The 72,089-nt window shown below is 43.5% G+C and overlaps 5 protein-coding genes across 10 annotated transcripts; 3 read left to right on the forward strand and 2 right to left on the reverse strand.

The window, feature by feature from the left end:
* Positions 1 to 236: 236 nt before the first annotated feature.
* Positions 237 to 17,950, forward strand: LOC124002709 (zinc finger protein 883-like). Of its 3 annotated transcripts, none has more exons than XM_046310394.1 (3): positions 237 to 879; positions 16,003 to 16,047; positions 16,078 to 17,950. In XM_046310394.1, exons 1-3 carry the CDS (start codon positions 462 to 464, stop codon positions 17,403 to 17,405), a joined length of 1,791 nt encoding a protein of 596 aa, XP_046166350.1. In that variant the 5' UTR covers positions 237 to 461; the 3' UTR covers positions 17,406 to 17,950. The 3 variants fall into 3 exon arrangements, with proteins under 3 accessions (XP_046166350.1, XP_046166351.1, XP_046166349.1); XM_046310395.1 differs by having other exon boundaries at positions 16,138 to 17,950; XM_046310393.1 differs by having other exon boundaries at positions 16,003 to 17,950.
* Positions 17,951 to 23,989: 6,039 nt separating this feature from the next.
* Positions 23,990 to 34,751, forward strand: LOC124002719 (oocyte zinc finger protein XlCOF22-like). Of its 4 annotated transcripts, none has more exons than XM_046310423.1 (5): positions 23,990 to 24,603; positions 27,235 to 27,479; positions 27,662 to 27,691; positions 27,835 to 27,994; positions 33,317 to 34,751. In XM_046310423.1, the coding sequence occupies exons 1-5, from the start codon at positions 24,243 to 24,245 to the stop codon at positions 34,129 to 34,131; spliced, it is 1,611 nt and encodes a 536-aa protein (XP_046166379.1). In that variant the 5' UTR covers positions 23,990 to 24,242; the 3' UTR covers positions 34,132 to 34,751. The 4 variants fall into 4 exon arrangements, with proteins under 4 accessions (XP_046166379.1, XP_046166378.1, XP_046166381.1 ...); XM_046310422.1 differs by having other exon boundaries at positions 33,314 to 34,750; XM_046310425.1 differs by lacking the exon at positions 27,662 to 27,691 and having other exon boundaries at positions 27,235 to 27,332; positions 33,314 to 34,750.
* Positions 34,752 to 47,266: 12,515 nt separating this feature from the next.
* On the reverse strand, positions 47,267 to 50,737 carry LOC124002806 (zinc finger and SCAN domain-containing protein 21-like). The gene is made up of 2 exons (XM_046310559.1): positions 50,178 to 50,737; positions 47,267 to 48,507 (listed from the first exon to the last, which is right to left on the reverse strand). Exons 1-2 carry the CDS (start codon positions 50,461 to 50,463, stop codon positions 48,299 to 48,301), a joined length of 495 nt encoding a protein of 164 aa, XP_046166515.1. The 5' UTR covers positions 50,464 to 50,737; the 3' UTR covers positions 47,267 to 48,298.
* A 2,854-nt stretch (positions 50,738 to 53,591) lies between these two features.
* Positions 53,592 to 54,452, forward strand: LOC124003129 (histidine-rich glycoprotein-like). The gene has a single exon (XM_046311192.1). It carries the CDS (start codon positions 53,592 to 53,594, stop codon positions 54,450 to 54,452), a length of 861 nt encoding a protein of 286 aa, XP_046167148.1.
* A 2,026-nt stretch (positions 54,453 to 56,478) lies between these two features.
* LOC124002769 (zinc finger protein 239-like) lies at positions 56,479 to 60,566 on the reverse strand. The gene is made up of 2 exons (XM_046310493.1): positions 60,016 to 60,566; positions 56,479 to 57,347 (listed from the first exon to the last, which is right to left on the reverse strand). The coding sequence occupies exons 1-2, from the start codon at positions 60,365 to 60,367 to the stop codon at positions 56,623 to 56,625; spliced, it is 1,077 nt and encodes a 358-aa protein (XP_046166449.1). The 5' UTR covers positions 60,368 to 60,566; the 3' UTR covers positions 56,479 to 56,622.
* Positions 60,567 to 72,089: the final 11,523 nt, after the last annotated feature.

Below are 72,089 nucleotides of genomic sequence, written 5' to 3' on the forward strand. Positions count from 1 at the left end.
TTTGGACCTACTCAGTACTGGTACACCGTGTAGGAGCAGTTTGAACCTACTCAGTACTGTTACACCGTGTAGGACCAGTTTGGACTGCTTATATATATATACGTAATGAAATAAATGAAACCCTACTTTATGTCTCAAAATAAAATAAACATTTCCCTTGACTGTTACCCTCCCACCCAGCAGATGGCGATTGTGCCTTTTTTCAGGCAATGCTGCCAGTGTGACGTATAATCTAATGGACGGGACGCTTCTACAACAACGTCGAGTTATTCACCTCCGTAGCTTTTAGCCATCATAAGCGAAAACATTCAAGCTCTTTAAACGCTTTCGGTGTATATTAGCCACGGTGTTTTAAACACACTTGTCGTATCTACTAGTTAGTTACCCAATTTAATATAATATTTACGTTGTTGTTAGCTAACTGGCTGAGTAAATGAGTAGTAGTGCTCGTCTAGTCACTAATGCTAACTAGCTATCTAGCTAACATCCCAACCATGAGTTCACTAAACGACTCCCCCACTTCTAAAGAGGAGGTCTGCTGGACGGAGAAAGAAACTCTGGGGCTGAACATTGTCGTGAAAGAGGAGAAGGAAGAAGAGGATGTCACAGTAAAACAAGAAACCGAGGTTGAGGCTGTTACAGTGAAGGAAGAAGAGAAAGAGGTTAAATTGACAGGTGAAGACGCGTTCAGAGTGAAAGAGGAAGAGGATGTTACATTAAAAGAAGAGGAGGATGTTACAGTAAAAGAAGAGGAAGAGAAAGAGGAGATGACTGTCACAGTGAAAGAAGAGGAAGACGTTTTTGAAATGAAGGAAGTGGAGGAGATTACTGTCACATTAGAAGAAGAAGAAGAGGAGACAGGAGATCTGATTAACAACAGTGAGTAATATCTTAAACACAGGGGTACAAACCCTGCAGTTGTTGAACCGATATGTGGTTTTAAAGGGGCATTTACTGAAGGTCTACACTTTAATAGTTCTGTACTGTAGGAATCGTTAAAGCTACAAGGAGACTGGGACGGCCAACAAAACGTTAACATTTGTAAACATGTGAATATCTCTCTGTAGTGCTTTGCTCAGAAAGAGATGAGCGAAAATCATCTCATGTCTGATTTCAAATGATGAAGAGGACAGAATCAAAACAATGAAGGATCATTTTGATATGGATGAAATGTATTTAAAAGAAATTACCACAGAGGTTATTTAAAATCCTTAATAGTATTTTGACCCATCAATCTAAGTAACATAATAATAAAGAATCCCCGTCAGAATCCGTCACGCAACATGGGCCGAGTCTCAATCCACCTCATCTAATCCACCTCATCTGCCGATGTTGGGCTGAGTCTCAATCCACCTCATCTAATCCACCTCATCTGCCGATGTTGGGCTGAGTCTCAATCCACCTCATCTAATCCACCTCATCTGCCGATGTTGGGCTGAGTCTCAATTCACCTCATCTGCCGATGTTGGGCTGAGTCTCAATCTACCTCATCTAATCTACCTCATCTTATTTTAGTCCCCTACTGACCCCTGAGGAGCCTCCACTGGAAGTCCCATCTGTTGGGTTGGTAACATGTGAAAAGAGGCTGTCCATGACTCATCTGTTGGGTTGGTAACATGTGGAAAGAGGCTGTCCATGACTCATCTGTTGGGTTGGTAACATGTGGAAAGAGGCTGTCCATGACTCATCTGTTGGGTTGGTAACATGTGGAAAGAGGCTGTCCATGACTCATCTGTTGGGTTGGTAACATGTGAAAAGAGGCTGTCCATGACTCATCTGTTGGGTTGGTAACAGGCTGTTGAGAGCAGTCCATTTTATGTACTTAGACCTGCCAGGTGGGGTTATTGCTATATGAGATGACAATATATATCATTATGGACTTAGACCTGCCAGGTGGGGTTATTGCTATATGAGATGACAATATATATCATTATGGCCTTAGACCTGCCAGGTGGGGTTATTGCTATATGACAATATAAATAATTTTGGCCTTAGACCTGCCAGGTGGGGTTATTGCTATATGACAATATAAATCATTATGGACTTAGACCTGCCAGGTGGGGGTTATTGCTATATGACAATATAAATCATTATGGACTTAGACCTGCCAGGTGGGGTTATTGCTATATGACAATATAAATCATTATGGACTTAGACCTGCCAGGTGGGTTATTGCTATATGACATGACAATATAAATCATTATGGCCTTAGACCTGCCAGGTGGGGTTATTGCTATATGACAATATAAATCATTATGGCCTTAGACCTGCCAGGTGGGGGTTACTGCTATATGACATGACAATATAAATCATTATGGACTTAGACCTGCCAGGTGGGGGGTTATTGCTATATGACAATATAAATCATTATGGACTTAGACCTGCCAGGTGGGGGTTATTGCTATATGACAATATAAATCATTATGGACTTAGACCTGCCAGGTGGGGTTATTGCTATATGACAATATAAATCATTATGGACTTAGACCTGCCAGGTGGGGTTATTGCTATATGACAATATAAATCATTATGACCTTAGACCTGCCAGGTGGGGTTACTGCTATATGACAATATAAATCATTATGGCCTTAGACCTGCCAGGTGGGGTTATTGCTATATGACAATATAAATCATTATGGCCTTAGACCTGCCAGGTGGGGGTTACTGCTATATGACATGACAATATAAATCATTATGGACTTAGACCTGCCAGGTGAGGTTATTGCTATATGACAATATAAATCATAATAGCCTTAGACCTGCCAGGTAGGGTTATTGCTATATGACAATATAAATCATTATGGCCTTAGACCTGCCAGGTGGAGTTATTGCTATATGCCAATATAAATCATTATGGCCTTAGACCTGCCAGGTGGGGGTTATTGCTATATGACATGACAATATAAATCATTATGGCCTTAGACCTGCCAGGTGGGGGTTATTGCTATATGACATGACAATATAAATCATTATGGCCTTAGACCTGCCAGGTGATAGTTATTGCTATATGACAATATAAATCATTATGGCCTTAGACCTGCCAGGTGGGGGTTATTGCTATATGACAATATAAATCATTATGGCCTTAGACCTGCCAGGTGGGGGTTATTGCTATATGACAATATAAATCATTATGGCCTTAGACCTGCCAGGTGGGGTTATTGCTATATGACAATATAAATCATTATGGCCTTAGACCTGCCAGGTGATAGTTATTGCTATATGACAATATAAATCATTATGGCCTTAGACCTGCCAGGTGGGGTTATTGCTATATGACAATATAAATCATTATGGCCTTAGACCTGCCAGGTGGGTTATTGCTATATGACAATATAAATCATTATGGCCTTAGACCTGCCAGGTGGGGTTATTGCTATATGACAATATATATCATTATGGCCTTAGACCTGCCAGGTGGGTTATTGCTATATGACAATATAAATCATTATGGCCTTAGACCTGCCAGGTGGGGTTATTGCTATATGACAATATAAATCATTATGGCCTTAGACCTGCCAGGTGGGTTATTGCTATATGACAATATATATCATTATGGCCTTAGACCTGCCAGGTGGGTTATTGCTATATGACAATATAAATCATTATGGCCTTAGACCTGCCAGGTGGGGTTATTGCTATATGACAATATAAATCATTATGGCCTTAGACCTGCCAGGTGGGTTATTGCTATATGACAATATAAATCATTATGGCCTTAGACCTGCCAGGTGGGTTATTGCTATATGACAATATATATCATTATGGCCTTAGACCTGCCAGGTGGGTTATTGCTATATGACAATATATATCATTATGGCCTTAGACCTGCCAGGTGGGTTATTGCTATATGACAATATAAATCATTATGGCCTTAGACCTGCCAGGTGGGGTTATTGCTATATGACAATATAAATCATTATGACCTTAGACCTGCCAGGTGGGTTATTGCTATATGACAATATAAATCATTATGGCCTTAGACCTGCCAGGTGGGTTATTGCTATATGACAATATAAATCATTATGGCCTTAGACCTGCCAGGTGGGGGTTATTGCTATATGACAATATAAATCATTATGGCCTTAGACCTGCCAGGTGGGGTTATTGCTATATGACAATATAAATCATTATGGCCTTAGACCTGCCAGGTGGGTTATTGCTATATGACAATATAAATCATTATGGCCTTAGACCTGCCAGGTGGGGTTATTGCTATATGACAATATAAATCATTATGGCCTTAGACCTGCCAGGTGGGTTATTGCTATATGACAATATAAATCATTATGGCCTTAGACCTGCCAGGTGGGTTATTGCTATATGACAATATATATCATTATGGCCTTAGACCTGCCAGGTGGGTTATTGCTATATGACAATATAAATCATTATGGCCTTAGACCTGCCAGGTGGGTTATTGCTATATGACAATATATATCATTATGGCCTTAGACCTGCCAGGTGGGTTATTGCTATATGACAATATAAATCATTATGGCCTTAGACCTGCCAGGTGGGTTATTGCTATTGCTATATGACAATATAAATCATTATGGCCTTAGACCTGCCAGGTGGGTTATTGCTATATGACAATATAAATCATTATGGCCTTAGACCTGCCAGGTGGGTTATTGCTATATGACAATATAAATCATTATGGCCTTAGACCTGCCAGGTGGGTTATTGCTATATGACAATATAAATCATTATGGCCTTAGACCTGCCAGGTGGGTTATTGCTATATGACAATATAAATCATTATGGCCTTAGACCTGCCAGGTGGGTTATTGCTATATGACAATATAAATCATTATGGCCTTAGACCTGCCAGGTGGGTTATTGCTATATGACAATATAAATCATTATGGCCTTAGACCTGCCAGGTGGGTTATTGCTATATGACAATATAAATCATTATGGCCTTAGACCTGCCAGGTGGGTTATTGCTATATGACAATATAAATCATTATGGCCTTAGACCTGCCAGGTGGGTTATTGCTATATGACAATATAAATCATTATGGCCTTAGACCTGCCAGGTGGGTTATTGCTATATGACAATATATATCATTATGGCCTTAGACCTGCCAGGTGGGTTATTGCTATATGACAATATAAATCATTATGGCCTTAGACCTGCCAGGTGGGTTATTGCTATATGACAATATAAATCATTATGGCCTTAGACCTGCCAGGTGGGTTATTGCTATATGACAATATAAATCATTATGGCCTTAGACCTGCCAGGTGGGTTATTGCTATATGACAATATAAATCATTATGGCCTTAGACCTGCCAGGTGGGTTATTGCTATATGACAATATAAATCATTATGGCCTTAGACCTGCCAGGTGGGTTATTGCTATATGACAATATAAATCATTATGGCCTTAGACCTGCCAGGTGGGTTATTGCTATATGACAATATAAATCATTATGGCCTTAGACCTGCCAGGTGGGTTATTGCTATATGACAATATAAATCATTATGGCCTTAGACCTGCCAGGTGGGGTTATTGCTATATGACAATATAAATCATTATGGCCTTAGACCTGCCAGGTGGGGTTATTGCTATATGACAATATATATCATTATGGCCTTAGACCTGCCAGGTGGGGTTATTGCTATATGACAATATAAATCATTATGGCCTTAGACCTGCCAGGTGGGTTATTGCTATATGACAATATAAATCATTATGGCCTTAGACCTGCCAGGTGGGTTATTGCTATATGACAATATAAATCATTATGGCCTTAGACCTGCCAGGTGGGTTATTGCTATATGACAATATAAATCATTATGGCCTTAGACCTGCCAGGTGGGGGTTATTGCTATATGACAATATAAATCATTATGGCCTTAGACCTGCCAGGTGGGTTATTGCTATATGACAATATAAATCATTATGGCCTTAGACCTGCCAGGTGGGGTTATTGCTATATGACAATATAAATCATTATGGCCTTAGACCTGCCAGGTGGGGTTATTGCTATATGACAATATAAATCATTATGGCCTTAGACCTGCCAGGTGGGTTATTGCTATATGACAATATAAATCATTATGGACTTAGACCTGCCAGGTGGGTTATTGCTATATGACAATATAAATCATTATGGCCTTAGACCTGCCAGGTGGGGTTATTGCTATATGACAATATAAATCATTATGGCCTTAGACCTGCCAGGTGGGTTATTGCTATATGACAATATAAATCATTATGGCCTTAGACCTGCCAGGTGGGTTATTGCTATATGACAATATAAATCATTATGGCCTTAGACCTGCCAGGTGGGGTTATTGCTATATGACAATATAAATCATTATGGCCTTAGACCTGCCAGGTGGGGTTATTGCTATATGACAATATAAATCATTATGGCCTTAGACCTGCCAGGTGGGTTATTGCTATATGACAATATAAATCATAAAAAGCTTGAAGTCACTCATGACAAATAAAGGGATATTCTGTTTCCATTCAAATACATTCTATTCAATATTCTATTCAATAACAACAACCGAAATATCTACTAAAATGTTCTTTCTGATAACAAAATGTCTCTAATCCGGTCGTTAGTTCTATTTTTGAGGTTAAGAGACAAAAACACTGGTTGTTCATTCTATAGTTGTTTCTATAGCCAATCACACTGGTTGTTCATTCTATAGTTTCTGGCCAATCACACTGGTTGTTCATTCTATAGTTTATAGCCAATCACACTGGTTGTTCATTCTATAGTTTATAGCCAATCACACTGTTTGTTCATTCTATAGTTTCTAGCCAATCACACCGTTTGTTCATTCTATATTGTTTCTAGCCAATCACACCGTTTGTTCATTCTATAGTTTCTAGCCAATCACACTGGTTGTTCATTCTATAGTTTCTAGCCAATCACACTGGTTGTTCATTCTATAGTTTATAGCCAATCATACTGGTTGTTCATTCTATAGTTTATAGCCAATCACACTGGTTGTTCATTCTATATTGTTCATTCCAACCAATCACACTGTTTGTTCATTCTATATTGTTTCTGGCCAATCACACTGTTTGTTCATTCTATATTGTTTCTGGCCAATCACACTGGTTGTTCATTCTATAGTTTATAGCCAATCATACTGGTTGTTCATTCTATAGTGTCTAGCCAATCACACTGGTTGTTCATTCTAAACAGAAATGGTTGCTCTGCAGGCTGTCGAACATTCTTCTCCTTTGCTAGCGAGCCAACTAAAGCTAATAGTCACATCAACCTCTGCAGCTGGAATGAAACTAAACAAACTAGATGTATTGTTTTAGACTGTTTTTCTATTGATATTCTTCGTATAATATAATAAAATATTCACAATCCTGCAAGATGCTTGATTTCACCAGGCTGGTTAAGAAAAGTTTGTCTCATCCGGTCACATCCATTCCCTAAGGCAGAGATCACGTTTCATAATGTCAACGTTGTAGCTGTAGTGGTCAGGTCCATTCCCTAAGGCAGAGATCACGTTTCATAATGTCAACGTTGTTGCTGTAGTGGTCAGGTCCATTCCCTAAGGCAGAGATCACGTTTCATAATGTCAACGTTGTTGCTGTAGTGGTCAGGTCCATTCCCTAAGGCAGAGATCACGTTTCATAATGTCAACGTTGTTGCTGTAGTGGTCAGGTCCATTCCCTAAGGCAGAGATCACGTTTCATAATGTCAACGTTGTTGCTGTAGTGGTCAGGTCCATTCCCTAAGGCAGAGATCACATTTCATAATGTCAACGTTGTTGTAGTGGTCTGGCAGAGATCAGTTAATGTCAACGTCATAATCCGACCCCTAAGGCAGGGCAGAGAATCACGTTTCATAATGTCAACGTCTAGGTCAGGTCCATTCCCTAAGGCAGAGATCACGTTTCATAATGTCAACGTTGTTGCTGTAGTGGTCAGGTCCATTCCCTAAGGCAGAGATCACGTTTCATAATGTCAACGTTGTTGCTGTAGTGGTCAGGTCCATTCCCTAAGGCAGAGATCACGTTTCATAATGTCAACGTTGTTGCTGTAGTGGTCAGGTCCATTCCCTAAGGCAGAGATCACGTTTCATAATGTCAACGTTGTTGCTGTAGTGGTCAGGTCCATTCCCTAAGGCAGAGATCACGTTTCATAATGTCAACGTTGTTGCTGTAGTGGTCAGGTCCATTCCCTAAGGCAGAGATCACGTTTCATAATGTCAACGTTGTTGCTGTAGTGGATTCAAACAACGTCCCAATATTCTAATTAGCCCCCTTCCTTTAGACCAGGACGTTTAGACCTTCACCAGGACTCCCCCTTCCTTTAGACCAGGACGTTTAGACCTTCACCAGGACTCCCCTTCCTTTAGACCAGGACGTTTAGACCTTCACCAGGACTCCCCCTTCCTTTAGACCTTCACCAGGACTCCCCCTTCCTTTAGACCAGGACGTTCACCAGGACTCCCCCTTCCTTTAGACCAGGACGTTTAGACCTCACCAGGACTCCCCCTTCCTTTAGACCAGGACGTTTAGACCTTCACCAGGACTCCCCCTTCCTTTAGACCAGGACGTTTAGACCTTCACCAGGACTCCCCCTTCCTTTAGACCTTCACCAGGACTCCCCCTTCCTTTAGACCTTCACCAGGACTCCCCCTTCCTTTAGACCTTCACCAGGACTCCCCCTTCCTTTAGACCAGGACGTTTAGACCTTCACCAGGACTCCCCCTTCCTTTAGACCAGGACGTTTAGACCTTCACCAGGACTCCCCCTTCCTTTAGACCAGGACGTTTAGACCTTCACCAGGACTCCCCCTTCCTTTAGACCAGGTTTAGACCAGGACTCCCCCTTCCTTTAGACCAGGACGTTTAGACCTTCACCAGGACTCCCCCTTCCTTTAGACCAGGACGTTTAGACCTTCACCAGGACTCCCCCTTCCTTTAGACCAGGACGTTTAGACCTTCACCAGGACTCCCCCTTCCTTTAGACCAGGACGTTTAGACCTTCACCAGGACTCCCCTTCCTTTAGACCTTCACAGGACTCCCCCTTTTTAGACCAGGACGTTCACCAGGACTCCCCCTTCCTTTAGACCAGGACGTTTAGACCTTCACCAGGACTCCCCCTTCCTTTAGACCAGGACGTTTAGACCTTCACCAGGACTCCCCCTTCCTTTAGACCAGGACGTTTAGACCTTCACCAGGACTCCCCCTTCCTTTAGACCAGGACGTTTAAACCAGGACTCCCCCTTCCTTTAGACCAGGACGTTTAGACCTTCACCAGGACTCCCCCTTCCTTTAGACCAGGACGTTTAGACCTTCACCAGGACTCCCCTCCTTTAGACCTTCACCAGGACTCCCCCTTCCTTTAGACCAGGACGTTTAGACCTTCACCAGGACTCCCCCTTCCTTTAGACCAGGACGTTTAGACCTTCACCAGGACTCCCCCTTCCTTTAGACCAGGACGTTTAGACCTTCACCAGGACTCCCCCTTCCTTTAGACCTTCACCAGGACTCCCCCCTTCCTTTAGACCAGTTGGTAATGATGGTAAACACAGACCGGTCCCAGTTGGTAATGATGGTAAACCGTCCCAGTTGGTAATGATGGTAAACACAGACCGGTCCCAGTTGGTAATGATGGTAAACACAGACCGGTCCCAGTTGGTAATGATGGTAAACACAGACCGGTCCCAGTTGATAATGATGGTAAACACAGACCGGTCCCAGTTGGTAATGATAATGATGGTAAACACAGACCGGTCCCAGTTGGTAATGATGGTAAACACAGACCGGTCCCAGTTGGTAATGATGGTAAACACAGACCGGTCCCAGTTGGTAATGATGGTCACAGACCGTTGTCCCAGTGGTAATGATGGTAAACACAGACCGGTCCCAGTTGGTAATGATGGTAAACACAGACCGGTCCCAGTTGGTAATGATGATGTAAACACAGACCGGTCCCAGTTGGATAAACATAATGATGATGTAAACACAGACCGGTCCCAGTTGGTAATGATGGTAAACACAGACCCCAGTTGTCCCAGTTGGTAATGATGGTAAACACAGACCGGTGATGGTAAATGGTAAACACAGACCGGTCCCAGTTGGTAATGATGGTAAACACAGACCGGTCCCAGTTGGTAATGATGGTAAACACAGACCGGTCCCAGTTGGTAAACACAGACCGAGTTGGTAATGATGGTAAACACAGACCGGTCCCAGTTGGTAATGATGGTAAACACAGACCGGTCCCAGTTGGTAATGATGGTAAACACAGACCGGTCCCAGTTGGTAATGATAATGATGGTAAACACAGACCGTCCCAGTTGGTAATGATGGTAAACACAGACCGGTCCCAGTTGGTAATGATGGTAAACACAGACCGGTCCCAGTTGGTAATGATGGTAAACACAGACCGGTCCCAGTTGGTAATGATGGTAAACACAGACCGGTCCCAGTTGGTAATGATGGTAAACACAGACCGGTCCCAGTTGGTAATGATGGTAAACACAGACCAGTCCCAGTTGGTAATGATGGTAAACACAGACCGGTCCCAGTTGGTAATGATGGTAAACACAGACCGGTCCCAGTTGGTAATGATAAACACAGACCGGTCCCAGTAAAACAGACCGGTCCCAGTTGGTAATGATAATGATGGTAAACACAGACCGGTCCCAGTTGGTAATGATAATGATGGTAAACACAGACCGGTCCCAGTTGGTAATGATGGTAAACACAGACCGGTCCCAGTTGGTAATGATGGTAAACACAGACCGGTCCCAGTTGGTAATGATGGTAAACACAGACCGGTCCCAGTTGATGTAATGATGGTAAACACAGACCGGTCCCAGTTGGTAATGATGGTAAACACAGACCGGTCCCAGTTGATAATGACGGTAAACACAGACCGGTCCCAGTTGGTAATGATGGTAAACACAGACCGGTCCCAGTTGATAATGATGGTAAACACAGACCGGTCCCAGTTGGTAATGATGGTAAACACAGACCGGTCCCAGTTGGTAATGATGGTAAACACAGACCGGTCCCAGTTGGTAATGATGGTAAACACAGACCGGTCCCAGTTGGTAATGATGGTAAACACAGACCGGTCCCAGTTGGTAATGATGGTAAACACAGACCGGTAATGATGGTAAACACAGACCGGTCCCAGTTGATAATGATGGTAAACACAGACCGGTCCCAGTTGGTAATGATGGTAAACACAGACCGGTCCCAGTTGGTAATGATGGTAAACACAGACCGGTCCCAGTTGGTAATGATAATGATGGTAAACACAGACCGGTCCCAGTTGGTAATGATGGTAAACACAGACCGGTCCCAGTTGGTAATGATGGTAAACACAGACCAGTCCCAGTTGGTAATGATAATGATGGTAAACACAGACCGGTCCCAGTTGGTAATGATGGTAAACACAGACCGGTCCCAGTTGGTAATGATGGTAAACACAGACCGGTCCCAGTTGGTAATGATGGTAAACACAGACCGGTCCCAGTTGGTAATGATGGTAAACACAGACCGGTCCCAGTTGGTAATGATGGTAAACACAGACCGGTCCCAGTTGGTAATGATGGTAAACACAGACCGGTCCCAGTTGGTAATGATGGTAAACACAGACCGGTCCCAGTTGATAATGATGGTAAACACAGACCCAGTTGGTAATGATAATGATGGTAAACACAGACCGGTCCCAGTTGGTAATGATGGTAAACACAGACCGGTCCCAGTTGGTAATGATAATGATGGTAAACACAGACCGGTCCCAGTTGGTAATGATAATGATGGTAAACACAGACCGGTCCCAGTTGGTAATGATGGTAAACACAGACCGGTCCCAGTTGATAATGATGGTAAACACAGACCGGTCCCAGTTGGTAATGATGGTAAACACAGACCAGTAATGATGGTAAACACAGACCGGTCCCAGTTGGTAATGATGGTAAACACAGACCGGTCCCAGTTGGTAATGATGGTAAACACAGACCGGTCCCAGTTGGTAATGATGGTAAACACAGACCGGTCCCAGTTGGTATGATAATGATAAACACAGACCGGTCCCAGTTGGTAATGATGGTAAACACAGACCGGTCCCAGTTGGTAATGATGGTAAACACAGACCGGTCCCAGTTGGTAATGATGGTAAACACAGACCGGTCCCAGTTGGTAATGATGATAATGATGGTAAACACAGACCGGTCCCAGTTGATAATGATGGTAAACACAGACCGTCCCAGTTGGTAATGATGGTAAACACCGGTCCCAGTTGGTAATGATGGTAAACACAGACCGTCCCAGTTGGTAATGATGGTAAACACAGACCGGTCCCAGTTGGTAAATGATGGTAAACACAGACCGGTCCCAGTTGATAATGATGGTAAACACAGACCAGTCCCAGTTGGTAATGATGGTAAACACAGACCGGTCCCAGTTGGTAATGATGGTAAACACAGACCGGTCCCAGTTGGTAATGATGGTAAACACAGACCGGTCCCAGTTGATAATGATGGTAAACACAGACCGTCCCAGTTGGATAAACACAGACCGTGATAATGATGGTAAACACAGACCGGTCCCAGTTGGTAATGATGGTAAACACAGACCGTCCCAGTTGGATAATGATGTTGTAAACACAGACCGGTCCCAGTTGATAATGATGGTAAACACAGACCGTCCCAGTTGGTAATGATGGTAAACACAGACCGGTCCCAGTTGGTAATGATGGTAAACACAGACCGTCCCAGTTGGTAATGATGGTAAACACAGACCGGTGATGATGGTAAACACAGACCGGTCCCAGTTGGTAATGATGGTAAACACAGACCGGTCCCAGTTGGTAATGATGATGTAAACACAGACCGGTCCCAGACCGTCCCAGTGAATAATGATGGTAAACACAGACCGGTCCCAGTTGGTAATGATGGTAAACACAGACCAGTCCCAGTTGGTAATGATGGTAAACACAGACCAGTCCCAGTTGGTAATGATGGTAAACACAGACCGGTCCCAGTTGGTAATGATGGTAAACACAGACCGGTCCCAGTTGATAATGATGGTAAACACAGACCGGTGATAATGATGGTAAACACAGACCGGTCCCAGTTGGTAATGATGGTAAACACAGATGGTAAACACAGACCGGTCCCAGTTGGTAATGATGGTAAACACAGACCGGTCCCAGTTGGTAATGATGGTAAACACAGACCGGTCCCAGTTGATAATGATGGTAAACACAGACCGGTCCCAGTTGGTAATGATGGTAAACACAGACCGGTCCCAGTTGGTAATGATGGTAAACACAGACCAGTCCCAGTTGGTAATGATGGTAAACACAGACCGGTCCCAGTTGGTAATGATGGTAAACACAGACCGGTCCCAGTTGGTAATGATGACCGTAAATGATGGTAAACACAGACCGGTCCCAGTTGGATAATGATGGTAACAGACCAGTAATGATGGTAAACACAGACCGGTCCCAGTTGGTAATGATGGTAAACACAGACCGGTCCCAGTTTGGTAATGATGGTAAACACAGACCGGTCCCAGTTGGTAATGATGGTAAACACAGACCGGTCCCAGTTGATGATGTAAACACAGACCGGTCCCAGTTGGTAATGATGGTAAACACAGACCGGTCCCAGTTGGTAATGATGGTAAACACAGATGTTGGTAAATGGTAAACACAGACCGGTCCCAGTTGGTAATGATGAGTGGTAATGATAAACACAGACCAGTCCCAGTTGGTAATGATGGTAAACAGACCGGTCCCAGTTGGTAATGATGGTAAACACAGACCGGTCCCAGTTGGTAATGATGGTAAACACAGACCGGTCCCAGTTGGTAATGATGGTAAACACAGACCGGTCCCAGTTGGTAATGATGGTAATGAGTTGGTAATGATGGTAAACACAGACCGGTCCCAGTTGGTAATGATGGTAAACACAGACCGGTCCCAGTTGGTAATGATGAATGATGGTAAACACAGACCGTCCCAGTTGGTAATGATGGTAAACACAGATCCCAGTTGGTAATGATGGTAAACACAGACCGGTCCCAGTTGGTAATGATGGTAAACACAGACCGGTCCCAGTTGGTAATGATGGTAAACACAGACCGGTCCCAGTTGGTAATGATGGTAAACACAGACCGGTCCCAGTTGGTAATGATAATGATGGTAAACACAGACCGGTCCCAGTTGGTAATGATGGTAAACACAGACCGGTCCCAGTTGGTAATGATGGTAAACACAGACCGGTCCCAGTTGGTAATGATGGTAAACACAGACCGGTCCCAGTTGGTAATGATGGTAAACACAGACCGGTCCCAGTTGGTAATGATGGTAAACACAGACCGGTCCCAGTTGGTAATGATGGTAAACACAGACCGGTCCCAGTTGGTAATGATGGTAAACACAGACCGGTCCCAGTTGGTAATGATGGTAAACACAGACCGGTCCCAGTTGGTAATGATGGTAAACACAGACCGGTCCCAGTTGGTAATGATGGTAAACACAGACCGGTCCCAGTTGGTAATGATAATGATGGTAAACACAGACCGGTCCCAGTTGGATAATGATGGTAAACACAGACCGGTCCCAGTTGGTAATGATGGTAAACAGACAGACCGGTCCCAGTTGGTAATGATGGTAAACACAGACCGGTCCCAGTTGGTAATGATGGTAAACACAGACCACAGTCCCAGTTGGTAATGATAATGATGATGGTAAACACAGACCCCCAGTTGGTAATGATGGTAAACACCGTCCCATGTACCATTCTAGCCCCATCTTAACCATTCTAGCCCCATGTATGTACCATTCTAGCCCCATCTTAACCCCCATCTTAACCTGTTATGTACCATTCTAGCCCCATCTTAACCTGTTATGTACCATTCTAGCCCCATCTTCACCCTGTATGTACCATTCTAGCCCCATCTTAACCTGTTATGTACCATTCTAGCCCCATCTTAACCTGTTATGTACCATTCTAGCCCCATCTTAACCTGTTATGTACCATTCTAGCCCTATCTTAACCTGTTATGTACCATTCTAGCCCCATCTTAACCTGTTATGTACCATTCTAGCCCCATCTTAACCTGTATGTACCATTCTAGCCCCATCTTAACCTGTTATGTACCATTCTAGCCCCATCTTCACCCCTTATGTACCATTCTAGCCCCATCTTCAACCTGTATGTACCATTCTATCCCCATCTTCACCCCTTATGTACCATTCTAGCCCCATCTGAACTTAACCACCCTAGCCCCTTATGTACCACTCTAGCCCCATCTTAGCCCCTTGTGTACCATTCTAGCCCCATCTTAACCCCTTATGTACCATTCTAGTAGCAAACCAACAATTAGACCGGTCCCAGTAGGTGTCGTTATAGTAATTTTAAGAGATTACACCTAAATATATAAACATGTTCCGTACATTGCTGTTTAATAACGAGTCAGTTATGTACCATTCTAGCCCCATCTTAACCCCTTATGTACCATTCTAGCCCCATTCTATATAAACATGTTACATTGCTGTTTAACAAATATGAAATTTGTTCTATACATATATTTTATTTTGCAAACAAAATGTGTAACGGTTGGAGAGGCAAAAGAGGGGATTGGTAAAGAATCTTGCTATTTGGCAAACCAAATGCTAGGCTGTAAGCATGGGGTAATAATGTCTCAATGAGTCTTTCTAGTGGATAATAGTTTATGAATTGCCTGGGAGGGCTGTGGGACAGTGGAGATTAGTTGATGAATTGTCTGGCTGGGCTGTGGGACAGTGGATGTGTAGAAATAATTCAAAATGGAACTGTTAACAGCCATTGCTCGGGATTAACGTGAATAACTAATAGCTATCAACCAATCGGCATTCAGGATCCAAATGTTGTGTTTCATAATGAGGGCTCTAGTCTGGATTAAACCTCATAGGAAAACAGTTTTATAATGGAGGTTTCAGTCAGGTCTGTCTGTTTAACTAAATACTCTGTTTAACTAAATACTCCTTTTGTCTTTGGCAGGAGAGAGACCAGTCTCTCCATCTGACAGCAGAAAGAGTCCTTCAGGGGAACCAGACCCAGAGAAGAGTCCTTCAGGGGAACCAGACCCAGAGAAGAGTCCTTCAGGGGAACCAGACCCAGAGAAGAGTCCTTCAGGGGAACCAGACCCAGAGACCCCAGCGAGACAACACCACTGCTCCCAGTGTAATTTGAGTTTTAAGTGGTTATGGAAGCTGAAAGAACATGAAAGGAAACACACTGGAGAAAAGCCCTTCCAATGCTCCCAGTGTGGAAATAGATTCTCACGAGCACATGACCTAAAATCACATGAGAGGACACACACTGGGGAAAAACCACACAATTGTTCCCAGTGTGGAAAGCTTTTTTCCCATTTAGGGAACCTGAACAAACATAAGCGAATACACTCTGGAGAGAAGCCTTACCCCTGTTCCCATTGTGGAAAGAATTTTAGGTCTTCAGATAACCTGAAAGCGCATGAGAGGACACACACAGGGGAAAAACCATACCATTGCTCCCTTTGTGGAAAGGATTTTACCAAGTTAAGGAACCTAAAAGAGCATGAGAGGAAACACACAGGAGAAAAGCCTTACGAATGCTCCCAGTGTGGAAAGAGTTTTTCCCATATAGGGAACCTGAACAAACATAAGAGAGTACACTCTGGAGAGAAGCCTTACCCCTGTTCCCATTGTGGAAAGAATTTTAGGTCTTCCGATAACCTGAAAGCGCATGAAAGGACACACACAGGGGAAAAACCTTACCATTGCGCCCTGTGTGGAAAGGATTTTACCAAGTTAGGGAACCTAAAAGAGCATGAGAGGAAACATACAGGAGAAAAGCCTTACCACTGCTCCCAGTGTGGAGAGAGATTTTCAAGGTCACTATACCTTAAAACACACGAGAGGACACATACAGGAGAAAAGCCTTACCACTGCTCCAATTGTGGAAAGACATTTTCAACATCATCTGACCTAAAAAAGCACCAGAGGACACACACAAGGGAGAAATCTTACCATTGCTCTCAATGTGGAAATAGTTTCTTACGATCACATGACCTAAAATCGCATGAGCTGACACACACAGGGGAAAAACCACATAGTTGCTCCCAGTGTGGAAAGTGTTTTTTGTATTTAGGGAACCTGAACAAACATAAGAAAATACACTCTGGGGAGAAGCCTTACCCCTGTTCCCATTGTGGAAAATTCTTTAGGTCGTTAGATAACATGAAGGAGCATGAGAGGACACACACAGGGGAGAAGCTTTACCACTGCGCCCTGTGTGGAAAGAGATATTCACGATCACATGACCTAAAATTACATAAAAGGAAACACGCAGGGGAAGAAAACACACAATTACACACACAGGGGAAAAACCACACAGTTGGTCCCAGTGAGGAAAGAATCTAACGCAGTTAGAGAACCTCTTCCCAGTGAGGAAAGAATCTAACGCAGTTAGAGAACCTCTTCCCAGTGAGGAAAGAATCTAACGCAGTTAGAGAACCTCTTCCCAGTGAGGAAAGAATCTAACGCAGTTAGAGAACCTCTTCCCAGTGAGGAAATACATTGTCCAATTACACACACAGGGGGTAAACCACACAGTTGGTCCCAGTGAGGAAGGAATCTAACGCAGTTGGAGAACCTCTTCCCAGTGAGGAAATACATTGTCCAATTACACACACAGGGGGTAAACCACACAGTTGGTCCCAGTGAGGAAAGAATCTAACGCAGTTAGAGAACCTCTTCCCAGTGAGGAAATACATGGTCCCGGTCACATGACCTAAAATCACATCAAATCAAACTATATTTATACAGCACCTGTCAGACATGGAATGCAACACAATGGGCTTCACAGGGAACATTACCTAAAATCACATCAAATCAAACTATATTTATACAGCACCTTTCAGACATGGAATGGAACACAATGGGCTTCACAGGTAAAAAATAATGGGGAAAAAAACTGAAATATTTACGACACAACAAACAATAAGATATTTTTTTTAAACTAAACATTAACAATAAAAAGGCACAACTAAAAAGCACCCTGAGGAAAAGAAAAGATAAAAATGTATTTTAAAATCTCTTTTAGAAATGTCCACAGTTTCAGCTCCCCTCAGGTTCTCTGCCAGGCTATTCCAGAGGCTGGGGGTATAGTAACTAAAGGGCTGCCTCTCCATGCCTCTTGGTCCCCCTCAGGTTCTCTAGCAGGCTATACTATACTATTCCAGAGGCTGGGGGCATAATAACTAAAGGCTGCCTCTCCATGCCTCTTGGTCCCCCTCAGGTTCTCTAGCAGGCTATACTATACTATTCCAGAGGCTGGGGGCATAGTAACTAAAGGCTGGGGGCATAGTAACTAAAGGCTGGGGGCATAGTAACTAAAGGCTGCCTCTCCATGCCTTTTGGTCCCCCGCAGGTTCTCTGACAGACTATACTATACTATTCCAGAGTCTGGGGGTATAATAACTAAAGGCTGGGGGCATAGTAACTAAAGGCTGCCTCTCCATGCCTCTTGGTCCCCCTCCGGTTCTCTGGCTGGCTAGTCCAGCGTCTGGGGGCATAGTAACTAAAGGCTGCGTCTCCATGCCTCTTGGTCCCCCTCAGGTTCTCTAGCAGGCTATACTATACTATTCCAGAGTCTGGGGGCATACTAACTAAAGGCTGGGGGCATAGTAACTCAAGGCTGTCTGTCTCTTCAGACAGGAACTGCTTTTCTATTATTGATGACTATTGAATGACCTCTGAAGGTACATTTTAAAGGTATCCCAAACAATAAGGGGATTTGCTGAACCTCTATTATACAGGAAATATTCAGTTATAATGATTTCATCTTAGTTAATAATAAATTGTCGTCCAGTAAATATTGGTATTGGATTAAAATGTCCAAAATGTCCATTTTAATAAATAATCAATTATCTTCCAGTAAACTTTGATTAAAATGTCCAACATCCCCGTCCACATGGAAACTCTATAAGAATTATGTGAAGGCCAACATCCCCGTCCACATGGAAACTCTATAAGAATTATGTGAAGGCCAACATCCCCGTCCACATGGAAACTCTATAAGAATTATGTGAAGGCCAATATCCCCGTCCACATGGAAACTCTATAAGAATTATGTGAAGGCCAACATCCCCGTCCACATGGAAACTCTATAAGAATTATGTGAAGGCCAACATCCCCGTCCACATGGAAACTCTATAAGAATTATGTGACGGCCAATTAGACAATGGGCTGATCGCATTCTTTCAGGGGTTTTTAGTCTCTAAATATCCACTATTTCTAATGAGTCCATAATATATTTGATAATTAATTGGTAATTAATATCATCACACCTTTTGAGTTCCTTTGTCCACATGACAGAACATTATTTCACCAAGCCCATTTCCTTTTTCCCACGCAGCTTCATCTCAGGATGTAGATCGAGTTTCCTGTAAATAATATATGTTATATTCCTTTTTTCAGCCGCATAAAGACTGATCTTTTCCTATAATGTCTTAAACCGTTACAATTCTAACCGGCTGTACTTATTGTAGCCCTTACTGTAACTAGACACTATTCTCAGTCTAAATGGACCATAATTAGTGCTTGTAAAGTTACTGCATTCAGAGGTATTATGACGGTCAAAAATAGAGATTTCAAATGTCTGATGTTTAGAATTCAAGAAACAGGTTCAAGCATCCATTTGTTTGGTTTTGTTTGCCTGTGAGCCAATGCCACAGATGTTAGAACATTTAGTCAAGATATTACGTGTGTAGTAGATCTGTGTAGGTTGATGTGTATGATACTGGGTGTGATTTAGTGAGAGTGTGTACGATGTCTGGATTAGAGTAAGACTATAATGTGTGATGTCTGACATAAAGAATAACCCAGCCAGTTTGCATGGTTGAGTGTCTGTGTGTATAACATGGAGTATAGCCTTAATATTCAGGATGATGATTGTAATCCGTGTCGTATATAAACATCATTAAACTTCATTTTCATAGAAAAACACATCCCATCATTTCCATGGTAATTGACGTTTGATGATGAAAGAGATCTTGCATTACTATAGAGACGGATTCACTACAGTACAAATGTATCCCGTACATTGTGTTATTATTCCCCAACGGCCCTGTTCTGGTGTCTTCCTGCTTGTTGTAAACAGATAAACATGTAGACCAAGACAACGGCCCTGTTCTGATGTCTTCCTGCTTGTTGTAAACACAGATAAACATGTAGACCAAGACAACGGCCCTGTTCTGATGTCTTCCTACTTGTTGTAAACACAGATAAACATGTCGACCAAGACAACGGCCCTGTTCTGGTGTCTTCCTGCTTGTTGTAAACACAGATAAACATGTAGACCAAGACAACGGCCCTGTTCTGGTGTCTTCCTGCTTGTTGTAAACACAGATAAACATGTCGACCAAGACAACGGCCCTGTTCTGATGTCTTCCTGCTTGTTGTAAACACAGATAAACATGTAGACCAAGACAACGGCCCTGTTCTGGTGTCTTCCTGCTTGTTGTAAACACAGATAAACATGTAGACCAAGACAACGGCCCTGTTCTGATGTCTTCCTGCTTGTTGTAAACACAGATAAACATGTAGACCAAGACAACGGCCCTGTTCTGATGTCTTCCTGCTTGTTGTAAACACAGATAAACATGTAGACCAAGACAACGGCCCTGTTCTAATGTCTTCCTGCTTGTTGTAAACACAGATAAACATGTAGACCAAGACAACGGCCCTGTTCTAATGTCTTCCTGCTTGTTGTAAATATAAATCAACATGTAGATAAAGACACAAAAGATAGACAAACAAAAATCTAATTGAATTACAGAGAAGTTCTCGACAATAGAGAGAGACAGATGGAGAGAAGAGAAGCTATTGGGGAATCCTCCACAAGCTACTGAGGAATCATCCACAAGCTACTGAGGAATCATCCACAAGCTACTGGGGAATCCTCCATAAGCTACTTAGGAATCCTCCACAAGCTACTGGGGAATTATCCACAAGCTACTGGGGAATCCTCCATAAGCTACTGAGGAATCCTCCATAAGCTACTGAGGAATCATCCACAAGCTACTGGGGAATCCTCCATAAGCTACTGAGGAATCCTCCATAAGCTACTGAGGAATCCTCCACAAGCTACTGGGGAATCCTCCATAAGCTACTGGGGAATCCTCCATAAGCTACTGGGGAATCCTCCACAAGCTACTGGGGAATTATCCACAAGCTACTGAGGAATCCTCCACAAGCTACTGGGGAATCATCCACAAGCTACTGGGGAATCATCCGCAAGCTACTGGGGAATCCTCCATAAGCTACTGGGGAATCATCCACAAGCTACTGGGGAATCCTCCATAAGCTACTGGGGAATCCTCCATAAGCTACTGGGGAATTATCCACAAGCTACTGGGGAATCCTCCATAAGCTACTGGGGAATCATCCGCAAGCTACTGGGGAATCATCCGCAAGCTACTGGGGAATCATCCGCAAGCTACTGGGGAATCATCCGCAAGCTACTGGGGAATCCTCCACAAGCTACTGGGGAATCCTCCGCAAGCTACTGGGGAATCCTCCACAAGCTACTGAGGAATCCTCCACAAGCTACTGGGGAATCCTCCACAAGCTACTGGGGAATCATCCACAAGCTACTGAGGAATCATCCACAAGCTACTGGGGAATCCTCCACAAGCTACTGAGGAATCCTCCACAAGCTACTGGGGAATCCTCCACAAGCTACTGAGGAATCCTCCACAAGCTACTGGGGAATCATCCACAAGCTACTGGGGAATCCTCCACAAGCCACTGAGGAATCCTCCACAAGCTACTGGGGAATCCTCCACAAGCCACTGAGGAATCCTCCACAAGCTACTGAAGAATGATCCACAAGCCACTGAGGAATCCTCCACAAGCCACTGAGGAATCCTCCACAAGCTACTGAAGAATGATCCACAAGCTACTGAGGAATCCTCCACAAGCCAATGGGGAATCATCCACAAGCTATTGGGGAATCATCCACAAGCCAATGGGGAATCATCCACAAGCTATTGGGGAATCATCCACAAGCTACTGAGGAATCCTCCACAAGCTACTGGGGAATCCTCCACAAGCTACTCAGCGTTAAATGACCTCAACTTACAAGCGCCTGGGAGATGAACACATAGCGCTGAGGAAACCCTCAACATATACAGTCCAACAGGTTCAAAAAGAGGAAGACACATTTCCTTATTTGGAATTATATGTAATGACATTGTTTGCCAGAAAAAAAAAAGAATCCTCCATAAGCTACTGAGGAATCATCCACAAGCTACTGGGGAATCCTCCATAAGCTACTGAGGAATCCTCCATAAGCTACTGAGGAATCCTCCACAAGCTACTGGGGAATCCTCCATAAGCTACTGGGGAATCCTCCATAAGCTACTGGGGAATCCTCCACAAGCTACTGGGGAATTATCCACAAGCTACTGAGGAATCCTCCACAAGCTACTGGGGAATCATCCACAAGCTACTGGGGAATCATCCGCAAGCTACTGGGGAATCCTCCATAAGCTACTGGGGAATCATCCACAAGCTACTGGGGAATCCTCCATAAGCTACTGGGGAATCCTCCATAAGCTACTGGGGAATTATCCACAAGCTACTGGGGAATCCTCCATAAGCTACTGGGGAATCATCCGCAAGCTACTGGGGAATCATCCGCAAGCTACTGGGGAATCCTCCGCAAGCTACTGGGGAATCCTCCACAAGCTACTGGGGAATCCTCCGCAAGCTACTGGGGAATCCTCCACAAGCTACTGAGGAATCCTCCACAAGCTACTGAGGAATCCTCCACAAGCTACTGGGGAATCATCCACAAGCTACTGGGGAATCATCCACAAGCTATTGGGGAATCATCCACAAGCTACTGGGGAATCCTCCACAAGCTACTGAGGAATCCTCCACAAGCTACTGGGGAATCATCCACAAGCTACTGGGGAATCCTCCACAAGCTACTGGGGAATCCTCCACAAGCTACTGAGGAATCCTCCACAAGCTACTGGGGAATCCTCCACAAGCTACTGGGGAATCATCCACAAGCTACTGAGGAATCATCCACAAGCTACTGGGGAATCCTCCACAAGCTACTGAGGAATCCTCCACAAGCTACTGGGGAATCCTCCACAAGCTACTGAGGAATCCTCCACAAGCTACTGGGGAATCATCCACAAGCTACTGGGGAATCCTCCACAAGCCACTGAGGAATCCTCCACAAGCTACTGGGGAATCCTCCACAAGCCACTGAGGAATCCTCCACAAGCTACTGAAGAATGATCCACAAGCCACTGAGGAATCCTCCACAAGCCACTGAGGAATCCTCCACAAGCTACTGAAGAATGATCCACAAGCTACTGAGGAATCCTCCACAAGCCAATGGGGAATCATCCACAAGCTATTGGGGAATCATCCACAAGCCAATGGGGAATCATCCACAAGCTATTGGGGAATCATCCACAAGCTACTGAGGAATCCTCCACAAGCTACTGGGGAATCCTCCACAAGCTACTCAGCGTTAAATGACCTCAACTTACAAGCGCCTGGGAGATGAACACATAGCGCTGAGGAAACCCTCAACATATACAGTCCAACAGGTTCAAAAAGAGGAAGACACATTTCCTTATTTGGAATTATATGTAATGACATTGTTTGCCAGAAAAAAAACCGATGTGGTGAATATTTTTAGAAACTGCGTTACCCACTCCAGTCAGCAGATGGAAGTCTTTCAGGTGATGCTTCTCACGTGACGTATAATGTAGTGGACACACGGGTTTCCACTAGTTACCACAGCCACAATGTCAAATTGGCTATATCGAAAGATTAATGAAAACAAACATTTTATTTTTGGTCTTAATTTAGGGTTCGGCATAAGGTTAGCAATGTGGTTAGAGTTAAGGTTGAAATCTAATTTTAAGAAGATAAATTGTGGGAATGGGTGGGGTTTATGACTTTGTGGTTGTGGTAACTAGTGACGACAGACTGTGTTGGACGCGTCTTTAACAACACCATCTCTGTAGCTTGCTAGCCAACATGAAATACAAACATTGAAGCTCTGTAGGCCATTTTTGTGGAGCAACACGAATCTCGGTGATTTAAACACAGTTTTTTTAACGTATCTACTAGTTCAATTAAACGTGATTTGCTTGCTAAATTTGCACATGTGTTACCGAGCCCAGTATTAGGCTAGTCGCTAATGCTAAGTAGCTAACATCCCTGACCATGAGCTCACTAAGCTACTCTCCTCCTGCTAATGAAGAGGAGATCTGCTGGACGGAGAAAGCAGCTATGGGGATGAACATTGTCGTTAAAGAAGAAGAAGAGGAGGATATTACAGTGATAGGAACGGAAGAAGCTTGTCGAATTAAAACAGAGGAAGAGGAGGAAGGGATAGAGGTTGTCACGGTGGAAGAAGAGGTAGAAGCTTTCAGAATAAAAAAGGAGATGGCTTCCTCTATCACATTGAAAGAAGAAGAGCCTTTTGGAGTGAAGGAGGAGTCAATAACATTGAAAGAAGAGAAGAAAGAAGAAGAGAAACCTTTTGTGGAGAAAGAGGAGGAGACAGAAGATCCAGTTAACACTGGTGAGTAATTGTCTTAAAAACAGGGGGAGAACTATGCAGTTGTTGAACTGGTGTGTTTTTAAATTGTTTAAAAAATATATACATGTGTCAGTACACTGAAGATAACCAGTAAAAAAAAACATTGATTTAAAGCATCAACTCCAATGTAATCGTGCCATGATAACATTCAATACACCCCACCATACATGTCTGGGGTGCAATCTTAAAGTAGCAAAAAAAATAAAAAATCAAGATTTCGATCACAGACGTATTGTTTGTTGTTGTTGTCATTATTGGGCTTATGACGTCATATCAAAAATAGTACTTAAAAAAGTGTGTTTATTTATTTTCCTTTAGTTTGTATTCAGAGTTCGCTCATCTATTGCTCTCCGACCGAAGGTCCTAGGATGATAAGTGATATGTTTGGAATCAGATGAGGGAGCAAACTATAACCTATGTTTTTACATTTACATTACATTTAAGTCATTTAGCAGACGCTCTTATCCAGAGCGACTTACAAATTGGTGCATTCACCTTATGACATCCAGTGGAACAACCACTTTACAATAGTGCATCTAAATATTTTAAGGGGGGCTCTACAGTGAGGGGGTGAGAAGGATTACTTTATCCTATCCTAGGTATCCCTTAAAGAGGTGGGGTTTCAGGTGTCTCCGGAAGGTGGTGATTGACTCCGCTGTCCTGGCGTCGTGAGGGAGTTTGTTCCACCATTGGGGAGCCAGAGCAGCGAACAGTTTTGACTGAGCTGAGCGGGAACTGTACTTCCTCAGTGGTAGGGAGGCAAGCAGGCCAGAGGTGGATGAACGCAGTGCCCTTATTTGGGTGTAGGGCCTGATCAGAGCCTGGAGGTACTGAGGTGCCGTTTTATCACAGCTCCGTAGGCAAGCACCATGGTCTTGTAGCGGATGCGAGCTTCAACTGGAAGCCAGTGGAGAGACGGAGGAGCGGGAGTGACGTGAGAGAACTTGGGAAGGTTGAACACTAGACGGGCTGCGGCGTTCTGGATGAGTTGTAGGGGTTTAATGGCACAGGCAGGGAGCCCAGCCAACAGCGAGTTGCAGTAATCCAGACGGGAGATGACAAGTGCCTGGATTAGGACCTGCGCCGCTTCCTGTGTGAGGCAGGGTCGTACTCTGCGGATGTTGTAGAGCATGAACCTACAGGAACGGGCCACCGCCTTGATGTTAGTTGAGAACGACAGTTTGTTGTCCAGGATCACGCCAAGGTTCTTAGCGCTCTGGGAGGAGGACACAATGGAGTTGTCAACCGTGATGGCGAGATCATGGAACGGGCAGTCCTTCCCCGGGAGGAAGAGCAGCTCCGTCTTGCCGAGTTCAGCTTGAGGTGGTGATCCGTCATCCACACTGATATGTCTGCCAGACATGCAGAGATGCGATTCGCCACCTGGTCATCAGAAGGGGGAAAGGAGAAGATTAATTGTGTGTCGTCTGCATAGCAATGATAGGAGAGACCATGTGAGGTTATGACAGAGCCAAGTGACTTGGTGTATAGCGAGAATAGGAGAGGGCCTAGAACAGAGCCCTGGGGGACACCAGTGGTGAGAGCGCGTGGTGAGGAGACAGATTCTCGCCACGCCACCTGGTAGGAGCGACCTGTCAGGTAGGACGCAATCAAGCGTGGGCCGCGCCGGAGATGCCCAACTCGGAGAGGGTGGAGAGGAGGATCTGATGGTTCACAGTATCGAAGGCAGCCGATAGGTCTAGAAGGATGAGAGCAGAGGAGAGAGAGTTAGCTTTAGCGGTGCGGAGCGCCTCCGTGATACAGAGAAGAGCAGTCTCAGTTGAATGACTAGTCTTGAAACCTGACTGATTTGGATCAAGAAGGTCATTCTGAGAGAGATAGCGGGAGAGCTGACCAAGGACGGCACGTTCAAGAGTTTTGGAGAGAAAAGAAAGAAGGGATACTGGTCTGTAGTTTTTGACATCGGAGGGATCGAGTGTAGGTTTTTTCAGAAGGGGTGCAACTCTCGCTCTCTTGAAGACGGAAGGGACGTAGCCAGCGGTCAGGGATAAGTTGATGAGCGAGGTGAGGTAAGGGAGAAGGTCTCCGGAAATGGTCTGGAGAAGAGAGGAGGGGATAGGGTCGAGCGGGCAGGTTGTTGGGCGGCCGGCCGTCTCTCACAAGACGCGAGATTTCATCTGGAGAGAGAGGGGAGAAAGAGGTCAGAGCACAGGGTAGGGCAGTGTGAGCAGAACCAGCGGTGTTGTTTGACTTAGCAAACGAGGATCGGATGTCGTCGATCTTCTTTTCAAAATGGTTGACGAAGTCATCTGCAGAGAGGGAGGAGGGGGGGAGGGGGAGGAGGATTCAGGAGGGAGGAGAATGTGGCAAAGAGCTTCCTAGGGTTAGAGGCAGGTGCTTGGAATTTAGAGTGGTAGAAAGTGGCTTTAGCAGCAGAGACAGAGGAGGAAAATGTAGAGAGGAGGGAGTGAAAGGATGCCAGGTCCGCAGGGAGGCGAGTTTTCCTCCATTTCCGCTCGTACTATTTACCAATAGTATGTTTGATAATCAGATGAGGGAGGAAGCTATAACCTATGTTTTTACCGGAATCAGATGAGGGAGCAAACTATAACCTATGTTTTTACCTCTAGTCAAACTCTTTTCCCTTTACAGATCCCAAAACGAGGCAATATGCAGTTTCCTGGCCCTCCCAGGGCTCTACAGTGACGGAGGACATCAGAAAGACACAGGAAGAATCTAATGTGACACCCGTGAGTCCCAGACAGTTTGGTGGTGATGACGATGCTATTCACTGCGACAAAGAATGTGACCTGAAAGACAAGGATTGGTTTCCTAGCAACAGGCTGAAGGCGGAGTCGGCTCCAGAGAGCCACACCCCAGAGCAGAGGGGGAGTTGTGTGAGTACATCCCAGTCACAAAGGGTTTCTGGTTCTCAACATTCCTTCCTTAATTCCTGGACCTCCTCCTATAAATCCATTGGAGGAGAACATCTGAGGTTCATCCAAATACTGATATATGTAAATGTTTTTGGCAAATACAGATGATTCTGATTGGACTTTCTCCTCCACAACATTTATAGCAGGAGGTCCAGAGAATGAGAGGAATCAAGGTAGGTGTGTTTCTGATCTGAGGTTCCTCCTCTTGGACTTTCTCCTCCACAACATTTATAGCAGGAGGTCCAGAGAATGAGAGGAATCAAGGTAGGAGAGTGTTTCCCACCCTAAGTTGATTGTTTATTTTTGTGGTTTCCAGGACATGTCTTTCCCTCTCCCAGAGTCCCCAGGTCGTGCCTCTCCCACTGTTGCCTTACTGTGGGGTCTGAAGAGGGTGTCAGTGCGGCTGGTCGACTGCAGGAAAACACCGGGTCTGAGTGGAACTGTGAGAGGAGAAGAAGAGGGAGATTCAGATTCAAGTAAGAACAGTGGTGTGTGGATGAGACTGTTGTATAGCAAGCAGCTCATTAGTTCTGTGGTCAGTGTATTCACTGTTGTAGAGCAGCTCATTAGTTCTGTGGTCAGTGTATTCACTGTTGTATAGCAGCTCATTAGTTCTGTGGTCAGTGTATTCACTGTTGTAGAGCAGCTCATTAGTTCTGTGGTCAGTGTGTTCACTGTTGTAGAGCAGCTCATTAGTTCTGTGGTCAGTGTATTCACTGTTGTAGAGCAGCTCATTAGTTCTGTGGTCAGTGTATTCACTGTTGTAGAGCAGCTCATTAGTTCTGTGGTCAGTGTATTCACTGTTGTAGAGCAGCTCATTAGTTCTGTGGTCATGTATTCACTGTTGGAGCAGCTCATTAGTTCTGTGGTCAGTATTCACTGTTGTAGAGCAGCTCATTAGTTCTGTGGTCAGTGTATTCACTGTTGTAGAGCAGCTCATTAGTTCTGTGGTCAGTGTATTCACTGTTGTAGAGCAGCTCATTAGTTCTGTGGTCAATTCACTGTTGGAGCAGCTCATTAGTTCTGTGGTCGGTGTATTCACTGTTGTAGAGCAGCTCATTAGTTCTGTGGTCAGTGTATTCACTGTTGTAGAGCAGCTCATTAGTTCTGTGGTCAGTGTATTCACTGTTGTAGAGCAGCTCATTAGTTCTGTGGTCGGTGTATTCACTGTTGTAGAGCAGCTCATTAGTTCTGTGGTCAGTGTATTCACTGTTGTAGAGCAGCTCATTAGTTCTGTGGTCAGTGTATTCACTGTTGTAGAGCAGCTCATTAGTTCTGTGGTCAGTGTATTCACTGTTCTAGAGCAGCTCATTAGTTCTGTGGTCAGTGTATTCACTGTTGTAGAGCAGCTCATTAGTTCTGTGGTCAGTGTATTCACTGTTCTAGAGCAGCTCATTAGTTCTGTGGTCAGTGTATTCACTGTTGTAGAGCAGCTCATTAGTTCTGTGGTCAGTGTATTCACTGTTCTAGAGCAGCTCATTAGTTCTGTGGTCAGTGTATTCACTGTTGTAGAGCAGCTCATTAGTTCTGTGGTCAGTGTATTCACTGTTGTAGAGCAGCTCATTAGTTCTGTGGTCGGTGTATTCACTGTTGTAGAGCAGCTCATTAGTTCTGTGGTCAGTGTATTCACTGTTGTAGAGCAGCTCATTAGTTCTGTGGTCACTGTTATATAGCAGCTCATTCGTTCTGTGGTCACTGTTATAGAGCAGCTCATTCGTTCTGTGGTCAGTGTATTCACTGTCGTAGAGCAGCTCATTAGTTCTGTGGTCAGTGTCTCTAGGTACAATGTTTAAGAACCTACAGGACGGTTGGTCTCCAGGTACAATGTTTAAGAACCTACTGGACGGTAGGTCTCCAGGTACAATGTTTAAGAACCTACAGGACGGTTGGTCTCCAGGTACAATGTTTGAGAACCTACTGGACGGTAGATCTCCAGGTACAATGTTTGAGAACCGTGGGGTTTATGTAAAACAGGGAAGATCCCAATTGCATATTCTTTGTGTCCTCTGTCTCTCATCCAATGTGTGTTTTGAGAAGGAGATGAGCAGAGGTGACGTGAGGAGTATGTAATTGAGATCTTCCCACAGAATCCTCCTCATTACTTTCATAAGACTTCATAAGACTTTCTGTACAGCACTTTGAGATATCAGCTGATGTACGAAGGGCTATATAAATAAATTTGATTTGATTTGATTACTCCATGTGCTGACTGGGACCTGGGAGGCAGCCCAGTTCCAAAACTTCACCAGGTTGTAAAACAAGCCTCGCTGGGCTCCAGATGAATCGAATCCCCTCATTGGACAGAACGGGTGTTCCCATTCAAGACGATGATGTCATAATGGGTGTACTGTCGGCCGTTGCGAGTGCACCCATTGGAGCAAAGCATTGACTAAAAGCAGGAAGTGTTCCCATCAGGCTGTGCTGTGATTTGTTGAATCAACTCAACTGACATTACAATAAATACATTCCATTGCATGAGCCACATCCGTCATCTGAATGAACATTCTACATTACCATGGAAATGATCGTATCACGTACGGCAAGAGGTGCCGATGTGTGAAGCCTGGAACCAACAGGACCCTGAACAGCTCCCCCCGAGCCATAAGACTGATAAAGAGTTCACCAAATGGCTACCTGGATGATCTGCATGAACTTTGACTCACATCAACATACGCTGCTGCTACTGTTTCTCATCTGTCACTTTATTCCTAGTTATATGTACATATCTACCTCCATTACCCCGTACCCCTACACATCAACTCAGTACTGGTACTCTGTGTATACAGCCATGTTATTACCTAGTACCCCTACACATCAACTCAGTACTGGTACTCTGTGTAAACAGTCATGTTATTACCTAGTACCCCTACACATCAACTCAGTACTGGTACTCTGTGTATACAGCCATGTTATTACCTAGTACCCCTACACATCAACTCAGTACTGGTACTCTGTGTATACAGCCATGTTATTACCTAGTACCCCTACACATCAACTCAGTACTGGTACTCTGTGTATACAGTCATGTTATTACCTAGTACCCCTACACATCAACTACCTCGTACCCCTACACATCAACTACCTCGTACCTCTACACATCAACTACCTAGTACCCCTACACATCAACTCCTAACTACACATCAGTACCTAGTACCCTACACATCAACTACCTAGTACCCCTACACATCATCAACTACCTACCTCGTACCCCTACACATCAACTACCTCGTACCCCTACACATCAACTACCTAGTACCCCTACACATCAACTACCTAGTACCCCTACACATCAACTACCTCGTACCCCTACACATCAACTACCTAGTACCCCTACACATCAACTACCTAGTACCCCTACACATCAACTACCTAGTACCCCTACACATCAACTACCTAGTACCCCTACACATCAACTACCTCGTACCCCTACACATCAACTACCTCGTACCCCTACACATCAACTACCTCGTACCCCTACACATCAACTACCTCGTACCCCTACACATCAACTACCTCGTACCCCTACACATCAACTACCTCGTACCCCTACACATCAACTACCCCTACACATCAACTACCTCGTACCCCTACACATCAACTACCTCGTACCCCTACACATCAACTACCTCGTACCCCTACACATCAACTACCTCGTACCCCTACACATCAACTACCTCGTACCTCTACACATCAACTACCTAGTACCCCTACACATCAACTACCTAGTACCCCTACACATCAACTACCTCGTACCCCTACACATCAACTACCTCGTACCCCTACACATCAACTACCTCATACCTCGTATTCTGAAATATTTTCACAATCCAAAAACAAAAAAAACAAAAAAAAGCAAAAACAAGTGCAGTATTTATAATCTAACTTATTTTTTTTTTTAATCAAAAACAACAAAACCGAGTAGCCAAGTGTTTCCAGCATTCAGAAAATCTACACTGGATTTGCTTACCAAGACAACATTGAATCTTCCTGAATGGCGTAGTTTCAGTTTTGACTTAAATCGGATTGAAAATCTGTGGTAAGATTTTTAAAATGGCTGTTTAGCAATGATCAACAACCAGCTTGACCGACTTACCCAGAAAAACTCACAGCTGTAATCGCTGCCAAAAGGGTGATTTTAACATATATTGCCTCGGGGAGTTGGAAATATTATGTAAATGGGATATTTCTGTATTTCATTATCAATCAATATGCAAAAAATGTCTAAAAACACCTTTTCACTTTGTCATTATAGGGTATTGTGATGTCATTACGGGGTATTGTGATGTCATTACGGGGTATTGTGATGTCATTACGGGGTATTGTGATGTCATTACGGGGTATTGTGTGTGGATGAATTAGAATGTTTTATTTAATACATTTTGTATTCAGGCTGTAACACAACAACATGTGGAACAAGTCAAGGGGTGTGAATACTTTCTGAAGGGACTGTACCCAATGTCAGATGAACTCGTGGATCCATTTTGTCTGTCTCTGCCGTGCACTATGAAGGATGTTACAGCTAGTTTCACTAGCCAACGCTAACTAGCATCCGCTAGCATACCTGTAGACTGCCGTGCACTATGAAGGATGTTACAGCTAGTTTCACTAGCCAACGCTAACTAGCATCCGCTAGCATACCTGTAGACTGCCGTGCACTATGAAGGATGTTACAGCTAGTTTCACTAGCCAACGCTAACTAGCATCCGCTAGCATACCTGTAGACTGCCGTGCACTATGAAGGATGTTACAGCTAGTTTCAGTTTCACAGGACAATGCTAACTAGCATCCGCTAGCATACCTGTAGACTGCCGTGCAGTATGAAGGATGTTACAGGTAGCATCCGCTTCCTGTAGACTGCCGTGCACTATGAAGGATGTTACAGGTAGTTTCACAGGACAACGCTAACTAGCATCCGCTAGCATACCTGTAGACTGCCGTGCACTATGAAGGAAGTTACAGGTAGTTTCACAGGACAATGCTAACTAGCATCCGCTAGCATACCTGTAGACTGCCGTGCACTATGAAGGATGTTACAGCTAGTTTCACTAGCCAACGCTAACTAGCATCCGCTAGCATACCTGTAGACTGCCGTGCACTATGAAGGATGTTAGAGGTAGTTTCACAGGACAATGCTAACTAGCATCCGCTAGCATACCTGTAGACTGCCGTGCAGTATGAAGGAAGTTACAGGTAGTTTCACAGGACAATGCTAACTAGCATCCGCTAGCATACCTGTAGACTGCCGTGCACTATGAAGGATGTTACAGCTAGTTTCACTAGCCAACGCTAACTAGCATCCGCTAGCATACCTGTAGACTGCCGTGCAGTATGAAGGAAGTTACAGGTAGTTTCACAGGACAATGCTAACTAGCATCCGCTAGCATACCTGTAGACTGCCGTGCACTATGAAGGATGTTACAGGTAGTTTCACAGGACAACGCTAACTAGCATCCGCTAGCATACCTGTAGACTTTCAGTCATTGCGCTAACACGAGTTGCCAGAATCTCGCAGTATCCGTTTAAAGCCACAGTGTAAGATGTGTTTACCATCAGTGGGCCAACAACAAAACATTATGAACAATGGATCAAATGCAGCCTATGACATTGATTTAAATACTGTAGTCCTCAATTTCTATGATTATAGTGCTCGGCTATAAGACTTTTTAAAATGTTTGAAAACTGGCCTCAGGTTAGTGAGGGATGTGGTTAGGATTCAACCTCATAGGAAGACAGATGTTTCATGTGGAGGTTTCATTCAGGTCTCTCTTTTAAATACACATACTGTTTTTCTTTAGCAGGTGAAAGACCAGACTCAGAGGAACCAGAGCCAGAGACATCCAAACCAGTAAGACGACACCACTGCTCCCAGTGTGGAAAGAGTTTTACCCGGTTAGGGTCCTTGAAAAGACATGAAGGAATACACGCAGGAGAGGAGACTTACCACTGCTCCCAGTGTGGAAAGAGTTTTACCAGGTTATTTAGCCTGAAACGACATGAGATGATACACACAGGAGAAAAGCCTTTCCACTGCTCCCAGTGTGGAAAGAGTTTTACCAGGTTATGGCACCTGCAAATGGATGAGAGAAGGCACAGAGGAGAGAAGCCTTTCCGCTGCTCCGATTGTGGAAAGAGTTTTACCCAATTAGGGAGCCTGAAAGAACATGAGAGAATGCACACAGGAGAAAAGCCCTTCCACTGCTCCCTTTGCGGAAAGCGTTTTACCCATTTAGGAAGCCTGAAAGGACATGAGAGCATGCACAGAGGAGAAAAGCCCTTCCACTGCTCACATTGTGGAAAGCGTTTTACCCGGTTGGGGCACCTGAAAGCACATGAGAGAATTCACACAGGAGAAAAGCCCTTCCACTGCTCCCTGTGTGGGAAGAGTTTTAATCAGTTAGGGGGCCTGACAAAACATAAGATATTACACAAAGGAGAGAAGAATTTCCACTGCTCTCTGTGTGGAAAGAGTTTTATCCAGTTATGGGGCCTGAAAACACACGAGTGGACACACATAAAAGAGAAGCCTCACCCCTGTTCCCAGTGTGGAAAGAGTTTCTCACAGTCAAGATACCTGAAAAAACATGAGCTGACACACTCCGCGGAGAAGCCTTGAAAGAATCCACATTGCAGAGAAATATATATTGGAAAGATATTTACCTAGTTAGGGAACCTGAAAGACCACGAGGTAACAGACACATGGGGAAACACCTTACCACTGCTCTCAGTGTGGAAAGAGAGATGTAACTCATTAATTAACTGATGTATTTAACACACACAGTGCTCCAACACTTGTCTCATTTCATTTTTCACTGACTGTTTATTTGTTTATATCACACGAAATCAAATTGTACAAAGTGAACTCAATGTTGTTTTTTAACATGAATTGGACATAGTGAGTATATCTGTTTCAGTATAGAGTAGGTCAGTTATAATGCTTTTTAATTCAATTATATATATGCCATTTAGCAGACGCTTTTATCCAAAGCGACTTACAGTCATGTGTGCATACATTCTACGTATGGGTGGTCCCGGGGATCGAACCCACTACCCTGGCGTTACAAGCGCCATGCTCTACCAACTGAGCTACACAGGACCACAAAGAACTCTGTCTTTGTGTATTTTCTCTGTGTGTTAATCAAGTGCTGTCTATTTACATGTGATATATTTCCTCTTGTGTTTGCATTGTGTATGTGTGTGTGAAAAAATAAACAAATGTACAGACTGAGAAAAACGTACGAATCTAATTCCAACAGTATTTATTCATAATGTACATATTAATATTGAGAGGGATGTACTGCAAGGCAGGATCAATAAGGGCTAGCCATCTAAACTTTTATAAAGAACCAGAAACAACTATGGACTTAGATATGCGTTATTCAGACCACGCCCATTTCTAGCGTCCCCTTTCAAAATAATAAAAGGTTTCTGGCTAACTCATCGATCCTGCTGTTGTTGTATAACACTCAGGTCTAAGTCTGCCTAGAGGAAAACAGGACAGGTCCTGGCGTTCCACCACCCTAGGTGAGACGAATACCCCCCCCCCACACAGATATGCGTTTTTCAGTACAAAATAATAAAAGGTATCTGGCTAACTCATCGATCCTGCTGTTGTTGTATAACACTCAGGTCTGCCTAGAGGAAAACAGGACAGGTCTCCACCACCCTAGGAGAGACTAATACCCCCCACACACACACCGTTCCACCACCCTAGGAGAGACTAATACCCCCCCCCACACACACACCGTACCACCACCCTAGGAGAGACTAATACCACCCCCCCACACACACACACACACACACACACACACACACACACACACACCGTTCCACCACCCTTAATGAGACAATAAATAACACCCCCCCCCCTCGCACATGCTCCTTAATATCGTCCTGTCCAATTCAGGAGTACCAGTGCGCCTATAAAAAAATATCACCCAGATAAATACTTTTTGTAATGATAAAGCTTCGCTGTGCTGTTGTTTCCTGAGTACAGTTTCGTTAGCGTCGTGCTAGCACCATTACTACAGCGAAAACTGCTCATTTCTAAACCAAACAGGATTTTTTTTTTTTATTCCTGTCACGTATTGGGGGGCGCATTTTCCATTCATAAACCACGTCGCTTGCTGTTCTAAAACTCCTCGCGGGCTGTTAACCTTTTTATTTTACATGTTGTTCAGTCATGTTTGTTACCTCATGAGCCAGGTAGATAACAACCTGTTAACGTTATTAATACATTCAAACATTTGGGGGCACAGAAAGACTGGAAACGGGAAAGCTTCTTCAGGAGATCATAGCAATGAATGACAGATCTCTTAGTCGTCACAAACGTTCTGAAAGAGACCGTGTTCTATGTTCCGCATCTCAATAGGAAATGGTGCTTTTACATCGTGTAAAAACCTAATATTACACAAATTACTAATTTGTCCCAATATTTTTGGTATTTCTAATAAACTAGTTTCTAGGGCACAGCATGTGCTTCAGAAGTAGCTCGACATCATATAAGCTATATCTCAATTGATAAAAATAAAACAAATCTGTAAAACATGCAGTTATATTGGCGTTATTAGTCCTGAACTCTATACTATGAATTAGGTTTGAGGAATTAGAATCGAAGTATCTTAGTGGTTAACTCTGAGTTCAACTCGAGATAACCAGTCACACGAAGGTGGCTCACCTTTAAGCCAGGTAAGTTTCTATTGTAAGGAATCCTTCAGAACTAACCTGGTCTGGGGCAGGCTAACTCAGAACTAACCTGGTCTGGGGCAGGCTAACTCAGAACTAACCTGGTCTGGGGCAGGCTAACTCAGAACTAACCTGGTCTGGGGCAGGCTAACTCAGAACTAACCTGGTCTGGGGCAGGCTAACTCAGGACTAACCTGGTCTGGGGCAGGCTAACTCAGAACTAACCTGGTCTGGGGCAGGCTAACTCAGAACTAACCTGGTCTGGGGCAGGCTAACTCAGGACTAACCTGGTCTGGGGCAGGCTAACTCAGGACTAACCTGGTCTGGGGCAGGCTAACTCAGGACTAACCTGGTCTGGGGCAGGCTAACTCAGGACTAACCTGGTCTGGGGCAGGCTAACTCAGGACTAACCTGGTCTGGGGCAGGCTAACTCAGAACTAACCTGGTCTGGGGCAGGCTAACTCAGGACTAACCTGGTCTGGGGCAGGCTAACTCAGGACTAACCTGGTCTGGGGCAGGCTAACTCAGGACTAACCTGGTCTGGGGCAGGTCTGAGCTGCAGGACCAATGAAAATCAGTTTTCCTTCCTCTTTCAAATCAAATCAAAATTTATATAGCCCTTCGTACATCAGCTGTATCTCAAAAGTGCTGTACAGAAACCCAGCCTAAAACCCCAAACAGCAAACAATGCAGGTGTAAAAGCACGTTGAGGAAAAACTCCCTAGAAAGGCCAAAACCTCAAGAAACCTAGAGAGGAACCGGGCTATGTGGGGTGGCCAGTCCTCTTCTGGCTGTGCAGGGTAGAGATTATAACAGAACATGACCAGATTGCGTCATTGTCCCATTTAATTTGAGGAAGATTGATATAAATAATTAACAAATCAAATTGTGTTCAGTATTTTAATATTTAAAAAATTATCACATTGCATGTTGTTTTCACACACAGTAAAACTTTAGTATGAATAAATAACTTATTTTATCGGTAGGAGTGGTGAAAAAGGTGCTTGTGCATTGATAAAGCACACCAAAGATCACATTAATGACAAGTAATAATGTAATAAAATAGAGATGCCTACTTCACACCAGCCTGCTGAGTTTGCAAGATAACTATTCCTTCATTTGGATTTCAGCACAAATTAAAGATGTGATTCTGCCCTGACAAACAGAGGTTGCAGTTTGGAAACTGCAGTAATTACAGTCCACGGTGTTATTTTGGATGCATTATTTGCTGTCTACTGCAGTTATAATACACTCTTACTGCAATACCTTTTGGTAAGGGTGACTCCACCATGGATTGATGGGTCGGCATTGTCTGTCGGTGTTCCACTAGCCATGTGCGACATAGACACTTATACAAGCAGAACAGGTTTGAATAAGCAGCGGGTGCACTATCACTTACAAACTATAACAGGCTTGATCAGGAATCAAGGTAAGACCCCGATGCAGACTGTCGAAGTAACAATGTTTATCGTAACAACAGGGGCAGGCAAAGACAGGTCAAGGCAGGCAGGGGTCGATAATCCAGGGTAAGGCGAAGGTACAGGACGGCAGGGTCAGGGACAGGCAGAGTTCAGTAATCAAGAGGTGGAGCAAAGGTACAGGACGGCAGGCTGGCTGGCTCAGAGACAGGCAGAGTTCAGTAATCAAGAGGTGGAGCAAAGGTACAGGACGGCAGGCTGGCTGGCTCAGGGACAGGCAGAGTTCAGTAATCAAGAGGTGGAGCAGAGGTACAGGACGGCAGGCTGGCTGGCTCAGGGACAGGCAGAGTTCAGTAAACAAGAGGTGGAGCAAAGGTACAGGACGGCAGGCAGAGAGGTCAGGTAGGAGGTTACAGGACGGCAGGCAGAGAGGTCAGGTAGGAGGTTACAGGACGGCAGGCAGAGAGGTCAGGTAGGAGGTTACAGGACGGCAGGCAGAGAGGTCAGGTAGGAGGTACAGGACGGGTTGGCAGGACAGGCAGAGTTCAGAGGTGGAGCAGGTCAAAACAGGAGGTTACAGGACGGCAGGCAGAGAGGTCAGGTAGGAGGTTACAGGACGGCAGGCAGAGAGGTCAGGTAGGAGGTTACAGGACGGCAGGCAGAGAGGTCAGGTAGGAGGTTACAGGACGGCAGGCAGAGAGGTCAGGTAGGAGGTTACAGGACAGCAGGCAGAGAGGTCAGGTAGGAGGTTACAGGACAGCAGGTAGAGAGGTCAGGTAGGAGGTTACAGGACGGCGGGCAGAGAGGTCAGGTAGGAGGTTACAGGACCAGGACAGGCAAAGGGCAAAAAACAGGAGGACGAGGAAAGAGAGGCTGGGAAACAACAAGAGGAACTGGCAACAAACAGACAGAGAACACAGGTATAAATACACAGGGGATAATTGGGAAGATGGGTGACACCTGGAGGGGGGTGGAGACAAGGACAGGTAAAACAGATCAGGGCGTGTCTGGCTTGAGTAAGCAGCGAGTGCAGTATCAATATCCACCGTCATAATACGGATATAGCCTGAGCTAGAATGTGAAGCTAACTGAAGCTAGCTGGCTTCATACAGTAACCCTGAGTACTGAAGCTAGCTGGTTTCATACAGTAACCCTGAGTAGATCAAGCTTGCTTCATAGTATACCCCTCAGATTCTGACAAAGGCTTAAGACGGTTTTGGGGGGTATTTAAGCTCTGAAGATCCATTCCCCAAGTTCATAAGTCGTTATCTTGAACTTGTTCACAAAAAAACGTAGCGGGAAACACAGAAGTATTTCCTTCTACTCCGCTAGGATCAGCTCGTCCAAAATGTACCAATACAAACATGAAAACACTGGTTATCATGACAATTTAGTCCACGGAGTGAAACTGCCGAACAGTAGGAAGCCTTCATTCCATATTGTCCATTTTCCTTTGACCTGTCCTGTTTTTGGTACGTAGTGTCATACATCAAAGCACATATTGATTTGACAGGTCGCTATTTAGGCCAATGGATCGGAGACATGTTGTATACATACATATACTGGCCGACAACCACCCGGTTCCTCCCGGTGCCTTTCTATTTACATGGACATGGAATCACTGTTCACATTAATAATGTTAAATACAGGGCCTTCGGAAAGTATTCAGACCCTTTCACTCTTTCCACATGTTGTTACGTTACAGCCTTATTCAAAGATGTATTCAATTGTTTTTCCCCTCATCAATCTACACTCCATATCATAATGACATCGCAACAACAGGCTTTTGGAAATGTTTGCTAATTTATTACATTTACATGAGTATTCAGACCCTTTACTCGGTACTTTCAAATCAAATCAAATGTAATTGGTCACATACACGTGTTTAGCAGATGTTATTGTGGGTGTAGCGCAGTCTGAGGTCCTGAGCGCTCTGGAGCAGGTTTTCATCAAGGATCTCTCTGTACTTTGCGCCGTTCATCTTTACCTCGATCCTGACTAGTCTCCCAGTACCTGCTGCTGAAAAACACTGGACCAAACATTTATAAAGGTAGACCAATGTAATATTATATGACATAATTAACACCCCCACAGCATGATGCTGCCACCACCATGCTTCATTCAAAATCTCCACTGGACCTAACATTTATAAAGGTAGACCAAGGTAATATGATATGACATAATTAACACCCCCACAGTATGATGCTGCCACCACCATGCTTCATTCATAAATCTACACTGGACCTAACATTTATAAAGGTAGACCAAGGTAATATGATACAACATACTGTATGTTGCAAATACATTCATAAATGTACACGGGACCTAACAACATTTATGCCTCGACATCACTCAGCTTTGAATTGAATTTATTTGGGTGAAAACCTAATACAACAATATGTAATATATTCTCAGAGGATGGCAAAGTATTAATTGAAGTGTGTAAAGGAAACTGCTTGTGATTTGAAGAAGAGTCTACCAGTTCATCACAGACAGTAGTTGATAGCGCCCAACCAGAGCTTCTAACTACGTTGTTTTAGATTGCTTTCTGCCATGTTTGGAAAGCATATTTGCTTATTTGAAATGGGTCGAATCTACAGCTGAAGTCGGAAGTTTACATACACTTAGGTTGGATGGCAAAGTATTACTTAAAGTGTGCTAAGGAATCTGCTTGTGATTTGAAGAAGAGACAGACACTAGTTGATAGCGCCCAACCAGAGCTTCTAACTACATTGTTTTAGATTGCCTTCTGGCATGTTTGGAAAGCATATTTGCTTATTTGAAATGGGTCGAATCTATATATTCTTTGGTGTGGTTGAATAGTGATTATATTATTTATTTATTTTTACCTCAGCTGCATTACCCACTCCAGTCAGCAGATGGCAACGTGTGTATTTTATGTCGGGGGATGCTGTGTGACGTATAAACCAATGGACGGACAGTACTGTCGGGGGATGCTGTGTGACGTATAAACCAGTGGACGGACAGCTTCTTTTGTTCACAACAAGCCTGGTAAGGGTGAACTTGGGCAACTTGCAAGACATAGTCGTATTCGAGACACGTTCTGTGTATATCAGACACTGTTTGTTTTTTTAAACACACGCACATGTCTACGTGTTAACCTGTTTTATTCCATATAGTTAGCTAACTATTTTAGCTAATGCTAAACAGCTAATGCTATCAAGCAAGCTAACATCCCCGACCATGAGCTCAGTAAGTTACTCCCTCACCTTCTAAAGAGGAGGTCTGCTGGACGGAGAAAGAAGCTCCCGTGAAAGATAAGGAAGAGGAAGCTGTTACGTTGTTTTGTCGGGTAGGTGGCTTGCTAAGTTAGCATTAGCAACTAACCTAAGGTTCATTCTATCTGCCTAGTTAATGTCCCCGACCATGAGTTCACTAAGCTACTCCACCACTTCTAAAGAAGAGGTCTGCTGGACGGAGAAAGCAGCTCTGGGGCTGAACATTATCGTAAAAGAAGAAGAAGAAGAGGATGATATTAGAGTGAAAGGAGAGGAAGGTGAAGAAGAGGAGGATATTAGAGTGAAAGGAGAGGAAGGTGAAGAAGAGGATATTAGAGTGAAAGGAGAGGAAGGTGAAGAAGAGGCGGATATTGGAGAGGAAGGTGAAGAAGAGGCGGATATTAGAGTGAAAGGAGAGGAAGGTGAAGAAGAGGATATTAGAGTGAAAGGAGAGGAAGAAGAGGATGCAGTGTTCAGAGTGAAGGAGGAGGAGGTCACAGTAAAAGAAGAAGAGGAAGACGATTTCAAAATAATAAAGGAGGAAGAGGAGGAGGCTATTACATTGAAAGAAGAAGAAGAAGTTCTAGTGAAAGGAGAGGAAGAACCTTTTAGAGTGGAAGAGGAGGATATCTCAATAAAAGAGGAAGATGTCTTGGGAGAGGAGGAGACTGAACATCTGATTGACACCAGTAAGTAAAAACAGGGGCACAAACTCTGCAGTTATGGAACCAAAGTGTAGTTTTAAAGGGGCATTCTACTGAACTACCCAGCTGTTTAGTCTATTTAACTGGTTCTCACTTCATTAATCTGGAACGACCCTAAAGGGGCAGGCATTCTACTGAACGACCCAGCTGTTTAGTCTATTTAACTGGTTCTCACTTCATTCATCTGGAACGACCCTAAAGGGGCAGGCATTCTACTGAACGACCCTGCTGTTTAGTCTATTTAACTGGTTCTCACTTCATTCATCTGGAACGACCCTAAAGGGGCAGGCATTCTACTGAACGACCCAGCTGTTTAGTCTATTTAACTGGTTCTCACTTCATTCATCTGGAACGACCCTAAAGGGGAAGGCATTCTACTGAACGACCCTGCTGTTTAGTCTATTTAACTGGTTCTCACTTCATTCATCTGGAACGACCCTAAAGGGGCATTCTACTGAACGACCCAGGTGTTTAGTCTATTTAACTGGTTCTCACTTCATTCATCTGGAACGACCCTGCTGTTTAGTCTATTTAACTGGTTCCTGTTCTCACTTCATTCATATGGAACGACCCTGCTGTTTACTCTATTTAACTGGTTCCTGTTCTCACTTCATCCATATGGAACAACCCTGCTGTTTACTCTATTAAATCAAATCAAATGTATGTATATAGCCCTTCGTACATCAGCTGATATCTCAAAGTACTGTACAGAAACCCAGCCTAAAACCCCAAAAAGCAAGCAATGCAGGTGTAGGCTTTGCAACTTTGTAACATTGTGCAAGTTGACTGCAGGTATTTACTTTTAAGTAAATTTAATAAGTAGATACAAATATTAACATGTATAGAAAAACTTCAAATAGTTTAAAGTATTGATGGTAACGAGTGGGGGGGGGGGGACACCAACAAAATGGGTTTGATACATGGAGAGTCCTGGACAGAGTCTTGTCCATCAGTCACTGTGGATGGAGTGGAGCATTAAATATAGAGTCCTGGACAGAGTCTTGTCCATCAGTCGCTGTGGATGGAGTGGAACATTAAATATAGAGTCCTGGACAGAGTCTTGTCCATCATTCGCTTCAAGTTAAGAGCGTTGGGCTAGTAACCGAAAGGTTGCTGGTTCGAATCCCAGAGCCAACTAGGTGAAAAATATGTGAATGTGCCCTTGAGCAAGGTACTTAAACCCTAATTGATCTTTGATAAGAGAGTCTTCTAAATGACACATCGTGTAACAATTTCAATATATGAATGTTTTCGGGTTCACAATAGTTTCATTTCTAAGTACTAAAAACATGGGTAGTGGTCCTAGAACAGAAGGTCAACCAGCTAAAAACCTGCCTCTATGAAAGAAAGGTTCTAGAACAGAAGGTCAATCAGCTAAAAACCTGCCTCTATGAAAGAAAGGTTCTAGAACAGAAGGTCAATCAGCTAAAAACCTGCCTCTATGAAAGAAAGGTTCTAGAACAGAAGGTCAATCAGCTAAAAACCTGCCTCTATGAAAGAAAGGTTCTAGAACAGAAGGTCAACCAGCTAAAAACCTGCCTCTATGAAAGCAAGGTTCTAGAGTGTTATTATTATTTGTATTATATTGGTCACCAAGTCAAAAATAAATGAATGAAAACTGGCCTCAGGTTATTACCAGTCTGGATTAAACCTCACATGAAGACCGTTTTATCATGTGGAGGTTTCATTCAGGTCTCTGTTTAACTACACACTCTGTATTTTATTGAGGGATCTAGTCTGGATTAAACCTCACATGAAGACCGTTTTATCATGTGGAGCTTTCATTCAGGTCTCTGTTTAACTACACACTCTGTATTTTATTGAGGGATCTAGTCTAGATTAAACCTCATAGGAAGACTGTTTTACCATGTGAAGGTTTCATTCAGGTCTCTGTTTAGTATTTAGCTAAATACTCTTGTTTGTCTTTGGCAGGAGAGAGACCAGATTCTCATTCTGACAGTGGGAAGAGTTCTTCAGTGGCACCAGACTCAGAGACACCCAAACCAGCAAGAAAACATCACTGCTCCCACTGTGGAAAGAGTTTTTGGTGGTTAGGGCACCTTAGACACCATAAGAGAACGCACACAGGGGAGAAGCCCTACCCATGCTCCCAGTGTGGAAAGAGATTTACCATGTTAGGGAACCTGAAACAGCATGAGAGGACACACGCTGCAGAAAGGCCTTTTAAATGTTCCAAATGTGGAAAGAGTTTTACCTGGTTACGGTACCTCAATAAGCATGAAGAAATACATACAGCGGGGAGGAAGACCTGCCAATGCTCCCAGTGTGGAAAGAGATTTACTACGTTAGGGTACCTGAAAACACACAAGCGAATACACTCCGGAGAGAAGCCTTACCAATGCTCCCAATGTGGAATGGCTTACAACCAGTTAGGGAACCTGAAATCACATGAGAGAATACACACGGGAGAAAAGCCTTACCAATGCTCCCAGTGTGGAAAGAGATTTACTGGTTCAAAGAACCTGAAATTGCATGTGAGAATCCATCGAGATAAACATGAAAATACACAGGAGGGGAAGGAGGAGGAACAGAAGACATACCACTGCTCTCATTGCGGAAAGACATTTTCCCGGTCAGAGGACCTGAAATCACATGAGAGAATAGAGAGGCTGTGTTCCGACTTGAGTTTTTGACTTAGAATGTGTTTTTTCTTCAAGCCACATGAAATCATATTGTACACTGAGTACACCAAACATTAGTATCACCTTCCCAATATTGAGTTCCACCCACCCTCCCCCATTTTGCCCTCAGAGCAGCCTCCATTCATCGGAGCATGGACTACACGGTGTTGAAAGCCTTCTACAGGGATACTGGCCTATGTTGACTCCAATGCTTCCCATAGTTGTGTCAAGTTGGCTGGATGTCCTTTGGGTAGTGGACCATTCTTGATACACGTGGGATACTGTTGAGCTTGAAAACCCCAGCCTGGCACCTACGACTATACCCAGTTCAAAGGCAATGACATCTTTTGTCTTGTCCATTCACCCTCTGAATGGCGCATACACACAATCCGCAAAGCTAGCAATTCCTTGGTGCAAGAGGGGACAGTCCAGGCTGACTTGTGCTGTGTTTTTACACGTTTGCTCCTTGTAAGAGTGTGTAAAGCTGTCATCAAGGTGAAGGGTGGCAACTTTGAAGAAGAATATATAAAATATATTTTGATTTGTTTAGCACTTTTTTGGTTACTACATGATTCCATATGTGTAATATCATAGTTTTGATGTCTTCACTATTATTCTAAAATGTAAAAAATAGTAAAAATAAATAAAAACCTTGGAATGAGTAGGTGTGTCCAAACTTTTGACTGGTACTGTAAACTGTATAATGTATTGTTACACCATGTAGGAATAGTATAGACCTAGTCTGTTCATTATATCTAAACTCTAAACTCAGCAACAACAAAAAAATAAACTCCCTTTTTCAGGACCCTGTCTTTCAAAGATCATTTGTAAAAATCAAATAACTTTACAGATCTTCATTGTAAAGGGTTTAAACACTGTTTCCCATGCCTGTTCAATGAACCATAAACAGTTCATGAACATGCACCTGTGGAACGGTCGGTAAGACACTAACAGCTTACAGGTAGGCAATTAAGGTCACAGTTATGAAAACTTTCCACTGACTGAAAAACACCAAAATAAAGATGCAGGGTCCCTGCTCATCTGCTTGAATGTGCCTTGGGCATGCTGCAAGGACGCATGAGGACTGCAGATGTGGCCAGGGCAATAAAATGCCATGTCTGTACTGTGAGATGCCTAAGACAGCGCTACAGGGAGACAGGATGGACAGCTGATCGTCCTCGCAGTGGCAGACCATGTATAACAACACCTGCACAGGATCGGTACATCCGAACATCACACCTGCGGGACAGATGCAGGATGGCAACAACAACTTCCCAAGTTACACCAGGAATTTACAATCCCTCCATCAGTGCTCAGACTGTCCGCAATAGGCTGAGAGAGGCTGGACTGAGGTCTTGTAGGCCTCCAGCCATACTGCTCGTTCTGTGTTCCTACAAGACAGGAATGTCAGTGTTCTGCCATGGCCAGTGAAGAGCCCGGATCTCAATCCCATTGAGCACGTCTGGGACCTGTTGCATCGGCGGATGAGGGCTAGGGCCATTCCCCCCAGAAATGTCCGGGAACTTGCAGGTGCCTTGGTGGAAGAGTGGGGTAACATCTCACTCAGCAAGAACTGGCAAATCTGGTGCAGTCCATGAGGAGGAGATGCACGGCAGTACTTAATGCAGCTGGTGGCCACACCAGATACTGACTGTTATGACCCCCCCCCCCCCCCTTGTTCAGGGACACATTATTCCATTTCTATTAGTCACATGTCTGTGGAACTTGTTCAGTTTATGTCTCAGTTGTTGAATCTTATGTTCATACAAATATTTACACGTTAAGTTTGCTGAAAATTAACGCAGTTCACAGTGAGAGGACATTATTTATTTTTGCTGAGTTTATATGGACAGTGCCCTGCTCTCCTAACACCACAATGATATTAAACTATGTGGACAGTGGCCTGCTCTCCTAACACTGCAATGATATTAAACTATGTGGACAGTGGCCTGCTCTCCTAACACCACAATGATATTAAACTATATGGACAGTGCCCTGCTCTCCTAACACTGCAATGATATTAAACTATGTGGACAGTGGCCTGCTCTCCTAACACCACAATGATATTAAACTATGTGGACAGTGGCCTGCTCTCCTAACACTGCAATGATATTAAACTATGTGGACAGTGACCTGCTCTCCTAACACTGCAATGATATTAAACTATGTGGACAGTGACCTGCTCTCCTAACACCACAATGATATTAAACTATGTGGACAGTGGCGTGAAAAAGTATTTTCCTTATAATAATTAACCCTCACATAATGCTGCCCAAAAACAATTAAACATTTCTCTCACCCAGTGGCATATGGGCTATTTAGGTGGGTGTTGCTGTTGCCACGTGAAGCAGTGCCCACTTACCCAAAGGCAACATGGACAGATAGGACTCTACCTGTGTAGAGCACATGCCCCTTTGTCCTTCCTGTCTCTAAAGTGTTAGCGATGATGCTAATGACAACTATCATGAGTGAGTGCGTTTGTCTACCACTATGTGTAGCTGTTAGCGATGATGCTAATGACAACCATCATGACTGAGTGCGTTTGTCTACCACTATGTGTAGCTGTTAGCGATGATGCTAATGACAACTATCATGAGTGAGTGCGTTTGTCTACCACTATGTGTAGCTGTTAGCGATGATGCTAATGACAACCATCATGAGTGAGTGCGTTTGTCTACCACTATGTGTAGCTGTTAGCGATGATGCTAATGACAACCATCATGACTGAGTGCGTTTGTCTACCACTATGTGTAGCTGTTAGCGATTATGCTAATGACAACCATCATGAAAGTAAAAGGGCTGAATAATTTTTCACGCCCAATTTTTCAGTTTTTGATTTGTTAAAAAAGTTTGAAATATCCAATAAATGTCGTTCCACTTCATGATTGTGTCCCAGTTGTTGTTGATTCTTCACAAAACAATACAGTTTTATATCTTTATGTTTGAAGCCTGAAATGTGGCAAAAGGTCGCAAAGTTCAAGGGGGCCGAATACTTTCGCAAGGCACTGTACATTTTTACATGCGTTACCTAACTTTTATACCCCAGTGACACAGGAAGACATGAACTGTAAAAAAAATCATTTAATGTTGTGGTGTAAATTCAACACCAGGGACGCCTGAAGTAAAATGTGAAACGAATCCATCTTTATTATCACGGCCCGGAGAGGTTCACAAACTCACTCCAAGCTTGATGAAAAGGGTGTTTCCCTTTCAGTCCTTATATACTGCTACACAAACAAGTTATATGAGCATGATTTACATTATTAACGTTGGTTCCTGCATGTGACTGACTGATACCTCACGAGGTTGAGATACTCCTTTTGTCCCCCAGAACAATGTTCTGGGCCGTATTAGTACATTTCTTATGGGTCTTATTGCTCCCATCTACAATCAGTCAGTCACTCGCATGAACCGAACCAAGACATGTAATTACAGAGCAGCATTATTCTAAACATACAATCTGATACACAGAGAGAGACATTTCCCATCACAATGTTAACGTAGATTTAATTTAATTTATTTAATTAACAAGAATCTTTACGGGTGCCAATAAATGAAAGTTAACTTTTTTTTCACTTGTTAAACAAAATATTTTTCTCTGAGCAATTGTATTTGTATAAAAACACAATTTCAGCATACAATATTCAGCTCAGTACTTGTATTGTCGATCTTAAACACATCTTTATCAAGGGTGTTAATCATTAATGGAGGTGGTTATTCCGGGGCCTTAACTGGTCTTAACAACGTTAGGTCTTCTCCCCTCCTGTGTGTGTTCTGTCAAACTCTTCCCACATTGGGAGCATTGGAAAGGTTTCTCTCGTGTGTGCGTCATTTCATGCTTTTTCAATATCCCTAAATAGGTAAAACTCTTTTCACACAGGGAGCAGTGGAAAGGCTTCTCTCCGGTGTGTATCCTCGCGTGCATTTTCAGGTTCCCTAATTTGGTATAACTCTTTTTACACTGAGAACATTGGAAAGGCTTCTCTCCGGTGTGTGTTCTCTCATGCTCTTTCAGATGCGATGCCTGGATAAATCTCTGGCCACACTGAGAGCATTGAAAAGGCCTCTCTACAGAGTGTGTTCTTTCATGCACTTTTAGATACCCCAAGTGTCCAAAACCCATTCCACACTGGGAGCAATGATAAGGCTTGTGTGCGTTCTCTTATGTTCTTTCAGGTGCTTTAACCTGGAAAATATCTTTCCACACTGGGAGCAGTGGTGTCTCCTCACTGGTTTGGACGTCTCTGGATCGGGTTCCCCTGAAGGACTCTTTCCTATGTCAGAGTGACAGTCTGATATCGCTCCTGTCAAAGAAAAAAAACAGAGTATTTGGTTTGAACAGCGAGACCTGAATAAAAATTTCCACGTGATTAAACTGTCTTCCTATGAGGTGTAATCCAGACTAGATCCTTCAGTATAGTTTGAATCCTGGGTGCTGATTGGTTGACAAATGCTAGTTATTTTTATGATAATAAATAACAGTTCCATTTGAATTATCCATGTACATCCACTGTCCCACAGCTCAGTCAGGTAATTCATCAACTGTATCTCCACTGTCCCACAGCTCAGCCAGGTAATTCATCAACTGTATCTCCACTGTCTCACAGCCCAGCCAGGTAATTTATCAACTGTATCTCCACTGTCCACAGCCCAGCCAGGTAATTCATCAACTGTATCTCCACTGTCCCACAGCCCAGCCAGCTAATTTATCAACTGTATCTCCACTGTCCCCACAGCCCAGCCAGGTAATTTATCAACTAATCTCCACTGGAAGAAGAAACATAGACATGCAAGATCATAATAATAACCATTTTACTAGAACCTGTAAATGAATAACATGGTGTTTAGGGCTGTTTTCCCGGCACTCCGCTTCGCAACACGCCTAAGAACAGCCGTCGTTCCTTGTTTGCTTCAATTAAATAACTGGTGGCCCAGCTCTTCTTACAACATTTAATCCAGATCAAAAATAATCCTCGTCTCGAATTCTGTTTTCTTCATCATTTGCAAATCAGACAGGAGTTGGTTTTAATAGCTTCAGGTATATATGATGTGGTATCATATATATTTTAAATCAGATCAGTCTGTCTAAACCTTATAGCTAAAATATGAAGGACCTAATCACACCATTGAAATTATAAAAACACTAATGATTGTAGCGCTTCAAAATAGTTTAAAAAATATATATATATAATTTGCTCATGGGTTGTCGAGTATAAGTGTTAGAGCCGATTTAGACATATTTGTATAAAAGACCGAACATATGGAGCTCCATGTATATTTGTGTAAATATATTAAATATTAATGTAAATGATTAAATTTTAGGTACGTACCTTTATGATTTATATTTACCTGATTGAGATATATTAATTTGTTGTTCGTGTAACTCAGTTTCTGGTCCCCCCTCTTGCCTATTCATTGTATTGTGGTAAGTGTGTTAGGATAAAGGCAGGAAGTTGGGCCTTCGGGAGGGGGAGTCCTTGCTAGATGCGGGAGCGGTATAGTTTTTTGACCATACAGACAGGTCATAATATGTATTTTCCATATCAAGTATTCTATGCTTTAAGTTGATTGGAGACTCATTTATTTGTTAGATATAAGAAGAATAATAAAAATTGTTGCACCACATCCCTGGATGTCATTGAATGTTTGGCCGTTAGGAAACCTTGAGTGTGGACTGTATGCGTACCAAACAACCCCGCTTCAGGCTTGGGCAGTGGCTATGGTAAAGACGAAAGGAAGCCACTACAATAAGAGTAGAGACTGAGCAAAGCACTACAGAAAGAGATTTGGAAAAATATAATGGAAAGCATTTAATCCATTAACGTTTTGTTGGTTGACCACCACTCTTTATATCTTTAACAATTCCTAAAGTACAGAACAACATATTCAAGTGTAGAGTGTTCTTTTTTTTTTAAACAGACATTAGTTCAACACACTGCAGAGTTTGTGGCCCTGTTTTTAAGATGCTACTTACCGATGTTGATCAGATTTCCAGTCCTCTCTTCGTCCAATCCAAAAACGTCTTCCTCGTCCAATGTGACAGTGATCTCCCCCTCCTGCTCTTTCGCTTCTTCCTGTTTCACTCGGAAAGCTTCTTCCTCTTCTTTCACTGTTACAGCCTCACCCGCGACTTCTTTTTTGACGGGGACAGCCTCCTCTTCCTTCTCCTCTTTCACCGTCCAGCAGACCTCCTCTTCTTCGGCAGGGAGGGAGTAGCTTAGTGAGCTCATGGTCGGGGATGTTAGCTTGCTTGTTAGCATTAATGACAAGGCAAGTGCTACTGCTAATTTAACCAGCCAGCTAGCTGACTACTAGCAACGTAAAATGAAATTAAATGCGACAATTAGCTAGCTATACGACATAAGTGTGTTTAAAACAGTGGCTAATACACACCGAAAGTGTCTAATGAGCGTTAACGTTTTAGCTATTTTGGCTAGCAAGCTACCGTGGTTGATAACTAGATCAGCGTCCCGTTAGCAACACAAAAAGTACTTCCGGGTCACGGAATTTTGGAAGATTTTCTAAATAAAAGTCCCACACGTAATAGTGGAAAGGTGTCAATGACCTGTAGTTATTCATTATATATGATAAGTAATTGTCTAAACCTTAAACAATTATTTATATTTGTAACATTTGCATTAAATATGGGCTTTAAACCATGTTCCAAGGTCAAATAAATGGCCATATTTCGTATTGTCTTTATAAAGCAAAAAATATTGCGGGTGCCGCAGGTTTGTAGAATATGTATATTCCTCAATGATAATGGATGAGGGGGATGAGTCTTTGAAGATATTCCAATCAGTTGTCGCCAAGCAATCCTGAGGCATTGGGTACGCCTCCTCTGTCCAGCGCCTCACAATTCTCCGTTTTGGTTGCTCCTTGGAACAGAGAGAAGTGAACTTATTGATTCGAAAATGTGGGGGAGAGTGATGGCTTTTATACTTGCCAAGGATGTTTGTGTACCTGTGGGTCCGGCACACTATTTCCTCATAGGACAGGAGGCATGATACATGGTACTTTGGAAGCAGGGCCAACTTTTGGAGACTCAAAGGGAAAACAATACCCCCCCCCACCACACACCTTTATAATCAGCTGATGCTCCAAATTTAAACATGTTTTTTTCCCGCACATGGCTTTTATTCTCTGCAAAATCCCACAAATCCCATTGTAAAGCAAGTTTCTAGACTACAGCTCAAAGAGAGGGCAAACAGGAGTGACTGTCAGCTGATCACAAATGTCAGATGACAACAATAGAGCTCGTTGGCCACACTTGTAGTAGGTTTGGCGTTAAAAAATAGAAGCATATGCAGAAAAATACCGCATATCTACAGTAAAAATATGGTATGGTAAGGACCCTGGGACTGAACACCTCCCTCTGCAACTGGATCCTGGACTTCCTGACGGACCGGCCCCAGGTAGTGAGGGTAGGCAACAATACATCCACCATGCTGACCCTCAACACAGGGGCCCCTCAGGGGTGCGTGCTTAGTCCCCTCCTCTACTCCCTGTTATCCCACGCCTGCGTGGCTGTGTACAACTCCAACACCATCATTAAGTTTGCCGACGACATGACGGTGGAAGGCCTGATCACCGATGAAGATGAGACAGCCTATTGGTGCCAACACAACAATCTCTCCCTCAACGTCAGCAAGACAAAGGAGCTGATGGTGGACACACCAACACAGTCGTGAAGAGGGCACAACAGCGCCTCTGGGGTTCGATCCCCGAGAGACCAATGAGTCAGTGCACAATTGGCCCAGCGTCGTCTGGGTTAGGGGAGAGTTTGGCCAGCCAGGATGTCCTTGTCCCATCGCGCTCTAGCGACTCCTGTGGGCGCCAGTTGTAATGTGTTTCCTCCGACACATTGGTGCTGCTGGCTTCCGGGTTAAGCGAGCAGTGTGGCTTGGCAGGGCCAAAAAAAGGGGTAAAAAATGTACAATCAAATCAAATGTATTTATATAGCCCTTCGTACATCAGCTGATATATCAGTGCTGTACAGAAACCCAGCCTAAAACCCCAAACAGCAAGCAATGTAGGTGTAGAAGCACGGTGGCTAGTAAAAACTCCCTAGAAAGGCCAAAACTTCGGAAGAAACCTAGAGAGGAACCAGGATATGTGGGGTGGCCAGTCCTCTTCTGGCTGTGCCGGGTGGAGATTATAACAGAACATGGCCAAGATGTTCAAATGTTCATAAATGACCAGCATGGTCAAATAATAATAATTACAGGCAGAACAGTTGAAACTGGAGCAGCAGCACGGCCAGGTGGACTGGGGACAGCAAGGAGTCATCATGTCAGGTAGTCCTGGGGCATGGCCCTAGGGCTCAGGTCCTCCGAGAGAGACAAAGAAAGAAAGAGAGAATTAGAGAGAGCATACTTAAATTCACACAGGACACCGGATAGGACAGGAGAAGTACTCCAGATATAACAAACTGACCTTAGCCCCCCGACACAAAACTACTGCAGCATAAATACTGGAGGCTGAGACAAAAAACACACACAAAAAAACAGGTGCACCATTGAGAGCATCTTGACTGACTGCATCACCGCCTGGTATGGCAACTGCTCGGCATTGGACCGCAAGGCGCTAGATGTTTCCACTTCACAATAACAGCCCTTACAGTTGGCCGGGGCAGCTCTAGCAAGGTAGAAATTTGACGAACTGACTCGTTGGAAAGGTGGCATCCCATGACGGTGCCACGTTGAAAGTCACTGAGTTCTTCAGTACGGGCTATTCTACAGCAAAATGTTTGTCTATGGAGATTGCATGGCTGTGTGCTCGATTTTATACACCTGTCAGCAACGAATGTGGCTGAAATAGCCAAATCCACTCATTTGAAGGGGTGTCCACATATACTTTTGGCCATGTAGTGTACATCTACAGTTTAAAGCACAAAAATGTGTTTAAAGTGCTCCAATGTTTAGACTGTTTGCTGTCAAGCTACCCAGGTTGCTGAAAAAGGGTCCTGTGCTGTCCACTAGATTTTACGTCACGCAAGAAACATCATCTGAAAGACCCACATTCCCAATCACGGTCGGTTGTGATACAGCCTGGAATCGAATCATGGTCTGTAGTGACACCTCTAGCACTGAGATACAGTGCCTTAGACCGCTGTGATACAGCCTGGAATCGGACCAGGGTGTCTGTAGTGCCTTAGACCGCTGTGATACAGCCTGGAATCTAACCAGGGTGTCTGTAGTGCCTTAGACCGATGTGATACAGCCAGGAATCGAACCAGGGTGTCTGTAATGCCTTAGACCGATGTGATATAGCCAGGAATCAAACCAGGGTGTCTGTAGTGACGCCTCCAGCACTAAGATGCTGTGCCTTAGACCGCTGTGATACAGCCTGGAATCAAACCAGGGTGTCTGTAGTGACGCCTCTAGCAATGAGATTTTGTGCCTTATTCCACTGCGCCACTCGGAAGCCCATCATTCATCACCAGAAGCCCATCATTCACCACCAGAAGCCCATCATTCACCACATCATTCACCACCAGAAGCCCATCATTCACCACCAGAAGCCCATCATTCACCACCAGAAGCCCATCATTCACCACCAGAAGCCCATCATTCACCACCAGAAGCCCATCATTCACCACCAGAAGCCCATCATTCACCACCAGAAGCCCATCATTCACCACCGGAAGCCCATCATTCACCACCGGAAGCCCATCATTCACCACCGGAAGCCCATCATTCACCACCGGAAGCCCATCATTCACCACCAGAAGCCCATCATTCACCACCGGAAGCCCATCATTCACCACCAGAAGCCCATCATTCACCACCGGAAGCCCATCATTCACCACCGGAAGCCCATCATTCACCACCAGAAGCCCATCATTCACCACCAGAAGCCCATCATTCACCACCAGAAGCCCATCATTCACCACCAGAAGCCCATCATTCACCACCAGAAGCCCATCATTCACCACCAGAAGCCCATCATTCACCACCAGAAGCCCATCATTCACCACCGGAAGCCCATCATTCACCACCGGAAGCCCATCATTCACCACCGGAAGCCCATCATTCACCACCAGAAGCCCATCATTCACCACCAGAAGCCCATCATTCACCACATCATTCACCACCGAAAGCCCATCATTCACCACATCATTCACCACCGGAAGCCCATCATTCACCACCGGAAGCCCATCATTCACCACCGGAAGCCCATCATTCACCACCAGAAGCCCATCATTCACCACCAGAAGCCCATCATTCACCACCGGAAGCTAATTTGAAAGAAAACCAACTGCGTATTTAAATAATAGTTACATGTAATGAATGTTTTGTTCTTACCTGGTTTTGTGCCAGTAGGCTGTGGGTTATTCTGACAGCAGCTAGATGACAGGAAGCAAACTAGTCATTTAACTTCGCAAATCTCCCCCATGTGAAATAATGAGTTGTATACATAATAAGCCCCGGTAAAATATTAGTCTACTCTCCAGTGGAACTTAAACAACACGATGTCAAGTTGATATGCCACTTCAATGTATTCGTACCACATATCAACTTAAAGATGCACTATGCAGAAATCTTTCCACCATTTTCCTGGCTCCTAAATTCTAGTAGTTCACCTAATTTCAGTTTAATTTCACAATGACAAGCAGTCATTGTGTAGAGAATCATTGTCCCATCTGAACCATCTAAACCACTAATGAAATATAGAAATATATTTTACACAACCAAATAGTGTTCAGCTGTTTTGAAGCTGGTGGACTACAGACACCCTGGTTCGATTCCCAATTAAAAAGATACAAAAACTAAACTTCAGAACAGGGAAGCATAGAAATTGCACACATGGAACAGATCTACCGCTTCTTGGACTTTCTTTCAATGAGACTGACAGATCTATAACGCATATTTCTGTGTGAATGTGTGTCAGGTTTGCCCCCCCAAAAAAAGTGACACGTTGTAGCTTTAAAATAGAATGTCATTATATCACCGAGAAAATGCAAGGAATCAAAAATGTGGCAAAGTGACACGTCTCAAATTTACAGGGAGCACAAAAAGAGCTTAGAATAGAGGAACATAGAGAGGTACCAGGCTATGAGGGATGGCCAGTCCTCTTCTGGCTGTGCCGGGTGGAGATTATAACAGAACATGGCCAAGATGTTCAAATGTTCATAAATGACCAGCATGGTCGAATAATAATAAGGCAGAACAGTTGAAACTGGAGCAGCATTTGGTTTACAAAGAGTTGCCTCTTTTGTGACGAGAAACGACTTTGCAAAACACTGCGCTACGCTCTAAATCTTCAGTCTCCGTGAAGCTTGTGGCAAACCTGAAGTAAGCAACGTGACGTCCTTCACAGTGACCCGGATGTTCAGTTGTGCTCAACGCTGTGGTCGCTGTTGTAAGTTTTGAGGGGCTGAATGGAGCACATCGAAGACGTGTGAAACTTACTCGTTAGTTGTAAGTGTCCCAATCGCGTGCCAATCAATTACTAACGTTTGAGTGGCGCGAATAGTAGAGACGCTTGAGAGAAGAGGACGGTCACGTGTGTTTGTAAAGCAGAGGTCCCGAGTTCGAGTCAGGTGTGTGTGTCTATAATCAGGGGAAAGTGGTAATCACTAAGTAAGCAGCGTGACGTTCTTTACTCGGATACATTCACACTGACATAGCCTGCTTCATATTCAGTTGTTATTTTGAAATGAAAAACACAGACGTATTTTTTTATTTAATGTGGCATAAACAAAAGCACAACATTTTGCGGTACAATATATGAGACAAGTGTGGGATTATTTGTGGGGGTTTTCTGTGTGAATGTGTGTCAGGTTTGCACAAAAACGTTACACATTGTAGCTTTAAAATAGAATGTCATTAACTTAAAGTATATTTGATGGGATATATTCGTTTCTACACTGGAACAGCGGTAAGGCATCTTCACTGTATGTATTACGTCATGGTTTTTTCAGGTGCCCTAACTGGTTAAAACTAACTGGTTAAAACTGACTGGTTAAAACTAACTGGTTAAAACTGACTGGTTAAAACTGACTGGTTAAAACTGACTGGTTACAACTGACTGGTTAAAACTAACTGGTTAAACTGACTGGTAAAAACTAACTGGTTAAAACTGACTGGTTAAAACTGACTGGTTAAAACTGACTGGTTAAAACTAACTGGTTAAAACTGACTGGTAAAAACTAACTGGTTAACACTGACTGGTAAAAACTAACTGGTTAAAACTGACTGGTTAAAACTGACTGGTTAAAACTGACTGGTTAAAACTGACTGGTAAAAACTAACTGGTTAAAACTAACTGGTTAAAACTAACTGGTTAAAACTGACTGGTTAAAACTAACTGGTTAAAACTGACTGGTCAAAACTGACTGGTTAAAACTGACTGGTTAAAACTGACTGGTTAAAACTGACTGGTTAACAATATACAATTTCATACTAGGAGCATTGCTAACGTTTCTCTATAGTGTGGATTCTTTCATGTTCTTTCAATTGCCTTAATGAGGTAAACCTCTTTACGCACAGGGAGCATTGGTAAGGCTTCTCTCCTGTGTGTATTCTCTCATGCATTTTCAGGTTCCCCAACTTTGTAAAACTCTTTCCGCACTGAGAACAGTGATGAGGCTTCTCGCCCGTGTGTATTCTCTTATGCATTTTTAGACTCCCTAACTCTGTAAAACTCTTTCCACACAGGGAGCAGCGGAAAGGTTTCTCCCCTGTGTGTATTCTCTTATGTATTTTCAGGCTCCCCAACTCTGTAAAAGTCTTTCCACACTGACAGCAGTGATGAGGCTTCTCGCCTGTGTGTGTCCGCTCGTGCCTTTTCATGTTGCCTAACTCTGTAAAACTCTTCCCGCACAGTGAGCAGTGGAAAGGCTTCTCTCCTGTGTGTGTTCTCTCGTGTGATTTCAGGTACCCTAACTTGGTAAAACTCATTCCACATTGAGAGCATTCGTAAGGCTTCTCTCCTGTGTGTGTTCTCTCGTGTATTTTTAGGTTCGCTAACTGGGTGAAACTCTTCCCACACTGGGAGCAGTGATGAGGCTTCTCTCCTGTGTGTGTCCTCTCATGTCTTCTCAGGTTTCCTAACTTGGTAAAACTCTTCCCGCAGTTGGAGCAGTCGTGTCGTTTTGCTGGTTTGGACGTCTCTGGTTCCTCTGAGTCTGATCTTTCTCCTGCCAAACAGAGGGTTTATTTAAACAGAGAGACCTGATTAAACACTAATTGAAAACACTATTGAACTTCACTGTTGTTATGCAAATCATTTGTGGCACAAGTAAACATTTCAGGTCAAACAGTCTTATAAAACATCTACCAGAATTAGTTTGAAAAGGTATTAGAAACAGTCTGAAAAGGGATTGGAAACAGTCTCAAAGGGGATTGGAAACAGTCTCAAAGGGGATTGGAAACAGTCTCAAAGGGGATTGGAAACAGTCTCAAAGGGGATTGGAAACAGTCTCAAAGGGGATTGGAAACAGTCTCAAAGGGGATTGGAAACAGTCTCAAAGGGGATTGGAAACAGTCTGAAAAGGGATTGGAAACAGTCTGAAAAGGGATTGGAAACAGTCTGAAAAGGGGATTGGAAACAGTCTGAAAAGGGATTGGAAACAGTCTCAAAGGGGATTGGAAACAGTCTCAAAGGGGATTGGAAACAGTCTGAAAAGGGATTGGAAACAGTCTGAAAAGGGATTGGAAACAGTCTGAAAAGGGATTGGAAACAGTCTGAAAAGGGGATTGGAAACAGGCTGAAAAGGGGATTGGAAACAGGCTGCATCAATTCAATCATGTTGAAGTAAATTCCCCTGACAACTATTATACTTAGTTTCAGATACTCTATTTTCCTACTGTAAGTTTAAAGAGATTCTCCTTTACTTTTGAATACTTTTTTTTCCTAAAAGTAGTGCTCACTATCCAAATGTGGTCCCTGGAAAATCACGTACTACGTCACATGTAGATTTGTGCACCACGTCATTACTCTCCCTCTGCTCTGCTGTGGGCCCATGATGAGCCTCTTGCTAGCCGTCACTCACATGGCCAGGGACTGCAGCTCATTACTCTCCCTCTGCTCTGCTGTGGGCCCATGATGAGCCTCTTGCTAGCCGTCACTCACATGGCCAGGGACTGTAGCTCATTACTCTCCCTCTGCTCTGCTGTGGGCCCATGATGAGCCTCTTGCTAGCCGGCACTCACATGGCGAGGGACTGTAGCTCATTACTCTCCCTCTGCTCTGCTGTGGGCCCATGATGAGCCTCTTGCTAGCCGGCACTCACATGGCGAGGGACTGTAGCTCATTACTCTCCCTCTGCTCTGCTGTGGGCCCATGATGAGCCTCTTGCTAGCCGGCACTCACATGGCGAGGGACTGTAGCTCATTACTCTCCCTCTGCTCTGCTGTGGGCCCATGATGAGCCTCTTGCTAGCCGGCACTCACATGGCGAGGGACTGTAGCTCATTTGTTGAACTTGAATTGCTCGGGGGCTGGCCCACGAGGGGGAAAATGTAGGGAAAATGTCGCAGCAGAAGTTCCAGAGAAAGTGTCACTTTCAAACTAGAGATTTCCGTGGCTAATTGAGGTAAGATATTAATGATGCATGTATGAACTACACATTGGCACATTCAGCCCAAAGAGGAAGGTTTAGAAAAGGGCTCACAAAAAAAAACAGATCATTAAAATATTTTGAGGACGGTGGATAATATAAGTTCATATAAGTAACAAGTAAAAGTAGACCTAACAATAACGTATAGTGTTTTAACTGATATTCAATTGTGTTTATGAATTATTTAGTGATTAAAAGTTATTCTGTTACCCCCCCCCCCTAAGCCTTTTATTTCCATTTGCTGTAACCAGCCCCCCTAAGCCTTTTATTTCCATTTGCTGTAACCAGCCCCCCCCCCCAAGCTTTTTATTTCCATTTGCTGTAACCAGCCCCGCCCCCAAGCCTTTAATTTCCATTTGCTGTAACCAGCCCCCAAGCCTTTTATTTCCATTTGCTGTAACCAGCCCCCCAAGCCTTTTATTTCCATTTGCTATAACCAGCCCCCCCCCTCTCCCCCACTGAGCACCGACGGACACCAGACATCCATGGACCTGGAAATACAGTATAGCAGGCAGAGCACACTAGAGTACTGTTAACTTTACTGCAGTTTACTCTACTTTACTGCACTCTACTGCATTACACTCTACTTTACGGCACTCTACTTTACGGCACTCTACTTTACGGCACTCTACTTTACGGCACTCTACTTTACGGCACTCTACTTTACGGCACTCTACTTTACTGTAGAAGCAGAAGATTTGGTTGTTTAGCTATCTGTAAGAGGCTTCCAGGAGAATCTGGAAACGCAGCCACTTCCTGAATGTAAAAGTGTTTTTTTTAAAGCAGGTTCCAATGGCAGATTGAGCCTTTAACATGTTTTATACAGTACTGAATAACATATTCAAGTGTAGGACTTCAGTTGAAGAACTCTTCAAAACGACACATTAGTTCAACAACTTCAGTGTTTGGGCCCCTGTTTTTTAAAGACGGTTCCCACTGTAGCTTATTTTACCAAATACTGGGGTATTTACACTAGCGTTGCTCGCAATTGCGGTGCACAAAAAAAAAAGAACAGTCAGAAGCAAGAAGTGAAATCAAATTACATTTAACCTTCTGAGTTGGTGAGCTGGACTTATTGGTCTTTCAAACGGGAGAAATTTGAGACACAAATAGCTAAAGGAACGTATTATTAAACGGACTTTCCAAACCCACTTTCTCTCTGCTTTCAAAATAAAAGTTATTACTTTTTTTGTGCCCGTATGGCACACTTGCAGGACTTTTATTTTGACAAAAGCAGCTGTACTCACTGGTGATCATTAGATCTTGTTCAGTCTCCTCCTCCTCTCCTTCCTCTTCCTCTCTAGAAGGCTCCTCCTCTTTTTTCAATATAATGTCTTCCTCCTTTTTTATTTTGAAAGCTTCTACCTCCTCTTCCACTGTGACAGCCTCTATCCACTCTTCCTCTTTTACCCCAAACGTTTCTTTCTCCTCTTTCACTGTAACATCCTCCTCCTCCTCTTTTATAGTTTTGAAAGCCCCTTCCTCTCCTTGCATGGTAATATCCTCGTCTTCCTCTTTTACGACAATGTTCATCCCCAGAGCTTCTTTCTCCGTCCAACAGACCTCCTCTTCTTCAGCAGAGTAGCTTACTGAGGTCATGGTCGGGGATTTTAGCTAGCTAGCTAGTTAGCATTAGCGACTAGCTTAGTGCTAGTTTGACTATCAATTTCAACAAATAGTTAACTTAAACGTAATTAACAAACGTCACTAGATACGTAAACATAATTGGGTTTAAAACACAGAGTATTATATCCAAAATGGGCTAAGGCGCTTCAGTGTTTCGTTTTTCTGTTGTCTAGCAAGCTACCGAAGTGGTTAAAATAGCAGCTTTGTTGTTGAAGTGTTCCGTCCACTAGATTATGCGTCACGCAAGAAGCATTCACCTGAAACTCAGAACGCCATCTGCTGACTGGAGTGGGTAACGCAGTTTAGAAAAATATTCACGACATTGTTTATTCTGGCCGACAATGTCATTAAAAAAAACATTTTATCCTTTGCCAAGATATTCCATCCACCTGACAGGTCAAATACAATGAAAACAGAGAAATCAACCACAGAGAGACAGATTTCTCTGTTTTCCCATGATTTTGATTTTGCTTTCTGTCTTGTTTTGTCTCTATAATGTGTGTTGTGACTTTGTGTGTTTATAATATTATAAATTGTGATTTGATCTAGAAAAGAAACAAACGTATATTTTTTTAACAATTACAGTCCTAGTATTCATTCATAATGTACATACTCATATTCAGGTCTCAGTCTGCACAGAGGAAAGTATTGGCTCTACTTAGAAGTCAGACAAAACATTGTGCTAATTTTGAAAATATTTTTTTATGACATTGTTGGCCAGAATAAACCATTTAGTTTATGTTTTATCCTTTTTTTTTTTTACAATCAGCACCTGTGTTTCCTCTGACATTTTGGAGTAATACTGATGGTAACAATCATGAGGTAGTGAATGTTTTTCATGTCAATGTAACAGTAACAATTTTAAACCGTCCCCTCGCCCATACCAGGGCGCGAACCAGGGACCTTCTGCACACATCAACAACAGTCACCCACGAAGCATCGTTACCCATCGCTCCACAAAAGCTACGGCCCTTGCAGAGGGGAATTTCAAATAATTTATTTACATATCAATTAAATCAAGGAAAATTAAAAGTGCCAAAATGCTACTTCTGATAAGCAAACTTATTTTCTTGTTTATAAAAATTTACAGACAACCAGTGGCTACTTCAAGGTCTCAGAGCAAGTGACGTCACCGATTGAAACGCTATTTAGCGCGCACCACCGCTAACTAAGCTAGCCGTTTCACATCCATTACATCAACAAAATGTTCTCGGAACACGGAACCTCAACACATTTTCAGTCACCTTTATCTTGGAGGCTATATACAGGGGGTACCAGTACATAGTCCATGTGAAGGCTATATACAGGGGGTACCAGTACAATGAGTTAATGTGAGAGGCTATATACAGGGGGTACCAGTACAGAGTCAATCAATGTTGAGGCTATATACAGGGACAGGAATCAATGTGGAGGCTATATACAGGGGGTACCAGTACAGAGTCAATGTGGAGGCTATATACAGGGGGTACCAGTACAGAGTCAATGTGGAGGCTGTATACAGGGGGTACCAGTACAGAGTCAATGTGGAGGCTATATACAGGGGTACCAGGTACCAGTACAGAGTCAATGTGGAGGCTATATACAGGGGGTAGGTACAGAGTCAGTAGGCAGAGGCAATGTTAGTCAAGGTAATTGAAGTAACATGTACAGTCAATGTGGAGGCTTTAGGTTAAAGTGATGCATAGACAATAAACAGAGAATAGAAGCAGCGTAAAGGGGACGACAACCTTGAAACACAGATGATTTGTGACACATTCACACAGTGTTTATGAAGGCCTTATGAACCCTTTATAAGCTGTAGGTCATTTATCTTTGTTTCATAGTACAGTTTATTCTTCTTTTTCTCAGTTTGAGTCACATGACTTCAGTAGCCAATCGGCTGTGCAGTCAGACTTACTTGTCATTCCTTTCGCCTCATCCCTCTCAACCATACCATTTTTCAATTCCTCATCAATCCACAAGGTTTGGACAGTATTTTTTACAGTCGTTTTCTTAATGGGGTGCGTGCTTATTAGTAACTGGGATATGAAACATCATAAATGTGTTACGGGCAGAGTCTGGTTGCTCCACATTACATACCACAGACCAGCAGAGTCTGGTTGCTCCACATTACACACAGACCAGCAGAGTCCAGACCAGCAGAGTCTGGTTGCTCCACATTACATACCACAGACCAGCAGAGTCTGGTCTGCTCCACATTACATACCACAGACCAGCAGAGTCTGGTTGCTCCTCATTACATCCTCACCACAGACCAGCAGAGTCTGGTTGCTCCTCATTACACACCACAGACCAGCAGAGTCTGGTTGCTCCTCATTACATACCACAGACCAGCAGAGTCTGGTTGCTCCTCATTACACACCACAGACCAGCAGAGTCTGGTTGACCAGCAGAGTCCTCATTACACACCACAGACCAGCAGAGTCTGGTTGCTCCTCATTACACACCACAGACCAGCAGAGTCTGGTTGCTCCTCATTACACACCACAGACCAGCAGAGTCTGGTTGCTCCTCATTACACACCACAGACCAACAGAGTCTGGTTGCTCCTCATTACACACCACAGACCAGCAGAGTCTGGTTGCTCCTCATTACACACCACAGACCAACAAATATTATTCACATCTTCAACATAGGAATCACTACAATACCTCTTGTATGACCTCTTATACACTATATTAGGCCCAGCCTCTAGTTTTCCTACATATGGCTCCTATATTGTGATCAATACATCCGATGGATTTGGATACTGCTTTCAAACACATTTCTGCAGAATTAGTAAAGATGTGATCAATACATGTGGATGATTTCATTCCTGTGCTGTTTGTAACGACCCTGGTAGGTTGATTCGATAACCTGAACCAGGATGCAGACACTAGTTACAGTTGGAAGAGTATTTCCTGAGTGGACAGCTTGATGAAAACCCGTAAATATTTAGTCTGTTGACATCGCATACATTACCGAGTATTTCACACATGTTTTATCCAGATACTGACTGTTAGCACTTGGTGATCTATAGCAGCTTCCCACCAGAATGGACTTTAGGTGAGGCAGGTGAACCTGTAGCCATATTACTTCCACAGCATTTCACATTAGATCGTCTCTGAGCTTAACAGGAATATGACTGAGTATAAACAGAGACACCACCCCCATTGGAATTTCTGTCTCTTCCATAGAGGTCGTGACCACGTATTGCTACCCTTGGTTCATCGAAAGGTATTCTCTAAGTGAGTTTCAGAGAAAGTATATGAATGTTGTCTGTTACTAGCGACTTACTGATATCGTGAACCTTGTTTCTAAGGCTACACGTGTTAACGTGGACTATTTGTAGCACTTGTCTCAGATTCGAATTGTTACAAGCATTTCGCTACACCTGCAATAACATCTGGGAAGTAGACATGCTCATGTTATTAATGTTAGTGCAGGGTGATATGCACACAGTGGACTTCTTACGAGGGCAAACCGTCTCAATGTTAATAGTATAATTCTGGTTTATAGGCACATGATTGCTGCATACAATAGCTGTTGAATTTACAGAGGCACTCAGGGGAGTTAGAGGAACATAAATTGCATAAGGGAATAGACTCTAATATATTATAAACAATATGATTTAATGTGGCATAACCAAAAACACATTCTCAGGTCAAAAACACTAAGTCAGAACACAGCCTCTCTATTCTCTCATGTGACTTCTGGTCCTCTGACTGGGAAAATATCTTTCCACAATGAGAGCAGTGGTATGTCTTCTCCTCCAGAGTGTCTTCTCTTATGCATTTTCAGGCTCCCTAACTGAGTAAAACTATTTCCACAGTGGGATCAGTGGTAGGGCTTTTCACATGTGTGTGTCCTCTTGTGTCTTTTCAGGCTCCGTAACTGAGTAAAGCTCTTTCCACAGTGGTAGCAGTGGAAAGACTTTTCCTCTGTGTGTGTCATCTCATGTGATTTTAGGTACTGTGATCGCAAAAATCTCTTTTCACACTTGGAGCATTGGTAGGGCTTTTCTCCAGTGTGTATTCCTTCATGCCTATTCAGGTTTCCTATCTGGGTAAAACTCTGATCACACTGGGAACATTGGAAAGGCTTCTCTCCTGTGTGTACGGTCTTGTGTGTTTTCAGGCTACCTAACTGAGTAAATCTCTTTCCACACTGAGAGCAGTGGTAGGTCTTCCTACCTTCTTTATGTATTCCTTCATGCCTTTTCAGGCTCCCTATCTGGGTAAAACTCTTATCACACTGGGAACATTGGAAAGGCTTCTCTCCTGTGTGTGCCATCTCATGACGTTTTAGATTCCCTAACGTAGAAAAACTGTTTCCACATTGAGAGCAGTGGTGTGGTCCTGCTCGTTTGGGCGTCTCTGGCTCTGGTTCCCCTAAAGGACTCTTCTTGTTGTCAGAGTGAGAGTCTGGTCTCTCTCCTGCCAAAGACAGAGTATTTGGTTAAACAGAGAGACCTGAATGAAGCCTCCATTAAATAAAAATGTCTTCCTATTAGGTTTAATCTGGACTATATCCTTCAATAACTATATCCTTCAATAACCTATTTTGTTGCCTTACAACTTGGAATTAAAATGGATTTTGCATCATTTGATTGACACAACATGCCACCCACCATGAAGATGCAACACTTTTTGGGGTGAAACAAACAAGAAACAAGACAAAAAAACAGAAAACTTGAGCATAACTATTCACCCCCCCAAAGTCAATACTTTGTAGAGCCACCTTTTGCGGTAATTACAGCTGCAAGTCTCTTGGGGTATGTCTCTATAAGCTTGGCACATCTAGCCACTGGGATTTTTGTCCATTTTCCATGGCAAAACTTAGCTAAATATTTAAAATAATTAAAAATGACTCAAGAGGGAGCCAGAGATCAAGATAGCCTAACCAGAGGGGGAAACCTTGTTCCCAACCCTTCTCCTGCTGCTGCTGCTGGCCTTCGCAGATTCTGCCATTCTGCTCCTGTAGTTGCTGGTAATAGGCTACACCAGTGGTCCCCTTCGATTCTCTACAAATATTTTTTTCTATTACAGCTTTAGATATGAATTTACGTACAGATCCAATTTTCAATAGCTTCCTTTCCACGTGAGCGCCAACAATATTGGGCCAGTGACCATTTCTGTTGTTGTTATGGCTCATACTTCAGCATTTTGGATTTGCATTTACTCCAGGACTTTCATCTGTGGGTATTTTCATCCATGTCAGGTGAACCGTTTAGAAAGTACAGCACTTGTTCTATTAAAGTCTCTCCCATCCATTTTAAGGGACAAAAGTATTGGGACAAATTCACTTATATGTGTATTAAAGTAGCAAACATTTATTAAAAAAATATATATTTGTTCCCATATTCCTAGCGCGCAATGACTACATTAAACTTGTGACTGTACAAACTCGTTGGATGCATTTGCTGTTTGTTTTGGTTGCGTTTCAGATTATTTTGTGTCAAATAGAAAAATAAAACTTACTTTATATCCAGAATCTCACAAACCCCACTAGTCTGTCAGCAGCGATGTCTAGTTGCCTACTTGTATAGCCACCTGCCGTTGGTCTGCTGAGCCCGACTCCGAGCTGGGGTCGATCGTTATAAATCTCAGTGACCTTTGAACTGTCCCAAGACCGGGCGAGAGGGTTGAGCAGTGAATGTGCTGCTAAACAGGTATAATTTGTGTCCCAACAGGAATCTGTTCCAAAAACATTGTAATGTACAATGATTCCAACAAACAACGCATACAAAGTAGCATGAATAATTCACCTAACTAACTAGCTACTCACCACGTAGCTTATTCTTAATGTTTGCCCATAGGCTACCCGAGTGAGGACAGACATTTTTCAGAATAAACTCCTTACTCGTTATCTTATTCTGTCACTATACAACTTTGTATGGGTTGCGTGTTGGCAACCTTGTTATTTACAACGTTTTTGGAACAGATTCCTGTTGGAACTTAACACAAATTATACCCACCCCTGCAAAAACTAACGTAGCAGGCAAAAAAGAAACGCAACATGCTGGTAACAAGGCAAAACCGAGGGGCGCAGTCGAACAAACAACCGTTCCTGATTCCTCTCATTGGCGAAGAGGCAGAAGCGATTAAAACTCGGATCAAGAATATAAACGTTCCCAGTGTTGATCAGAACTGGGAACGCAATAAGTGGGTAAACGCCAGTTAACAAAATAAAAAGTTAAGTAAAAACGCAATTTTGTAAATAAAAAGGTGTTGAAAACAATGTTTAGGGTCAACTACATCCCTGGTTTTAATGTCTGAATTCCATGGTTCCGTCGGCGAATTATTATATATATATATTTTTCAACAAATATCCTCCTCTTCGTCTTTCACACACATTAGTTCAACAAGCGTTGAGTTTTTTGCCCCGTTTGTAAACCAGTACTCACTGATGTTAATCCGATCTTCTGTCTCCTCTTCCTCCACCCCCAATACGTCTTCCTCCTCCTCTTTTATTGAGATAGCCTCCTCTTCCACTCCAAAACCGGTTCTTCCTCTTCTTTCAACGTAACATCCTCCTCTTCTTTCAACGTGAGAGCCTCCTCTGCCTCTTCCTCTCCAAAATGTTCCTTCTCTTCTTTCACTGTAACAGCATCCTCTTCCTCCTGTTTTATTCTGAAAGCTTCTTCCTCTTCTTTCACTGTAATATTCTCCTCTTCTTCTTTTACAACAATGTTCAGACCCAGAGCTTCTTTCTCCGTCCAGGAGACCCCATCTTCTTTAGCAGGATTGGAGTATCTTTGTGAGTCCATGGTCAGGGATGTTAGCTAGCTAGTTAGCATTAGCGTCAAGCCTTGTGCTAAACTCAGTATCAAACTTAACACGTTTTTAAATTATTCTTTTGGCCAAGTTACCAAGCAAATTACTTTCAAGTAAACCAGTAGATACGTAAACATAATTGTGTTTAAAACACCGAGATTAATATACGAAAAAAAATGACAAAAAAACGTCAATATTTATATTTTTAGTTGGCTTGCGAGGTGGTTGAATCAATAGCCTTGTTGTCCCGTCCACTAGATTATACGTCACGCAAGAGGCATCAACTGGAAGATTTAAATCGCCATCTGCTGACTGGAGTGAGTAACGAAGTTTAGACAAATATTCACTACGTTGCTTATTCTGTCGTGAGTCATTGCAAAACAACCAGATCTCATGTTTTCTCTTACTTCTTACCAGTACATTCCTCTATGCAATGACATCATGTTTTATTTTATTTGTAATGTAATATTATCTTATGTTGTTGTTGTTTATAACAGTTGTGTAAACTGTCATGTATTCATTTGTTTTATGTGTATCCCAGGATGAGTTGCTGCTGTAATTGTAACAGTATAACTTTAGTCCGTCACCCTCGCCCCTACCCGGGCTCGAACCAGGGACCCTCTGCACACATCAACAACTGCAGAGCAAGGGGAACCACTACTTCAAGGTCTCAGAGCAAGTGACGTCACCAATTGAAATGCTATTAGCGCGCACCAGCGCTAACTAGCTTGCCATTTCACATCTGTTACACAATAGCTAATGGGGATCCTAATAAAGTAAACAAATAAAATCAAATGTATTTACAATCAAATCAAATGTATTTATAAAGCCCTTCTTACATCAGCTGATATCTCAAAGTGCTGTACAGAAACCCAGCCTAAAACCCCAAACAGCAAGCAATGCAGGTGTAGTAGCACGGTGGCTAAGAAAAACTTCCTAGAAAGGCCGGAACCTAGGAAGAAACCTAGAGAGGAACCAGGCTATGAGGGGTGGCTAGTCCTCTTCTGGCTGTGCCGGATGGAGATTATAACAGAACATGGCCAAGATGTTCAAATGTTCATAAATGATCAGCATGGTCAAGTAATAGTATTCACAGTATGGGTTATTGTGTGTAGATTGAAGAGGGGGGGACTATCTAATCCATTTTAGAGTAAGGCTGTGGGCTTCCCGAGTGTCGCAGTGGTCTATGGCACTGCATCACAGTGCTTGAGGCGGCACTACAGACTCGGGTTCGTTCCCAGGCTGTGTCACAAACGGCCGTGACAGAGAGTAACATAGGGCGGGGAACAATTGGCTCATTGTCGTCCGGGTTAGGGGAGGGTTTGGCCTGGGGTGCTCTACATGGCTCATCGTCGTCCGGGTTAGTGGAGGGTTTGGCCGGGGGTGCTCTACTTGGCTCATCGTCTTCCGGGTTAGGGGAGGGTTTGGCCAGGGTTGCTCTACTTGGCTCATCGTCTTACGGGTTAGGGGAGGGTTTGGCCAGGGTTGCTCTCATCGTCTTGGCTCATCTCATCGTCGTCCGGGTTAGGGGAGGGTTTGGCCGGGGTTGCTCTACTTGGCTCATCCCACTCTAGCGTCTCCTTGTGGCGGAGGAGGCAATTAGGTTAGTGTTGTGGAGTAACTACAATGTTGTTGATCCGCTGGGGCGCTACTTGGCTCATCGTGCTCTTTAGTGACTCCTTGTGGCGGGCCGGGCTCCTGCAGGCTGACTTCGGTCGTCAGTTGAACTGTGTTTCCTCTGACACATTGGTGCAGAGTTAAGCGGGCGGGTGTTAAGGAGAGCGGTTTGGAGGGTCATGTTTTGGAGGAACAGCGATGAAACAAGATCGTAATTGGACATCACAAAATTGGGGAGAAAAAGTGGGTCACATTTTTTTTTCTGGGGGGGGGGTGAAAAATAAAATATGTAAGGCTGTAACAAATGTGGCAAGAGTCTGAATTATTTCTGGATGTAATGGTTTGTGCTTTATGGCACATTTCTGGGATCTTTTATTTCAGCTCATGAAACATGGGACCAACACTTTACATGTTGTGTTTATATTTTTTGTTCAGTGTAGTTTTATTATTCCAATTTTGTCTCCAATATTTCTTCCTTTTAAGAATTCCGTCTGATTGTGATGTAATAATGGAGGACCTTTATGATGCTATAAACATTATTATTGTTGTGCCGCGACATTGAAAAGGTGAGACTGGATATTTGCCCAGAAGAAGGATCCGTCCTTCTTTTTTTTGGGTGACTGACACTTTGCCATTTGTTACGGATACAGATATACCCTGTGTGTATTTATGTTCTCTCCTTCTGCCCTCGTCACAGGTGGCAGTCATCAGTCGCTAATCTGAAGACACACCTGCTCCTTTTCCCTTACCCAATCACATTCCATTTCCCTTGGTTTAAAAGAAACCAAATCACTTGTCTCTGGAGCTCTCTCTACATCTCACATTGTCCGATATTTTATTTCTACTTGGCTCATCCCACTCTAGCGTCCGATATTTTTATTTATTTATTATTTATTATTTTACTAGGCAAGTTAGTTAAGTTAGTTAAGAACAAATTATTATGTTCAATGACAGCCTCAGAACAGTGGCCTGTTCAGGGGCAGAACGGCAGATTTGTACCTTGTCAGCTCGGGGGTTTGAACTTGCAACCTTCCAGTTACTAGTCCAACGCTCTAACCACTAGGCTACCCCGCTGCCCCAATGCATACCCCACAGGACAAGAAGTCTCTTCACAGTCCTCAAGTCCAGAACAGACTATTGGAGGCGCACAGTACTACATAGAGCCATGACTACATGGACCTCTATTCCACATCAGGTAACTGATGCAATCAGTAAAATTAGATGAAAAAAATGTATTTAAAAAACACCTTACACAGGGAACTGTGAAGCAACACAAACAGACACATGCATACAAACACACAATAACATGCGCACTACACACACATACACATGGATGTTGTGTTGTAGATATGTGGTAGTGGAGTAGGGGCCTGAGGACACACACTTAATGTGTTGTAGATATGTGGTAGTAGAGTAGGGGCCTGAGGGAACACACTTAACATGTTGTAGATATGTGGTAGTGGAGTAGGGGCCTGAGGGAACACACTTAACATGTTGTAGATATGTGGTAGTGGATAGGGGCCTGTTAACATGTTGTAGATATGTGGTAGTAGAGTAGGGGCCTGAGGGAACACACTTAATGTGTTGTAGATATGTGGTAGTAGAGTAGGGGTCTGAGGGAACACACTTAATATGTTGTAGATATGTGGTAGTAGAGTAGGGGTCTGAGGGAACACACTTAATATGTTGTAGATATGTGGTAGTAGAGTAGGGGTCTGAGGGAACACACTTAATGTGTTGTAGATATGTGGTAGTAGAGTAGAGGTCTGAGGGAACACACTTAATATGTTGTAGATATGTGGTAGTAGAGTAGAGGTCTGAGGGAACACACTTAACATGTTGTAGATATGTGGTAGTAGAGTAGAGGTCTGAGGGAACACACTTAATATGTTGTAGATATGTGGTAGTAGAGTAGAGGCCTGAGGGAACACACTTAATATGTTGTAGATATGTGGTAGTAGGGGCCTGAGGGAACACACTTAACATGTTGTAGATATGTGGTAGTAGAGTAGAGGCCTGAGGGAACACACTTAATGTGTTGTAGATATGTGGTAGTGGAGTAGAGGTCTGAGGGAACACACTTAATATATTGTAGATATGTGGTAGTAGAGTAGGGGCCTGAGGGAACACACTTAACATGTTGTAGATATGTGGTAGTAGAGTAGGGGCCTGAGGGAACACACTTAATATGTTGTAGATATGTGGTAGTAGAGTAGGGGCCTGAGGGAACACACTTAATATGTTGTAGATATGTGGTTAATAGTAGATATGTGGTAGTAGGGGCCTGAGGGAACACACTTAATATGTTGTAGATATGTGGTAGTAGAGTAGAGGCCTGAGGGAACACACTTAATGTGTTGTAGATATGTGGTAGGAGTAGAGTAGAGGTCTGAGGGAACACACTTAATATGTTGTAGATATGTGGTAGTAGAGTAGGGGCCTGAGGGAACACACTTAATGTTTGTAGATATGTGGTAGTAGAGTAGGGGCCTGAGGGAACACACTTAACATGTTGTAGATATGTGGTAGTAGAGTAGGGGCCTGAGGGAACACACTTAATGTGTTGTAGATATGTGGTAGTAGAGTAGAGGCCTGAGGGAACACACTTAATGTGTTGTAGATATGTGGTAGTAGAGTAGGGGCCTGAGGGAACACACTTAACATGTTGTAGATATGTGGTAGTAGAGTAGGGGCCTGAGGGAACACACTTAATGTGTTGTAGATATGTGGTAGTAGAGTAGAGGCCTGAGGGAACACACTTAACATTAATATGTTGTAGATATGTGGTAGTAGAGTAGAGGTCTGAGGGAACACACTTAATATGTTGTAGATATGTGGTAGTAGAGTAGAGGCCTGAGGGAACACACTTAACATGTTGTAGATATGTGGTAGTAGAGTAGGGGTCTGAGGGAACACACTTAATATGTTGTAGATATGTGGTAGTAGAGTAGAGGTCTGAGGGAACACACTTAATATGTTGTAGATATGTGGTAGTAGAGTAGGGGTCTGAGGGAACACACTTAACATGTTGTAGATATGTGGTAACACACTTAACATGTTGTAGATATGTGGTAGTAGAGTAGGGGTCTGAGGGAACACACTTAACATGTTGTAGATATGTGGTACAGAGTTAGGGAACACACTTAATATGTTGTAGATATGTGGTAGTAGTAGGGGTCTGAGGGAACACACTTAACATGTTGTAGATATGTGGTAGTAGAGTAGATCTGACACACTTAACATGTTGTAGATATGTGGTAGTAGAGTAGAGGTCTGAGGGAACACACTTAATGTGTTGTAGATATGTGGTAGTAGAGTAGGGG

This window comes from Oncorhynchus gorbuscha, linkage group LG18 (genome assembly GCF_021184085.1).
Source record: "Oncorhynchus gorbuscha isolate QuinsamMale2020 ecotype Even-year linkage group LG18, OgorEven_v1.0, whole genome shotgun sequence".
NCBI lineage: Eukaryota > Metazoa > Chordata > Actinopteri > Salmoniformes > Salmonidae > Oncorhynchus > Oncorhynchus gorbuscha.

Excerpts from the sequence above, each read along its gene's own strand:
- LOC124002709 (XM_046310393.1), top strand. The coding sequence starts at position 462 with ATGCTAACTAGCTATCTAGCTAACATCCCAACCATGAGTTCACTAAAC. Across the intron at positions 880-16,002 it reads AGGAGATCTGATTAACAACA|GAGAGAGACCAGTCTCTCCA; the intron begins GTGAGTAATATC and ends TGTCTTTGGCAG.
- LOC124002719 (XM_046310422.1), top strand. The coding sequence starts at position 24,243 with ATGAGCTCACTAAGCTACTCTCCTCCTGCTAATGAAGAGGAGATCTGC. Across the intron at positions 24,604-27,234 it reads AGAAGATCCAGTTAACACTG|ATCCCAAAACGAGGCAATAT; the intron begins GTGAGTAATTGT and ends TTCCCTTTACAG. Across the intron at positions 27,995-33,313 it reads AGAGGGAGATTCAGATTCAA|CAGGTGAAAGACCAGACTCA; the intron begins GTAAGAACAGTG and ends GTTTTTCTTTAG.
- LOC124002806 (XM_046310559.1), bottom strand. The coding sequence starts at position 50,463 with ATGCTAACAAGCAAGCTAACATCCCCGACCATGAGCTCACTAAGCTAC. Across the intron at positions 48,508-50,177 it reads TGGAAATCTGATCAACATCG|GAGCGATATCAGACTGTCAC; the intron begins GTAAGTAGCATC and ends TTTCTTTGACAG.
- LOC124003129 (XM_046311192.1), top strand. The coding sequence starts at position 53,592 with ATGAGATTTTGTGCCTTATTCCACTGCGCCACTCGGAAGCCCATCATT.
- LOC124002769 (XM_046310493.1), bottom strand. The coding sequence starts at position 60,367 with ATGACCTCAGTAAGCTACTCTGCTGAAGAAGAGGAGGTCTGTTGGACG. Across the intron at positions 57,348-60,015 it reads ACAAGATCTAATGATCACCA|GAGAAAGATCAGACTCAGAG; the intron begins GTGAGTACAGCT and ends TCTGTTTGGCAG.